A 68301-nucleotide genomic window follows, 5' to 3' on the forward strand; every position below is an offset into this window, starting at 1 on the left:
TGAGGTGTGAGGTAGATGTGGCAGGGAGAATGGCAGTGCCAGAAGATGTCCGTCCCATCCCTGGAACCTGGGAACACCCTCTGTACATAGCAAAGGAGACTGGGGGTGTGATGAAGGTTTCCGCCCTTGAGGTGGCCTGTCGCAGACTGCCAGGTGCCTCGGCTCATCCGTGGGTCCCTAAAGGCCGACACTCGCTCAGCTCTGATCAGAGAGGAGAGTGTGGGAGGGGCTGGGCTCACCACTGGCTGTGAAGGTGGAGGGGGCCATGGGCCGAGGACACAGTGCTCTGGAAGCTGCGCAGCCTTCGCCTGACAGCACAGGAAATTTGGCCCCCGTCCTACCTCATGAGGCCCCCTCCTGCCAACACGTGAAGGGCCTCGGGAAGGAGCAGCCGACTCTTGTTTTGAGACCAGGGAACCCCTTGCACCAGCAGAGCTGTCAGATGATAAATCACAGGTGACCCTTGAACAACAAGTTTGACCTCATGGGGTCCACTTCTCTGTGGACATCTTCAGTAAATATACATTATCTGTAATTGGATGTAAGATAGCAGATTCCACAGGTGATGTGGCCAATAGAAATGGAGAAGGAACAGCATTATCAGCACAGGCTTTAATCAACAGAACTAACCGGCCACTCCGAGAGCCGGGTGAGAAATGTCAGGACCAGGGAGGTGGGAGGAGGCAAGGCTGGGTCAGAGGATGCAGGTGGGAGACCCTTGCCCCTCCTAGTCTGGCCTGACCACTGGCAGGCTGGTGTCAGCCTGGGGGACCAGCCAAGCAGCCGGCTGCCCTCTGCCTGCTCTCCATTCTCTGCTGGGCGTGACACTCCCATTTCTTCCGTACTTGTCTACTCTGAAGGTAACTGACCCACTGTATATACAGGAGGTGGTAGAGGCCACAAGGAGGTTCTGGGGAGCGAGAAGTTAAAGGCCCCTCAGCCACTGTGCTGCTGTTTCTCGGCCTCTAAGTCTGTGATTTGGTCCGCAGGGAGAAAAGTAACCTGTAAGGGGCCTGATGCACCTTCTGCCACATGCATGCCGCAATCCTTCGCCAAGCGGCTAGCATCTGCATCCCTTCCCATCACCCTCCAAATTCCCATATACCCCTCACCCTGTCCTGGCTGTGCTTTATTTTCTGTTGAAAACAATGTCACACATCCAGAAATCACCACCCTCGCCATAGCTCCTGGGCTGTGAACTCTTGTTTTACTGTGTGTCTGAGCCCCAGAGGCGGTCCGCTGGCTCCCTTCCAGGGCTGGTGGAGCTCTGGCCCGTCGGACACCCCCTATCCCACCTCTTATGAGTGCTGGGCTGAAAAGACCCATGTGGGGCAAGGGTGAAGGGAGGCGCTCTGGAGACCCTGCTGCTGCCCTGCCCCCCTGGGGCGCAGTCTGCTGTGAGCAGTGGTTTCTCGGGCCCCCGTGGGCGTGAGCCGTCTGATGCGCTCAGCGCAATACCTGGCCGCTGCCGGCACTCTGTGCCCCGCTGAAGCAGTCTGATGTACTGTGGACTCATTTCTTTCAGAGCTTTGCAGCAGTGACAGGTCCCTCTGGTGGCACAAATGTGGAATTCACCTTTTTGAGGAAAGTGCCAGCAGATCCTGGTCGGATTTCACTCAAGAGGGAAAAATCACCCATTGCGTGCGAGGCAAGGCTTTAGTACACTGCAGGCCAAGAAGGGGGTTTTTCTGAGAATCACCCAGATTGGACCCGATCCTCTCAAGGCCTTTCTGTCTAGAATCCTCCAAGAGATCCCCTTCCACCCACCCCCCTGCTTCCCTGGCAGCAGTGGTGCCGAGGACACTCAGGAGCAGAGCATCAAGGGGGCTGGGTGGAGACTTGCACAGGGCATCGCAAACTGTGACTGAGGACCTGCTTGGCTCGCATGACACGGGTCTACTGGGGCCTCTGGACGGCCAGCCTATGCCGGGCGATGCTTGTGTCCAGGGAGAGGGGCTTGGCCCTCGAGGAGCTGCCTGTGTGCTGGGGGACAGAACTTGGGGGCAGGGCTGGGCCAGGAGGGCCCTAGGCTGCAGGTGGTCAGAGATGCTTCCTACACAAGGGTGTGACAGGCCCGGGTCCTAAAGAGTAGGAAACAGCCTGGCAAAGAAGGGGAAAGTCCTGCTAGTTAGGGGTGTGAATGGCTGGGCTCCGGCTAGTCGGCAGAGGTGGGAGGTGCAGCTCTTGGATGGCCTGTAAGGAATTCCCCAAGGCTGGAGCCTGGGCGTGTGGCTCCAGTTACCATAATGATTGCTTTGTTTGACAATTTGCCAGCTCCAGCTGCAGCTGAAGGTGCTTCTCAGGAGACCTCAGGGCTGGAGGGTATGGGAGTCAGGGTGCTGTGGGCTGCAAGGGACAGAAAACCCAGTGACAACTTAGGGCTGAGAATCTGTCGTGTCAAGTGCGACACGGGGCAGGCTCCGGCCTTGCCCACCTCAAGATGCTCAGCAGCTCACTGTCCTCAGACTAGCCGATCTCATGGTCACAAGGTGCCTGCCTCTGCTCTGGACATCAGATAGGCCCAAAAATAACCAAGAAGAAGAGCCTTGTGCCTCCTTCCAAGAGAGCAGAAGCCCCCTGCAGGTGCCCCCTGAGGTCTCATTCCTACTCCAGTCTGGGGTAGGGGGTGGAACACCTGGTGAGCTGGGGCACCAGCGCTGACTCCCCAGTCGGAGCGCCAGCGGGGCCTCTTACTAAGAGGAAATGTAGGACGGAGCTGGGGCACCAGCCTTGAGTCCCGCTCTCAGCTGAGCTGGCCAGCAGCAGATCTCCCCGGAGCCTTCTGCAGACTGGGTGCCAGGCCGGGTCTTGGGGGAGGCAACTTTCTGTAAGGCAGAGAAGAGAATCCCGGAGGACCCCGGGGTGCTGAGGGCCGGGAATGGGGCTGCCTCTCTGAGCAGATGCCTGCCTGACAGGTGTGGGCAGAGTGAACAAGTGCCAAGGCCTGAGGTGGGTTCGGCTGCATGTGTCCGGGCAGGGAGGCAGAGCGGCAGGAGAGGACAGGGAGGGGCTGAGGCCACAGGCGCGTGGGCCCTCACGGGGCCCGTGGGGCTGCCATGCAGAGCCGCTGTCCCACTGGGTGGTAGCCCTATGGGCAGGCTGGAGTTGGAATGTGGATGCCAAGAACCTGGCCAGGCCATTCTCCTGTTGCCGGGTGACCACAGATACATTTGGGTGCTGTGGGAGCGAGACTGCAGAGCTGGGGTCTCAGGACATGGGGGACCACTGGCAAAGGTCACTGCGCAGCAGCCACGCCTTGGAGGCAGAGGGCAGGTTGGATAGCAGGCCAGATGCAGCCTCCCTAGCCCTCCAGAGCCCTGTGTGTAGGCCCCCAGGGCCCCAGGCCCCCAGGCCCCAGGACCTGGACATCAGGGAGCCGAGGCTTGAAGAGGAAGAGGAGGGGGCTCCCCTTGAGAACACAGCCAGGGAGGAGTTCTCAGGCCCCCAGAACCCACAAGAGGCCCTCTCAGGGATGGGGAAGGCACTGGAGAAGGACACAGAGGAGGCTGTGCCTGAGATGAGGTGGGCCGTGGGAAGTGGCTGGTGGGCAAGGGGCTCCCAGGCCTGGCTATGGAGCAGGGGACGGGCGGCCCCCCGCATGCCTCAGCCCGGGCTGCCCAGCCAGGACGGGCAGACAGCCCTGCAGCTCAGGTCCTTGGGGCCTGGCGTACGGCCAGCACCGGCCATACCTTCGTGAGAGGTGCGAGGCTCTTCTTTAGTAGTGGCAGCCTCCGCTGGGTGGGAACGGGATCCTCTTTGCCCCTCAGGGGACACCTGAGGTGGCGTGGCTGGTTACCTGGGTCCAGGTGCCCCCAGAGGCCCTGGGAGGGTGGGAGGTTCTCAGGCAGGATGAGCTGCTCACCATCCACCCGCCCACAGCCGCCTGTCCGTTGCCCAGAGGCTCCCGAGTGGGCCTCCGGCCAGGGTGAGGAAGAGGAGACGGCTCTTGGACCTGGCGAAACCCAAGAGTGACTGGCAGGTCCTGAAGGACAGGTGAGCTGCGACCCTGCATCCTCCGGCTCACCGAGACCTGGGTGGGCGTGTGGGGCCAGAGGTGGGCTGGGGTGGGACCCGGGGTCACCAAACTGGCGTGAGCAGGGCGGCCGTGGCCTGTCTTGCCACAGGACGGGCTGCTGTTGCAAGGCCCTTGCCTGGATCGCCCTCCACCTGCGGCGCCTGAAGCTCTGCATCACCTGGTGAGTGGGTGGCCCCTCCGCCAGCCGCCTTCCCTCCTCCAGGGCAAGGGCGGGCAAGGTCTCTCCCAGGACCCCCTCCCCACACACCCTCCACCTGGAGCTTTGGGGTACCCGCCCCGTGTGGAGTGGCTCTGCTCCCGCCATGGGGCCGTGGGCCCCGACTGTGCCTTTCCTGGGGCTCCCTTCTCTCCACAACACCCTGCAATCCTGATGGCTGACGTTCCTTCGGAAGCCCTCTCTGGCTGCCCCCGTCCTGCCCCTGCGACTCTCCCTCCTTCCTCCTGGTGACCACCTGCCTCATGCATGCTGTGTTCATGGGGTGCCTGGGGCTCTGTTTCATGGCAGGGCACAGGGAGCCCAGGCCTGCTCCCCTCACCCTGAGCACCCCTGGGTGTTTTTCAGGCCATCCGTGTACTGGACGGAGAGGCCGCAGCAGGATACTACCCTCACTGTCACTGTGCCCGGTAGGTGGGGTCTGCCCACCACCTTCTCCCCACCTCATCTCCCAGGGTCTCATCTCTGGACTCTGTGCCCTGAGGAGCCAGAGCAGCTGGAGGCTGGTCCTGGGGTGAGGGGCGTGGGGAGTGTGCTCCAGGGGAAATCCCAGTCTTCCCCACAGCCAACACGGGGTTAGTGGTGACTCTACAAAATGACCCTTGACCTTCTCTTCCACAATGGTTTCTACACTTGAGAACAGTGGGTCCCTTCAAAGAGAACATCTGCAGGGAAGTCATAGGGCCGGTTCTTTCCTAGGGGCCAGCAAGCCCCCCTGGAGACCATAGGCCTGTGCCAACCTCAGACCAAAGCCAGTTTCCCAGCCAGTGGGCTGTGGGCAGCGCTGAGCGCTTGCTTCTGCGGAGCTGATGGGCCTGAGCCCCCATTACAGCCCCGCCCCTCCGCCTGTGTGCCCTGAGCAAGGGACCTCAGTTCTCCTTGAGCCCACTGTGCCCAGCACGGGGCAGCAGGAGTCACCGCTCTGCCCCTGGTGGGTGGGTGCCCAGCTGTCCAGGCCCATGTGGCATGCTGTGCTTGGCAGGAAGGAGACCCCTGGGCGGATGGGCTTTTAAGTTGGGGCTGCTTCCGATTTTGTCCAGAGGTGTCCCGCCGGGTGGCAGAACTGTCTCGACCTAAAAGGTTCTACTCAGAGCATCCCAGCAACAGGTAAGGGGACGGCCCAGGTGCGCCTGGCAGGCAGCACGTGGTGGGAAACCCCTCATTCCCCGGGCAGGGTGCAGCAGGGGGAGGTTCAGGTCCTGGGACTAGATCGCCCCCACGCCTCTGGACAGGGCCACCCCCAGCCCTTTGGATCTCACCCCTCATCCTGTGGAATGGGTGGGGATCATGCCCAAGAGGTACTCAGCCCTGTGCCTGAACAGTAAGTGCCCCATAGTTGTTTTGTCACATTGTGGATTCTTTTGGCTCTAAAAAGCTAGCGTTAGGACAGTGTTTTATGTACAACTTGTGACACAGTTCTGTATCACTTACATCTTTCACTTTTCAACTTGTTAAAGGTGATCTGTATAATTTTAGGCACAGAACTTAATTACCCTTTATCTTTATGCCCATATACGTAGGAAAATGTAGATGAATTAGCTCAAATCAAATGTTATGTTATCACTTTTCACTCGGAGATGTTGACATGTTCCATACAGATTTTATGCCTGTGTTTGTGACAATAACTTTTCATTTTCATGCCCAATCACAGTATAATATGAAGGTTGCTTACACTGCAATTAGGCATAATATCTGTAGATCCAAGAAGGCAAATGCCCTTGACTGAGGTTATTTCAATGTGAGCAGCTCCATCGTCCCAGTCAAGCGCGGGTGACCGTGGAGCTCCAACGGCATATACAGGCTGCATTCCAACCCCTAGAGATGGGAAAATATGAGAAAAGTCTGTCTCGGATTGAGGAAACATGGATTTCTTTCTGGGTGGGGGCCGGGCTGAGACCTGATCTCAGGAGGTGGGGGCCCAGCAAGATCTGCGGAAGTTCACTTTCCCAACTTTCTGTGGCAACTGCCAGACATGCTTTATCCGTTTCATCCTGATCCTGGCCCAGCCCTGATGACGGGTCAAGGGGAGGATGGCCTGGGGGGCTGTCCCCACTGAGGGGACAGAAGAAGTGCCCTCTTCGGGCATGAAGGGCTGCGGTGCACTGACCTGGGAGGGGGCCTCTGGAGGACTGGAGGCGCTTCTGTTAGGGACGCTTGTGGGAATTCCTTCTGGGAGGTGTTTCCAGAACCTCCACTCTCCCAGGTGCTCCCTGGTCCCCAGAGTCAGAGGCCGAGAAAAGAGGCGAGACACACAGAAGCACGAAGACCCCTCCCCCTGGACCTCACTGGTGTTTTAAATGTGCATGTCCCCTAGGACCTCCCCCATTTGGCCCATCGCTCGACCCACCTTGAAATACCAAGCATCCAGGCGTGTGCGGGAACTGGCCACTCCGAGGGTGCGGAATAACATGTGGAGCATGAACATGTCTGAGGTAGGTGCCCTGCTGTCCTCTGCACTGCCTGCCCAGATGGTGGGAGGCAGGAAGTTCCAGGGCAGCGAGTGCCACCCACTGGGATCTGTGCAGGAAAAGCTTCAGTCTGAAGCCAGCTCAGGGGGAGCCCTGCGCTCTCTCTCTGCTCACGCTGGGCCTTAAGCAATCTGGTGTCCGAGATTACAAGGAAGTGGTGTCCATGCCCAAGTAGACCCTTATCTGTTGTCGGGTTGAAGGGTCCCCTCCTGCTCAGGCCTGACGTGACCTCTTCTCCGCCACACAGTCTCCCTCCCCCAGGACGTCCTGTGGGGCCTCAGCCTGGGGTTTAGGTAACTGTCTGGATTCCTGCAGGCATCAGCAGCTCATTCCATAGTACTGAGTCCCATTCTTTCCTGCGGGACCACAAATTGCTTATCCACCTGCCCACCCATTGAGCAACATTTGGGTTGTTCCTAGTTCTTGGCTATTACAAAAAAAGCTGCTATGAACATTTTGTGTGCAGGGTTTTGTGGGGGATATGTTTCCATATCATTAGGGCGCAGATCTGGAAGTGGGGTTGCTGGGGCAAGGCTATGTCTCCGTAAGAAACGGTCAAATGGTTTTCCAAAGGGGCGGCACCATTTTGCATCTGCACCAGCCCTGAGCAGAAACCCACCACGGGGTGTCCTCCGGACACACAAGGACATTCAAGAGCAACCTCAATGTGATGGTCACAGTAAAAGACGGAACACTAATGTCCTGCTGTCGGAATGCTCGGGCCATGTTCAGTTTCCCCAGCTGCCCCAGGAAAGAGTTTTTATGGCCAGTCTGGTTGGACCAGGGCCCGGAGGACAGCACCCGCACTGTCCCTTTGCCAGTCCCACCTCTTACCGGGAGCTGCGCCAGTGTGCTCCTGGGCTTCAGCATTGTCCCTTCTGTGCTCCAAGACCCTCTAGGCTCCCCAGTGACCCCAGGAAGTCCAGATTCAAGCCTGAGATTCAAGGCGCAGCAGGATTTGGTCCCTCTTGACCTCTCCTCCTCCCGGTACCCGCCTTTTTGGGTAAATGCGGGTACCTAGACACCCTTTTTCATGCAGTCCCCTCCACCTAGGACACCCTCCCATGTGCATCCAGCTCCTGTGTGCTCCTGTTTTCTCTGGCTTGTGGGAACCCCAGCTCCAGCCCCCTGCATGCCCACGTGCCCTGTGCTCCTCCCAGCCCCTAGCACAGGGTCCGGGTGGACTTGATTCTTCCAGCCACCCGTGAGACCCTGAGGACAGAGGCCACCTTTCCTGCTTGTTGCGGCCTTATTCCAGAGCTTGCCTTGCCCCGTGAAGGGCCCGCACTGATGGTCAGGACTGCTGGTACATGACTTACTGAGTATTCTCTGCCCGTGGGCCCCTGGGGGATGGGGGCACCTTGAAACAGGACAGGCCTGTTCTCTCCACCGTAGCAGGAGGCCTGAGCCTGGAGGCCACCGCAAGGAGGACTGGGGAAGAGGAAGGGAGAGAGACCAGAGATGATGGAAGGAGGGAGGAGGAGAAAAGAGGGAGGGAGAGGAAGGAGGGGGTGGAGCGGCCCTTCTTCTTCCATCCCCCTGCAGACGCTGCAGGAATGGCCAGCTAGTCTTCCACTTGTCAAAGGCACAGACTTTCAGATGTTGGTTGTTCTGCCCACTCTCTTTTGCAGGAAGATTGTTTGCACACACAGGGAGCCAGCTGGTGGGCGGAGTCAAGGAGACACGGTTAAGGAGATGTACCTGCAAGAGGGAGCTGAGGAGAGTAGATGCTGCTTGCACTTTTGTGGGGGGAGGGCAGACAGTGTTCACGTCAGCTAACAGTCCCTCTGGGCGCTGCCTCTGGGTGGGCGAGACCTCCGAGCAGATCCTCTGGTTGTGTCTGAGTTCCCTGGAAAATGCAAGAGGCAGTCTGTGGAGCACGCGTGTCAGGTTCCTTGGCAGAGCACCTGCCAGGACTTCTCTCCCTGTCCTCCCCCTCAGCCAACTCTGCCTCAGTACATCATTTTATACCTTATTCCACTTGCAGACCCATGCACTGCAGTCATGGTGTTTTGTGTTTTTAATAGACACGTGTGTTATCTTATCTTTCCTGCTTTCCCCCTCAACATTTATTTTCTGGAGCACGGCATGCTGATTTATAAAGACACAATGTTTTACCTGCTGGATTGCATCCTGTCTTGTGAGTAAACTGCGATTGGATTACCAGGGCCTTATCGATGGGCAGCTAGGTCATTTTCAAGTTGCCACTACAACCAAGCTTCTGGAACCATTGCTGTGCCCATTTCCGTGTGGTCCTTTTATACAGCAGTCTTCAATGGGCATGTGCTGAACTTTACCGACGTGGACAAACTGCTCTCCAAAGTGCTCAGGCTAATGTACTCTCCTGCCGGCCCTGCCTGAGGATTCCTCTCCTCCTGCGTTCTTGCCAGGGCTCGATAACTTTCTCCACTTGGGTTTGCTCTCCTACGTGATTTGCCTATTGTTTTTTTTCAGTCACTGATTTAGAGAAGCCCTGTATATACGATGGCTACTAACCCTTTGCTGAACACACTGCAAACTAACCTCTTCCCAGTCTGTCTTATATCATTTTGTTTTGCTTGTGGGGTCTTTCTGATCCAGGGCCTATAAAGAATCACAGATGGTTTTACTCCTACCCTCCAACTCTGTTTCCAGGTGGGTCAGGTATCCAGGGCGGCCCAAATGGCCATTCCCAGTCCGAGGATCCTCTGGCTGGCAAAGCCCAGGGCCCCAGCCACCCTGTTGGAGGAGTGGGACCCCATGCCGAAACCCAAACCGCACGTGTCAGACTACAGCCGCCTGCTTCAATTGGCCAGTAAGCAGGGCCCCTGGGGTTCGGCTCCTGTGCTGTTCTTCCCCTGGACAGAGGCCAGTGGGGTGTAGGGGGGGATGCTGGAAGACTTGGATTTTAGGCCTCTGCCGGATTTGTGGTTCCCTCTTCCCTCATCTCTTCCCTAAATGCTGAGCAGGTGTCTAATTCCCTGTGGACCATTCACAGCATGGCCCTCGCAGCGTCCCCGGGGAGCTGGCTGAGGGTCTGCTCTCCGCAGGGAAGAAAATCAGAAAATGGAGGGGCTGTGGCCCTCAAGCAGAGGGTGTTGTAGGAGGGGGTCTCCAAGCAGGCCATGTAGGTGCACGGGAGAAAGCTGGGCTCGAGACCGGAGAGCCAGGCTGAGGTGCGAGGGCAGCTGTGCAGTGGAGGAGGCCCCTCTTCCCGTCCTTCAGAGCCGGATCCCTCATTTCCTCAGGGACAGAAGAGATATCATTGGAGGGAATTTGGAAAGGCAGAAGAGCGTGAATAAAGGAGTCCCACCACCAGAACGATGCAGATCGCTGTGTTTGCACGGGGTGTGCACTCACAGACCCACAGATGCATGCAAGCGTCCTTCCTTCCAGGCGCTCGGGGTGTGTCCCCATGGCTCACACACCCCACATCCAGTGTGCTGAGGACTCCTTGGCCTCTGCCTTCCGAGCACGCCAGGAGTCTGCGCACAGCTGGGCCCTACACCCCTGGCCTCCGTGCCTGCCATCGCTCCTGGACCAGAGCTGCATCCCGCACCCCGGTCCCCACACCACCCCTGCCCACTCCCCACTGCAGGTAGAGGTGTCTTGCTAGATTTAAGTTGGATTGTGCCCTTCCTGGCTCCCAGCCATCCCAGGACTCTCAGTGAGGCCTTGCTCGGTGATGCCCACAAGTCCCTGTGATCTGCCCCCTGGCTTCCCTGTCTCTCCACCCGGCTCTGCTGCACAGGGCCTTCCCATAGGCCTCGCTTTCTCCGGACACCTGCAGGGCTCACTCGGCCTCCCTAGGGTCTGACTCCCGTCTGCCCTCTGCCCAGGCCCCTCAAGCGCTCTATTTAACCCCAGAAGCCCTGCCTACCTCGCACACTTGGGAGCCCCCTTACGCTGTTCTCCATAGCTCCTGTTGCCCTGTGACAGGATTTGTTTCCGTGTGTCATTTGTGTTTATCGCTTGTTATGTGCCAGCCCATGATGTCAGGGGCTTTGAAAAATTTGCTGTGTACCCACATCATTGCCAGAGAGCTTAACCGGCCATTTTGGTTCTCTCTGCTGCATCATTCCCCAGTTCCTATTTCCCATTCGTCTCTGGTCATGGATTCGGAGCTGCCCTGTATGCAAGATGATCATGGGTACTTTGCTGAGCACGTTGCAAAGTACCTTCTTCCCGGTTGTCTCTCTGCTCTGAACTGTGCCTATGGGACCTTTTGCCCATGTCTGTTTATTTGTCACTTATCCATTCCCGTCATGCCCTCCCCTGCATTAGACACATATCTGGGATAGAAATGCATGTGCATTTGTACATACATGCATGCATGTATTCATCCATGTTTCAGATGTACATGTACATATACACCTGTGCACACATGTGTGTGTAAGACTGGCGTAAGGTTGTATCTTTCAAACAGCACATTTCTACCCGCTAATGGTTGTGACCAGTATGTAAAAGTGAAATCCTGTGCACAGAACTCTGTGGGATGGGAGTTAGTCCACATGTGCTGTGTGGCAGTAGAGTGTCACCACGGTTAAGGTGTGACCAACAGAGCTCACAGGAGCTCTGGGCACGGTCCTCCCAGCCCCTATGGGCCACTTAGACCCCATCACTTTGGGCAAGTCCCTGTGCAGGCTATCTGCCCAGCAAGCTCCAGCCCAGTGTGCTGGCCTTGACCAGCCGTAGGCCCCCGGTGGGCTGTGCCCACCTGCCCTTCCACCCTGGCCTCTCCCGAGCCAGGGTTTGTCTGCTGAGAAAGGAACATTCCTTTTCCCTTTGCACAGAGGCTCTGAGCAAAGGGGGCGGAAAGGACCCCGAAAGCTGAGGGCTCCGATACTCTCAAGGGGTGGTTGGGCACTTTCTTTGCAGTCCCCAGCTGGCCCTGTGCTGAAGCTCACAGCAAAGGAGAGGGTGGTGGAGAGGTAGTGAGGAGGTACAGACCAGGTGAAAGGGTTCTCAGGGCTCTGGGAAGTGAGAAGAGGTAGCCTGGCTGAGCCACAGGCCTCTGTGCTTGAGTGCTGTCTGGCCACGACTGCAGCCACTGGCCACGTGTGGTACTTCAGTGAAATTAAAGTGATGGCATTAAAATAATAAAGTAAATCCCAGCCTATCAGGTGCTCATAGTCACACAGGGCTGATGGGGGCACATGGGCCAATGCAGAAAGCTGTGCTCCTGGGGAGGTACCCACAGGCTCACTGGGCAGTGAGCAAAGGCAGGAGCCCAGAAGGGTGTGGCGGGACGGCCTCAGACAAGCAGCCGAGGCTGAGCCCCGAAAGGGCCTGCGTGCCTGGGGCTGTCCTCAGCCACTCTGAATAGCAGCCGGGGAGAGCAAATGCCCCCCACACCAGCCACTGCTGCCCCTCCCCACTGAGGGCAGAGGGGGGGAGGAAGGAGTGGAACTGAGCCCTTGGGGCACCCTTGGCTGGCCCCTGGGTCCCCCGTCTGGGGCATGCGGTCATTTGAAATATATTGTTCTTTACAATTCACCCCCCCTAAAGTGTACAATCATAGCTCAAGAAGAAATAAAATAGTAGTGTACAATTCAGTAGTTCTCCTAGGACAATCACACATTGTGCACCCATCAGTTGGAACACTTTTTATTTCCCCAAAGAGAAACCCCCACCCCTTTCCAGCCTCCGGCACCCACGAGCCCATGTTCTGTGGATTCTCATGTTGTGGATGTGTCGCAGAAATAGGGCCACATTGTGAGGCCTTCTGTGTCCGGCGTCTCACTGAGCACCATGTGTTCAGGGCCTGTGCACATGCCAGGAGCACACGTCAGGGCTTCACCCCTGTTTGTGGTTGTGTGTCCGTGTGTGGATGGACCAGATTCTTCTGTTGCTGGAAAAGACACTGAATGTGGGGACTTTGTCCTAGAGGGTTGGTCTCTGCAGGGTGGAGGGGCCACACGGCCAAGGTGCCAGCGCGTGATGCCGTCCCTCTATCCTGCTCTCTGCAGTGCCCAAAGCCCGGATGGACAAGTGCGTCCCCGACCGAGACCCACGCTGGGAGGTGCTGGACGTCACCAAGAAGGCAGTGGCCAGTCCCCGGATCATCTCCCTGGCCAAGCCCAAAGTGCGTAAGGACGTCAACGAGGGCTACGACCCCTACCATATTCCCCCGGCAGCTCTGGTAGCTCGGGCATCCCCTCGCCTCTATGAGCTCGCCACTCCCAAGAGCATCACCAAAAAAGTGTGAGTGGACCAGGCTGGCCTCGGAGACCCTGTTCCCAGTAAACACCCAAGTGCATCCTAAACCTGTGTGTGTGGCTGGCTCTGAGCATTGTGGACTGGAGGAGGGAGGGCAGGCTGGAAGGCCGAAAGGACCATGAGGAAAATATTTATGTTTGCATCCGACCTGTGATTTGTACAGCCCTCTTATTTTCCAAGTCACTTTCACCTGTCATCTCGAACTTCTCTGATGTCAGGCTTCAAAAGTTTCCTTCTGAATCCCTTATGTCCGATTCTGCCCTGGGTGTCCACAGCACCTCAAACTCAATGACCTCCTAATAAAATCAGCTAATGTCCATTGCGTGTTGTGGTTGTAACAAATCAGCAAAAACAGGGCGGCTTAAAACAATACACATTTGACAGCTCTGGAGGTCATGAGTCTGACGTGGGTCTCATGGGGCTACACCCAGGTGGGCAGGGCTGGCTCCTCCGGGGGCCCCGGGAGAACCATGTCCCCCTCTTCCAGCTCCTAGAGGCGCTGCTGCCTCGGCTCGGGTCCCCTCCTCAGTCTGCATGGCTGGCAGGGCAGCGTCTTCCTGTCTCTCTGACCTTGCCCCCCTGCTCCCCTCATAGGGACCCTTGTGAGGACCCTGGTCCCCTGGGAACTCAGTGTCACCCCCATTTCAGGGGCCTTGACTGATTCCTCTGCAGAATCCCTCTGCCACAGGAGGGGACACGGCCTCAGGTCCTGCACTGGAATGTGGGTGTCTTTGGGAGTGGTTATGCAGCTGACCACCACAGGAGAGATATCCTTTCTGTCTCTGAAACCCAGACAAAGCCTTGTATTTCGCTGGCTCTCGCTGGTCTGCTTCCAGACCACTTGTCCAGAAGCTGTGGCATGCTGACTGTGGTAGGCCAGCTCCTCAGAGCCTACCAAATGTTAGGTCCCGAGCCATGAGTCAGAATCCAGACTTATTACCAGACTTTAAGCACTCCAAGGAAATGAATTAATTCAATACCTTAAGGGAGACACTTACTGACTAGTTGTGGGTACAGATCTAGATAGGTATTCAGAAGAAAAGGGTTAAAAAGATACCCCATCCTCATACCCTTGAATGATTCAGTGGTGTGACATTGGGGAGGATGGGCCCCTAACTTGGAGCATGTGGCAATGATGGAGTGAATGTTTCCTGAAGGCTGGAGGGAGACGATGACTTGTTGAATGAACAGATGGAATTGCTGACCCTGTTGTTCTGGTGAGTGTAGTGGGAGCAGCTGGAAGGCCTTGGAGGAGGCAGTCGTAAGGAGGAACACGAGTGGACCGACCAAGACTCCAATGCCTGTTCAATCAGGCAGACTGGATTATGCAGTCCACAGAGTGACAGCCTCAAAGATGTCCATGTCCCAGTTCTGGAAATCTCTGAATGTGCTAATTTATATGGCAAAAGGGACTTTGAAGATGGGATTAAAGATTTTGAGAAAGAACATACTGGAATACGTGGGTGGGTCTCTGCCCCTGTAAGAGGGAGGCAGGGGGAAATTTGGCCTCTGAAGAGGGTACTATACCACCAAAGCAAGATGTGCTCTGGCCGTCAAGATGGGGTGCAGCTCTGGATGGAAGCACATTCACCCCTCAGAGGGCACAGGCTCTGCTGACGCCTTGATTTCCACCCAGTGAAACTGCTTGACTCCAGATAATGTGTGTTGTTTTTAGCAACTGGATTTGTGACAGCAGCAAGAGGAAACTAATGCAGATTGGAGATCATAAAGGTTGACTTGACGAGGCAGACTGCACTGTAGCTGGTATTAATACAAAAAAGGGGAAGTTCAGTTGGGGTTTTCACCCTTAGTAACCTTCAAAACTAAAGAGAACCAAAATCTTAAGTCAAATATCCAAAATGATATGCATGTTCTCTTGTCAAAGATCACCTCACATTTTAATGTTCTTATTCAAGCCAAGAAAAAACAAGCTTCACACTAACATATCTTTAAAAAATAAAATTTATTTTATTTAAACTATCTTGTCATTTGATGAGTTAATAAAGCATGTGATTACATGCTGCATGTCGCAAATGTGCTTGGCTTTATTGAGATACAGTAGACGGTAACATTTTCGCCATCTTGGGTATGGCTTTACCAGTGTTGACACGAGCACAAAGTTGTGCTGGCATCACTGCAATGAGGATTATGACATCGATGTCTCCCCAAGAGTCCCTGGCTTTGCTTTGCAGTCACCCCCTTCCACCCCAGGCCCAGAGTCCCCGATGAGCCCTTCTATGCAGCTATGACTGTTCTGGGAGGTTGGTGAACCGGGAGGTACCCTGTGGATGGGGATGCCACAGTCAGACTCGTGCAGACCCGCCTCAATATCTAATCCATGAACTACAAATGACCACGGACCTCAGAGCCTCAAGAGGGGCGGTCTGTCCCCAGCTCGTCAGGGCACCGACGCACGAGTGCGGGGTCTCTGGAAGGACCTGCCCCACGCGCGTTCCCAGCTCCTCATGCGCCATCGGGCAGCCTAGCCCTGCGGGCCTCGGTTTCCTCATCTATATAACTTGCGGCTCAATAGTATTATCCCCAGTTTTAATGTAGAAGACGGGATCTGTTCCCTTCGCATGTGTGGGCATCAGGAATTCTTTTTTATTACTGGCACCCCCACCTCCCAGGCCACCATCCAGACGAAACCCCAGACACACTCCCCACGCCCTCACCTTCCCGTGCGCACCCCGGTCCTCACATTCCGTCCATGCACCCGGTCTGCGTACCCAGTCTGTGCACCGCCGTCCGCGTCCTTCTACTGCGCATCGCCGGGCTTGCATTCGGTCCGCGCATCCTTTGCGCGAACCACCTCCGCGCATCTCGTCTGCGCACCTACTACGCACAGCCCGCTCCCGCCCCGCCCCCTCAGGCCCCGCCCCTGTCCTCCCGCCTTCCAGGACGCAGCAGCCAATGAGCGCGCGACCTCGCATCCGGGGATCCCCGAGCGGCCACCGCCTCCCGCGCACATACGGCCATGGCGGAGGTGAGTGAGCTGGCCGGGGGAGCAGGTCCCCCCGCCCCTGTGCGCCCGCGCCCCCGCCACCGGACCTCGGCCCCGTCGCGGTCCCTGGCGCCGAGACCCTGCCCTGCGGCTCTGAGGCCGGGCCCGGTGCGCCGCGCCCGTCGAAACCCGACTTGCGCGGGGCTCCGTCGGCAGCCGCCCCCGGGCCCCCCCACCGGCTGCCACATCGCGGGCTGCAACGCGCATGTGCGGGCGCAGGGGGTTGGGGGCACGGAGTGGGAGGGGCGGGCGGGTGAGCAGGGAGGCGCGCCCAGTTGTCGGCCCGGTTCCTGGCCCGCGCCCGGTGTTCCCTGTTCCCGGGTCTCCCGGCCCGGCGGCATGCAGCCGCCCTCCCCTGCATTGCCAACTTTGCCGAGTGCGCTCTCGGCCGAGCCGCTTCGGTACCCGGGTGGGACTCAGCAGCGCGGCCCGCCCTCGAGCTCCGGGGCCTGGGCACCGCGAGTCGCCCTCCCGCCGGGTCCGGGGCGTGATTCGAACTCCGACCGGGGGCCCGTCCTGCGCTGCCCCGGCGCAGACAGTAAGACCAGCCTTGATCGGCGGCTTGAACTTGCTTCTTGGGGTCTCCTTTCTCTTTCCGAACAGGCCCAAAGGGGCCAGATATATGTGGGCAGTAGGAGTTGACCCCATTTGAGGATCTGTGGGGTTTGGAGCTGTGATGCTTGATCAAACTCACCTAGGACCGACTGGGATAAAAAGACACCAGAGTTTCCTGTCAGGTCAAAGCAGGGATGAGAAACTGACTTTTTTTTTACTTTGGAATGTTGGGTAAGACAGTGGGACTTGTGCTCATCCTTCAGGGCCCTAGTGAGGATGAAATGAGATAATGCACCTGTTGGGAACATGCTGGTTCAGTCTGGGGATGCAGAAGTTACAGCCGACACCAAACAAGTCCACAGACTCAGCAAGTGGCCCTTCATCAAGTGGGGGGACGCTGAGGGCCAGAGGGGAGGAGGTGCCACCCAATGAAACACGGCAGGTTTATGGGATGTTTGGCCTGGTCATGGGGCCACATTGGTGTTCATGTCTTAGCACAACATGGGGAGGTGTTGTCTAGGGCAGAACTGTCAGGTCTTTCCCACCAGTGACCTCAGGGGCAGTGACAGGCCCTGCATTTGTGCTGAAGAGGTGTGGGCGTCAGGGTGCAGGGACAGACCTCAGTAGCTGGTTCTTAGAGAGTTCTTCCTTAGGGAGCATTTAGGGGACTGAGGTCTCATGGGGGCAGTGGCTGGCCTCCAGGGTCAGAGGCAGCAGCCAGGTCTCCCGATGGCTCAGCAGGGATGTGGTGGTCAAATGTGTGTGTTTTTGTGTGTGCCTGGCTCAGGGGCAGGGGTGGCGTTTTTCCAGGGCACCAGGGGCCATTTGGGCAGCATTCTTGGCCTGGCAGGGAGCTGTGTGTTGGGGGTGTCTTGGACAGACTCCCCAGTCAGCCTCCTCTAGGACCTGCTGGGTTTGGCCACTGACTCTGCCTGCCCAGTGCCAAGCCCCTGGAACCCTTATGGCAGCCAGTGCCCTGGGTGCCCCTGTTTACAGTTTGAGGTGGTACTCAGTTCAGTGAATCTGAGTTTGTTTGCTTGGAGAAACCCTGTGTGTGAGGTCCCCTACGTGCCTGGCTCCATGTGAGGCCCTGAGGGTCTGGCTGTGAGTGTGCCTGTGCTAAAGGGTGTAGAGTCTGGTCAGAGAGGCTGGCCAGTAAAGGATCAACAAGTGTGCAGATGCGCACATGGTGAGCCGTGGCCAGACCTGTTGCATCCCCCCAGAGGTTCCAGTGAGACCTGTTCCGTGTGACATCAGGCAGGTCACTGAGCACCTCAGAGCATTGGTTTCCTTATCTTTGAAATGGGAAGAGCCAAAAAGTCTCCCAAAATCTCGTACAGAGAAGCCGAATCTTACCAAATAAAGCGAGCTAACAGATGGACGTGGGGGTTTGTAAGCCAGGGGTAGGCTGCTCCCCGCGTCGGCTGCCTGGGTTTTGGTGTCACCTCAGCAGCCATGAGCATCATGAGAGGAGATGGGGTTCTTCATGCTGTTTTTCTCACTGATAGCAGATTTATCTTTGAAAAACCTAAGTACACCATCTGCATCTTGTGTTTGAAGTCTCCTTGGCTGTTTGCTGTCACTAGGATAAAGTGTGTCTCCTTCCATGACCCCCGCCCAGTGGTGTGGTCCCTGAGGATCTACCCCGCCCCAACTCTGGCCCCTGTGCTCCCTGCGGATTCCTTTGTGTCCTCTGCTTCCTTCGAGGGACTCGGTTGCCATGGTGCTTCCATCACCCAGCAGGCCCCATCCTGAGGCGACCTCGGAGGTCCTCCCGGATTGCACTGTTTCCCTCCTGCCTATCTCCCCTCATCTCCTCACTACTGTGCATGCCCACATGTCTGTTTTCTGTGTCCCAACTAGACTGGTAGCTCGTGTGGGTGGAGACGGGTGGAACCTGTTTCTGGGCTGACTGCAGCGCACCCAGGCCCAGCTGCTGTGCCCTCTCAGTAGGTGCTCGGTGGACACGATGGGGTGGAGGCCTGCCATGCAGGGGCATTCAGTGGAGATGGACCCCTGAGCTGGGTGGAGGGAAGTGCTTGGTTAACTAGTGCTGTGAAATGACTCCTTGAAAACGTTTCCCAGAACTATAGGTATTGTCTTGTTACCTACCACGGCACTGATGGTCGACTGGTGGTGTTCTCTCGGGGTCCCATGTGGTGCCATAGGTGCGTGGCTGGGCTGGGCCCAACCCCGGTGGGGAAAGTGTGTGGCTGTTGGTGCTGGCAGGGACACTATCTATGTCCTCTCTGTGGCTTGGGCTTCCTCCCAGCACGGCGGCTGGGTTCTAGGAGTGACTGTCTCAAAAGACTCCAGGTGGAAACCGCTTTGCCTTGTAAGTCATGTGGACTTCCATCACAGCCCCAGGTCCAGCCAGGTGCACAGGGAGGGGTGCAGAACGCCCCTCTGGAAGGGAGGCGTGTCAGCATCACCCCAGGGGAGCGTGTGGCTGGGCTGCACAGTGCAGCACCATTTCAGGCCAGGCCTGGGGCTGCCCTTCAGGAAGGCCGCTCTGTGCTCTGCATTCGAGCGACAGGGCCTCCTGGCATGGATGGGGTACCACCTGCTGCTGCTGAGCACTGGCTCCTCCACCAGGTCTGTGCGGCTCTCTCGGAATGTGGTTGGCCTTCCTTCTCTTCCCCACCCCGACTGTGTTTACCCTGGGCACCGTGAGCCCACTCCCCGTCCTTCCTCTTCCTCCACCTCACCAGGTGGAGGGCCTGGGCTCTGGAGGAGGAAGTAGGAACCCTGGGTGTCCCACCACTGAGAGGGGGCTCTGTCTGCAGGCCGGATGATGGCTCAGGGATTGGGAGGGCGTCCACGCAGTCTATTCCTTGGAGACTCTGGGTGACTGGGAGTCACCTGGAAAGGAACCTGGGGTCCTATGGCTGCAGGCTGCTGGGATCCCTCCAGAAGAGGCTGCCTCCCGATTTCTGCCGTTCCCAGCTGCTGCTCTCTTGTCCTCTCTGCCAGAGCCCCTGTGTCAAAGGGCAAGTCGGATAAGGGCCAGGTCCTCCCAGGCCCTGACAGGGACCTCAGACCATCGCACCTGAGGCCGTGCCTCAGGAGAGAGGGGTGTGGCAGAGAGCTGCTCCCTTGGGAGAGGAGCCGTCCTGACTCCAGCCTCTCTTTTTCCCTACTCCTCTGGGCTCTTGGTGGCAAGAGACAGAAAGCCAGCCCTGAAGGTGGGAAGGGAGCCAGCTTGGGAGGCTGGTGGGATACTGGTGTACTAGAGCATCAGAGGGTGCTGGCACCATGGCCACGCTTGTGAGTGGCTGTGCAGGTGGCCTGCAAGCTCATGGCAGCATGCTGTTTCCTGGAAGGAAGGTGAGGTTGCCTCTGCCAGGCCGTGGGCTCTGTGAGATGCCCCGAGGCTGCCAGGTGCTCTGTGCTCCTTGCCTGCCTCCAGTCCCTGCTTCCTGCTGACTCCTTCCCCCCACATCTCTGTGTTATCGCCTCTGCCATCATGGGGCTAAAGCTTGGGTGGTGACACTTCCAACTTAAAACTTGAGGTGCTCCCGGCAGAGGCCACCTGCGCCGCACTTCCTCCCAGGGAACATGGGGCCCTTTCCCCAGTGGGCTTCATGCTTCTCATCTCTGGTCCTTGCCAGCTTCTGCCTGCGTTACTCCAGTGCTCATGGCTGTACTGTACATTCCTGTACCATCATTTATGCTCCATGCAGCGGTGGGTCTGTAAAGGGGCTCTGAGTCACACAGCCTGAGTTTGTGACTGGCCCGGGAGGCCTGTGGGTTGTTAAGGGCAACAGGTCATGGGGAGGAGATCCCTGGGGAGCTACTGGGAGATCAGGCTAGTTGGTGAGGTCTGTTTGTGAAGGTTCGGGTGCCATCTCGTCTCCAGGAGGTGAAGCCTGACTTTGCACCTTCTGTCCTGTGGTTATATCACCTAAGTTGCTGTGTGGACTTTGGTAATGACTTGACCTCTCTGAGCTTTGAGGCCCTTATTTCTCATTAAGAGGATGATTCCACAACCTTGTCAGGTCTTCTTGAGGACCCAGTGAGAAAGTCAGTGGGGAAATTCATAGCAAACTAGTTTCTAAGTTGTTAAACTTCATTAAATATTCTTTTTTTTTGCAAGCAGCTTTACTGGGGTAGGATTCACATACCATACAATGCATTTATTTTAATTTTAATGTGCACAATTCAGTGATGGCTGGTATATTCATAGTTGTGTTACCGTCACCAGTGATTTTAGCTTCTTCCATCACCCCCAAAGAAGCCTTGCACTTCTTAGTCACCCCCTGTCCCTACCCAGCCCCTTGTACTCCTAGGCCCACTCTCTGTCTGTGGATCCGCCTGTTGGGGATGTGTCACAGAAATGGGTCACACTCTGTGTGGCCTTCTGGGTCTGGCCGTGCTCACTGACCACGGTGGGTTCGGGGCCCGTCCACGTGGAGTGCTTGGCAGGGCCCCATTCCTTTTTTTTTGGCTGAATACCATCCAATTTTTTAAATTTTGGTTTGTCTGTTCGTCAGCTGACAAACACTCAGGTCCTCCCACATTTGGATATTGTGCGTAATCATATGAACACTCAACATTCAGTTTCAGTGTAGGGGTATGTTTTCTTTCCTGTTGGGTATTGTTGGGGAGGTGAAGCCTGACTTTGCACCTTCTGTCCTGGGGTCTTCAGCTGGGGCCCTGTGATTTAGATGACAAAAGACAGACTAATGAGAGAGACGAGCAGCTGATGCACAGTACCCAGGAGCCCTTGGCCATGAGGGACCCAAAGGGTGGTCAGGGCTTGGGCTTCTACAGCATCTTAATGAAAGGACAGTAAATCTAGAGGAGTGACTGGCCCGGGAGGCCTGTGGGTTGTTTAGGGCAACAGGTCATGGGGAGGAGATCCCTGGGGAGCTAGTGGGAGATCAAGCCAGTTGGTAAGGTCTGTTTGTGCTGATTTGGGTGCCATCTCGTCTACAGGGGTGAGGTGGCCATACCTTCTTGGTCCGGGAAGGGGGAGGCACCCTTGCAGGGGTTTATGTTCTGCTCTGAAGCTCCTGGGGGCAGAGCTCATCCTGTGTCTTCTTTCCCTAGTTGCCTTCAGCTCCATATGTTGGAGCAGTGTGTTTTGGGGTGGCGTAATCAGAACCCCTTCCACATATACCCAGGAGTGAAATGGCTGGGTCATGTGCTGACACCGTCTAACTTTTGGAGGAGCTGCTGGACTGTCTTCCAAAGCTGGAGCTCCAGCCGACGTCTGTGCCTGGGTGTCTGCATTCTGCCGGCGCTTGGTTCTGTGAGGTGCCCCTTGTGTGATCTGCCCCTAATCATAGCCTTTCTGTGTTGATGAAGGGGTGTCTTACTGTGGTTTTGACTTGCTTTCCCCTCATGTTGAGTATTTTTTCCTGTGCTTATTGGCCGTTTGTGTATCTCTTTGGGAAAATATCTATTTAGAATCTTTGTCCATTTCTAAATTGGGTTGTTTATCTTTTTATTGAGTAGTAAGAACTTTTTTTCTATATTCTAGGTACAAGTCCCTTTCCTGTCATATAATTCGCAAATATTGTTTCCCATTCTGTGAGTTATCTTTTCAGTATCTTGATAATGTTCTTTGAAGGACAGAAGTTTTTTACTTTGATGAGTCCAGTGTATCTTTTTTTTCTTGTTGTGTATGCTTTTGGAGTCTTACCTGAGAAGCCATTAGCCAGTCCAAGGTAATGAAGGTTTATCCCGGTTTTCTGTGAGTTGTATAGCTTTAGCTCATGTTTGAGGCCTTCCATCCATGCTGAGTTAAGCTGTCTGTGGTGTTGGGTGTGCAGGTGTCCCAGCATTATGTGTTGACTGACGATTCTCCGTTGAATTATTTTGTCACTTTAGTCAGAATTCAGTTGGCTATGAATGTGTGGTTTTATATCTGTATTCTCAAATCTGTTCCAGGTCTAAATGTCTAGCCTTCTGTGTCAGTGCCACACTGTTTTGATTACTGAGCTTTGTAGTAATTTTCAAATAAGGATGTATTCTTCTATTACAAGATTATTTGGGTAATCCGGGTTCCTTGCGTTTCCATGTGATTTTTGGAATCTGTCCGTTTCTGCCTGGAAGCAACTGAGATTCCTCCAGATGAGGCAACTTCCCAAGGTCGCTGGGGAGCCAGGCTCTGACCTGTACCTACTCTTAGGTGCCTTGCCCCCATGTCTGCCAGCAGGTCTGGGCCAGGTGAGCTCACTGCCTGTCTTCCTTCACAGGCCTCCTCACTGGAGAGGCGGAGTCCTGGCGTGGCCACCTGTCTCACTCACCATCTGGGGCCCGGGCAGCCCAGCGTGCAGACAGCAGGTACCTGCCCATCCCTTCCTCCTGCCCAAGGCTGCCAGGGTCTAAGTGATTGTGAGAGACAGAATCTCCACCACCTGGGAGAGCCAGAGACTGTGCACCGGCTCCCAGAGTCCAGGGCAGGGGTATGTGGGTTTCCCCCTTCTCTAGCGGAGGCTGGGAAGTCCAGGAGGAGATCAGAACTCCTCCCTCAAGGCCGGTTTTGCCTCGCCCAACAGGCACGTTAGTCAGGACTGTGGGCTGGGTAACTTGCTGAAGGAAAACTGGGCGCTTTGGTGCTGCGTGGGCACCATCCCTGGGTGGCTTCCACATACTCTGTGCTGGCCTCTTGCCCCTCCTGTTTGGCCTCCTGCAGCTCCACCCGCTGTTGCCACAAGTTTTGCACCCACCTTGGGGAGTCACTGCTCTCTGGTTTGGGGGCGCTGCTCCCTAGCTATGTCCTTTTTTGTTTGTTTTTTGTACACTTTAACTTATTGAAGACCGGTCATGCAGAGACAGCAGAGAACACAACCTGGTTCTGTTGGGAAACCCCAAAATGTGGTACCCTCCACCACCTGCTGGGCTGTACAGTTGACACTGAGTGGTAGGAAAAGGGATTGGCACTGGGGGCCTACGGCGTGCTGCCCATGAGCGTCCCCCCTGCCCTGTGCATTCCTGTGGAAACTCACAGAGGTCGGCGCACAGCATCACACCTGCATTTCAGGAGCTGCTCTGATCGGGCAGGGACCCAGCTCTGTCAAGTCTGTCTGCTTCTTCCCATCCTGGCTTACGGGTGCTCATTTCTTCGTAGTCCACTTGGTCTCTCCCAAACCCTTGCAGGTGTCTGGTCAGAAAGAGCAAGCAACCCCCCAGGAGAACACTTCCGCCAGATTCCCAGAATCTGTGTGTGCTGTTTGGTCAGGAGTCATTCTTCTGGGAGGTTCCACATGTGTACTGACAGAGGTGACCACTGGCATGCATGTGTGCTTGCCTGTACACATGCACACAGTCTCACGCACATAGCGGAACATGTACGCATGCACACACGTCTGTGTGCTAAGGCCTCATCCCTAGTGATAGCTGGGCCACGGTTGCTCCTCTGCCCCAGGCGTCTGCAGGCTCAGCGATGATGGGGGCGGGCTTGAGGAGCTCATGTGGGCTGGCGCCTCCTCCACAGTGGTGTCCATGGGCTCTGCGGACCACCAGTTCCACCTCGCAGAGATCCTGTCGCAGAGCTACGGCGTGCGGGAGGAGGCCGAGGGAGGCCCAGAGAAGTCCGAGGAGGAGCTGGAGAAGGAGTTCATGTCCCAGGTACCAGGCTGAGCCGGTCCCCTGTCCCCTGTGTGGGTGGAGCCCACCTGGGCAAGCTACACGGTTCTTCATCTGGCCAATTAGTGTCTGTGCTGCCCAGGTGCTGCAGTGACCAGCACTGCCTGCACGTGGCTGACAAACACCGGGCAGCGCCTGGCTGAGACCCTGGCCCTGGTGTGGTCCTGCCTCAGGCCCGAGGCTCCAGATGGGGCAGTTAGCTTAACACCCTCCTTGCAGACTTGTGGCCTCAGAGCCCCATTTATGCTCTTCAATATTATTGAGAATCTCAAGGAGCTTTGTTTATGTAGCTTATACAGTAAATCCAGTATTAATGGAAATAATACATGTTTATGAAAGTGAAAAAGTAACAGTTCTCCGGACCAAAAAAAAACATTAGGGAAAACAGTGAAATTTGCCCAAATCTCTTAAGTGTAGAAGCAGATATGAGACTCCAGCTGTTGCCTTTTAAACAGATCTTAATCTGTCATGGTGCATTCTTTTGGTTGAACACAAATTCAGCCTCATAGATGCATTCTTGGAAAAGGGAAGCGTGTTTAACAACCTTCTCAGGTAGTTGTGGGTATACTTCGTTGCTACCGCAAAAGAGAGCGAGTGGAAGCTTTGTGAAAGCAGAGCAGAGCGGCGTGGATTCCACAGCCACGTCCAGCGAGCACTCTCCTGTAGCACTGCTGGTGGTGGTGTGTGCACCTCCTTCTGCTGCGGCACCACCAGGCCGGTGCTGGCTGCACCCTTCAGGCTCTGACTTAAGGCAAACGGTGAGCCCCTTGGGGCTCAGGTGCAGCCCTGCGTCTGTGCCATTCCTGGGTTGCAAGGGAGTCCCTGGATAAAGGACCAGGCCTGGGGCCCGGCTGGGGAGAGCTGGGATGTGACTGAGCAGTCCCCGTTGGGTGGGTGACAGGGCTCAGCTGCAGGAGGGGGAACAGACCCCCAGAGCAGCCTTGCCTGACAGAGCCTTCCCTTCAGAGCAGGGACATGCCCCTTGATGAGCTGCTCGCCCTGTACGGCTATGAGCCCTCAGACCCCATCTCGGAGCGGGAGAGTGAAGGCAGCGGCCCCGCAGCCCACCTCCTGGACATGACCCTGGACAAGGTGAGGGGCTCTTCCCGGAATGGCTGGGAGGACTCGGGGACCGCAGACACGGAGTGGGGAGGGCAAGCAGAGCGTGCAGCTGGTCCGTCCCCTCGGGGCCCCGCTTTCCTCCTCAGGCTTAGAGAGGCCCAGGGAGGGGGCGGGGGCAGAGGCACCCTGCCCACAGGCTGGAGGGAGGCTGATGGAGACTGGCCAGGAGAGCTGCAGCTGGACGGAGGTGAGCAGAGCCAGTTACTCAGTCCCCTGACCGAGTCCAGGGTGGGAGTCAGGAGGGAGGGCTTGATTCCTGCAGCTGACAACCAGGTGCCCAAGTGGAGAAAGTGACCGGGCTCTGATGCCCCAGCTCTGGGTGTGGGCGGTGTCCCTTTCCAGATGCAGGGCATGGGCTGGGGGGCCGCATGCAGTTGATGCCAGCATCCCTGGCTGGCCTGGCCTGGCCTGCGCCTGTTCTCTCCATCTGCAGAGTGGGAAGAACCACCCCACCTGAGGCTCAGGGTGCTCCCAGAGGGAGGCTCATTGCGTTAGTACCATCAGTGTCATGTTATTTTGAGATTGTTAAAACACGCTGCAAAAATGTTCTTTACTTTCTTGTTAAAAGGAACAAATAGCGAAGGATTTGCTTTCAGGGGAAGAAGAGGAAGAGACACAGTCCTCGGCCGACGACCTTACCCCGTCTGTGACCTCCCATGAGGCCTCCGACCTTTTTCCTAGCCAGAGTGAATGTAGGTGTCCCACCCATTCCTCTACTTGGACCGGTGGGGCAAGGCTCTGGTGGTGCAGACAGAGGGGCCCCGGGCTGCTGTCAGGGAGCTCATGCACAGGTGTCTGTTACCCTGGGGGTGCCCTGGGGTTCCCGTCTTCCCTGCCCTGGCCTGTGAGCTGAGTAACTTCCCTTGGACAAGGAGGGAATGTGTTGGTTCCTGTAGCCGCAAGACCATCAGGTCTGGGCAGTGTCCTAAGGTCTGCCTCTCCTCAGTTCTGCCTGCCTCCGTGGCCTGTGAGGCCCTTCAGCATGAGGTGCTGGGCTCAGGGCCTGGCGGCTTAGCAACCCCAGCAGAGGGAGGCTTCTGGCATCCCTATTCCCACTCCTATGGTGCACTGTCACCTGGTCAGGGTCTCTTGAGGGGCACAGCCTTTGAGGGTCAGGTGGCTGGAGAATAGGGGACAGGCTGCAGGCAGTGGAGACCCTGGGCCCTGGGTTGGGTGGGCTGCCTGGTGTCATGGATGTGCCTCACCTGCTCCCCTGTCCCCAAAGCCTGCCTCCTGGCTGACGCAGACAAAGAGCCTGGCTCCTCCACCTCATCAGACACGGAGGACCCTCTTCCTGCCAACAAGTGTAAGAAGGTACATGGCTCTTACCCCATGGGACACTCCACACTGGCCTCTGCCCATCTGGGGAGGCTGAGTGCGGAGCTCCCGAGAGGTGAGCCGGCCACTGACTGTGGACTTGGGACCTGGCAATGTGCTGCTTCTGCTGCCGTGGCCCTGGGGTCCTGTCCTGGGGGCTCTGGACCCCACTGCCTCCCCTGGACAGATGGGTGAGTGGGTGCAGTCAGCCAGTCACACCCACACCCAGGCCTCTTGGGGCTGCAGGGCTTGGTGTCTTCGGGCAGGTCGCACGGACTGAGGCAGCCTGGGGCTGTGTGTGTGGCAGCTCAGCGCCCACGTCAGCACCGCACAGCCGGGCCTCCTGTCTGCCCTAACTCCTCCGGGCCTTTTCCTTTGCAGGAGATCATGGTTGGGCCTCAGTTCCAAGCTGACCTCAGCCACCTGCACTTGAACCGCCACAGTGAGAAGAGTAAGTGGGGCCTGGTGATGGGGGAGCAAAGACATGAAACCCCACACCCGCCAGGAAGGAACTTGCTGCTTGTCTAGCCAGAGCCAGTTCCCTAGTCCTCGGGGAACGTGGGGGCAGGACAGGGCAGGTGCCCGCCCTGTGCCACCCTGAGTTTGCAGGGTACTCAGTGGGCCGAGGCCGGTGGGAGAGGAAGTGGGGAGACTGTTGCCCCTGTGGCCAAGGCAGCTCAGCTGACGTCCATCCTGATGCTCAGTGGTCCCGCCACCTTGGGCATTTGGCAGCCTGTGCCCTGCCCTTGGTTCCATCCGCTTGGTCCCTCTCCCTCTCCGCCTGGTTTCTCTCCTCCACACTCAGCCTACAGGTCACTGCCTCACCCTGTCCAGGTCTCGTCTCTGATGTCCCCCAGCGGCTGGTGTCCCTCTGCCCTGTTCTACTGGAGTGGACAGCTGGGCTCTGTTCTTTGAAATAGGAATGGTTATCTCTGTGTATAGGGGAAGAAAATGGGATGTGAAGTCACCTGCCTGTTAACTTGGGTCATATTTTTCTTGTCCCAAAGCCTCTGTAGGGTATGGGCTGGCACTCGTGGCCCATCTGAGATGATTCAGTAGCTGGGATCAGGGTGGGATGGGACAGACAGGGGAGACAGGGACCTTCAGTAAAGAGATAAAGGCCTTCCGGGGCTGGAGGGTGGGCTGTGGGTTCGGTGGCAAAGGATGGGAGACAGGAAAGCGTGGCCTGGCTGGGTCGGGACGGCAGCAGGGACTCTCTGGGTGTGACGACACGCCAGGACCCTGACCCAGAAGACGGCCTTGGTGCCCATGCCTTGGCTTCAGCCTGGGAGGACTCAGCCTCGGAGCCTGTCGTCCCACCCTCTCTGTCCTCTAGGCCTGCCCCACAGGGAACAGCCAGCCCTTGGTCCCTCGGGGTGGAAGCTGGCCACCTGCCGCAGGACACCTGTGAGCTCAGGTCCCTGCACATGTGGTGCCTGCACGCTGTACTGGCTGATCTCTGCGGGGGACCCACGGGGTGCTTGCTTCTACTTGTGGTCATGAATGTACTCGTGTCTTCCCGTGGACCTGCAGACTGGGTCCTGGGCAGGTGGCTGAGTCGTATGGGATGCCTGTGCTTGGGTCCATAGCAGCTGCTCAGAGGGTTCCTCCCAGCAGCATGTGAGGTTCTGGTGGTGCACGCCCTCCGCAGCTCTGGAGGTGCCTTGGCAGTGGGTGGTGTGGTGTCTCGCCCGCCTTTCATTGGCATTTCTGTGATGAGTACTAGTATGTACACTGGCCATCAGGATGTTGTTTGTGGTGTGCCGTGCCGGAGGCTTTTCCCCAGTTCTAGAGCGCTTGTGTCTCTCTTACCTGGGGGCCCTTTCTGTTCTGGGTGCTGGTTGGCCACATGCACTGCAGATACTTTCTCCATCTTCGGTGTCTTGAAGTCCAACTTAGCTACTCGTGTTTAAGCCATGCGTGTGTGTGCTGGTCAAGGATTCTGCAGGTGCCGAAAATGGCCGCCCTCACTCTCCCCGTCACCGTGTGGTTGTGATCTCAGTTGGTCTGCTTTTTGGTGTGTGGTCGGAAGTGCGTGTCCAGGTTCGTTTTGCTTCCATGCTACCTGTTGAGAGGCCCTTCTTCCCCACTGGTCTGCCAGGGTGGTGCCTTTGGCAGAAGCCAAGTGTCCACGATGCAGATGTCTTGCTTGGGCTGCTGTTCCATTAACCTCTGCTCCTGGGTCATTTCCACGCATCCTAATTACTGCAGCTTTGAAGTAAGTCTGACATGATGCAAGTCTTCCAACGTCACAAGTTTCACTGCACCATCTAAGGTTTTAATTAAGTCATCACATGCCTTGAGAAGTGCCTGCTAGGGTTTTGATTAGCGTTGCATTGAATCTTTAGATTATTTGAGGAGAGTTGATCCATTAACAGTTGGATGCTTTGGCCGTGGAATGGTCCACCTCTGTGTTTAGGTCTGTAAGTCTCCAGCCTGGCAGCTTTCTGTGTAGGGGTCCTGTGTGTGCTTGTTCTCCTGTTGGCATAACTGTAAGGGATGTAACGTAACATTTCATTTACTACCTGATTTTTGCCTGTTGAAGTGGAATATTTATATTTCAATTGATTTTGTGCACATTGACTTTGCAAAATTCACTTACTAATTTTAGTATTTTGCTGATTTTTGAATTTTTTTTGTTTAAATCATTCATCGGTGAATGATAGCTTTATTTTATTCCTCATTCTTTGTAACTTTTATTGCTTTTGCTGGCCTTCCTGCACTGGGAAGACCTGGGGTTGATGCGAAGAGAGGTGGTGATGGACGGTCCTGTCCGCAGACGTGGGGAGGGCGTTCAGCATTTTCCCATGGAGTCTGATGTTGCCTGTAAGATTTTTGCAGATGCTCTTTATCAGATGAGAAAGTTTCCTTCTGTTCTTAGTAGCTGATGTTTTTGCCATGAATGAGTATTGAATTTTATCATATTTCTGCCCATATGGAGATGGCCTTTTTTTCCCTTTTATTCTGTTAGTGTAGTATGTGCTTTTGACAGATGTTCAGTCAGGCCGTGTGTGTGTGTGTGCACGCACGCGCTCCTGCACGCATGTTCAGCCCGTCTCATTTGTGTATCTGGTATCTGAATCTTCATACTGGCTAAAATTCATTTGTAGCCCCAGAATTGCCTCTTGGGCTGTTCTTGTGAACACTTAGACCTGCAGACATGCAGAATGGCAGGAAAGTTATGTTGTGGTGTGCGCCTCCCAGCCAAGTTCGAGCGAGGAGGCGCCCTGCCTGTCCTCTTGGCCTTCACACCATAAATATGTCTTTTCCAAAACTCGTGTTTCACATCTTCATGGTGTTTGTTGGTAATTCTGATGTTTAACTGGCCTCATGTGTAGCTGTCTGGTGAAGTAAGGACAGGGAAGCTGCATGTGCCTTTTGGAGAAAACACGTTGAGGAGCTTTATTCAGGCGCGAGCAGAGAGGTGGAGTGCCATGAGGGTCCTCGCAGAAGCACTCCGGTGGTGAGGCTGTGTGTTGGTCAGTGGGCGGGAAGGCTCCGACCAGAAGCTCCAGGGACCTGCCGGTGCTTTTCCAGGAGCAGCGGTTCAGCGCTCAGCATCTGGGGTCTGTGGCGCCTTGAGAGCATGTGGCTACCATGGTAAATCCGTGCTTGACTTTGCTTGCCTGTGTCATAGGGGTGCCAGCCTGTCATCTCACTGTACTTCAGGCTCTTCTCACGTCTGCTGCAAGTGCCTTTTCTAAGGTTTGCATGACGCTCCTCCTGTCTCTCCTTTAGGTATTGGGAAGGGTTCTTTAGTGAAGCTGTGTGTGCCTGTGGTTTAGCTTCATTTTTGTGGACCGTTTTATATTGCAAATCCATTTTTCATAATATATATATATGTCTGTTCAGAGCTTGTGTTTCTGTTTCGACAAGGTGCATTTTTGAGGAGTTGTTCACGTTCCCCTACATTGTCACCTGTATTTTCAAGAAGCCCGTAATAGCACCTTCTGTCCTCAGTGTCCTTGGGAGCTGTGCTGATACCACTTTGGAGCCCTGGTCTTGGTTAAGTCTGTGTCTTCTCCTTTCTGGTTCCCTCTTGTTCAGTGTTCTCAAGGTTGTGGATTTTATTACCCATTGTGAGCATCTAACTTTCAGCTCGTTGATGTTTCTCTTTTGTCTGATCTCTACCTGTTTGGTTCTCACTTTTATCTTTATTTCCTTCCTTCGATCTCATTTTGTTTGCATTTGTCATTCTCTGGTTTGCGTCCTGGAACCCTCTCTGTCCCATGGGCTACTTAGAAGCCTTCTGTTTAGTTCCCGACACTGGGGATTTTCCGGTTATCCTTCTGTCACTGACTCCCAGCCGGACGCCGCCATGTCAGAGACCCGGTGTGACAGCAGCCTGGGACCTGAGCCGACCCTCCCGAGGGCCGCTGTGTCGTCTGGCGGCCGACGCTCCGTGTGCTTGCTGCTCTCTCAGGCAGTTGCACAATTTGTCTTTTTTCTCCTATTGGAAGTGAATTCTCTGCAAATGACTTATATTTGGATCTAACTTTTTATGCAGTCTGAGTGTCTTTTGTCTTTATTCATTTTATTTATTTTATTTCGGTATCATTAATCTACAATTACAATTACATGAAGGACATTATGTTTACTAGGTTCCCTCCTTCACCAAGTCCCCCCCACATACCTGTTCACAGTCACTGTCCATCAACATAGTAAGATGCTGTAAAATCCGTACTTGTCTTCTCTGTGTTGCGCAGCCCTCCCTGTGCCCCCCCCCCCCACTATACATGCTAATCGTAATGCCCCCTTTCTTTTTCCCCGCCCTTATCCCTCCCTTCCCACCCGTCCTCCCCAGTCCCTTTCCCTTTGATAACTGTTAGTCCATTCTTGGGTTCTGTGCTTCTGCTGCTGTTTTGTTCCTTCAGTTTTCTTTTGTTCTTATACTCCACATATGAGTGAAATCATTTGGTACTTGTCTTTCTGCGCCTGGCTTATTTCACTGAGCATAATACCTTCTAGCTCCATCCATGTTGTTGCGAATGGTAGGATCTGTTTTTTTCTTATAGCTGAGTAATATTCCATTGTGTATATGCGCCACATCTTCTTTATCCATTCATCTACTGATGGACACTTAGGTTGCTTCCATATCTTGGCTATTGTAAATAGTGCAGCGATAAACATAGGGGTGCATCTGTCTTTTTCAAACTGGAGTGCTTCATTCTTGGGGTAAATTCCTAGAAGTGGAATTCCTGGGTCAAATGGAATTTGTATTTTGAGCATTTTGAGGAACGTCCATACTGCTTTCCACAATGGTTGAACTAATTTGCATTCCCGCCAGCAGTGTAGGAGGGTTCCCCTTTCTCCACAACCTCGCCAACATTTGTTGTTGTTTGTCTTTTGGATGGTGGCGATCCTTACTGGTGTGAGGTGATATCTCATTGTGGTTTTAATTTGCATTTCTCTGATGACAAGCGATGTGGAGCATCTTTTCATGTGTCTGTTGGCCATCTGAATTTCTTCTTTAGAGAACTATCTATTCAGCTCCTCTGCCCACTTTTTAATTGGATTATTTGCTTTTTGTTTGTTGAGGTGTATGAGCTCTTTATATATTTTGGATGTCAACCCTTTATCGGATCTGTCATTTATGAACATATTTTCCCATACTGTAGGATACCTTTTTGTGTCCTTTGCTGTACAGAAGCTTTTCAGCTTGATATAGTCCCATTTATTCATTTTTGCTTTTGTTTCCCTTGCCCGGGGAGATATGTTCAAGAAGAGGTCACTCATGTTTATATCTAAGAGATTTTTGCCTATGTTTTTTTCTAAGAGTTTTATGGTTTCATGACTTACATTCAAGTCTCTGATCCATTTCGAATTTACTTTTGTGTGTGGGGTTAGACAGTGATCCAGTTTCATTCTCTTACATGTAGCTGTCCAGTTTTGCCAGCACCATCTGTTGAAGAGACTGTCATTTCCCCATTGTATGTCCATGGCTCCTTTATCGAATATTAGTTGACCATATATGTTTGGGTTAATGTTTGGAGTCTCTGTTCTTGTGCCACTGGTCTGTGGGTCTGTTCTTGTGCCAGTACCAAATTGTCTTGATTACTGCGGCTTTGTAGTAGAGCTTGAAGTTGGGGAGTGAGATCCCCCACACTTTATTCTTCCTTCTCAGGATTGCTTTAGCTATTCGGGGTCTTTGGTGTTTCCATATGAATTTTTGAACTATTTGTTCCAGTTCATTGATGAATGCTGTTGGTAGTTTGATAGGGATTGCATCGAATCTGCATATGGTTTTGGGCAGGATGGCCATTTTGACGATATTAATTCTTCCTAGCCAAGAGCATGGGATGAGTTTCCATTTGTTAGTGTCCTCTTTAATTTCTCTTAAGAGTGTCTTGTAGTTGTCAGAGTATAGGTCTTTCACTTCCTTGGTTAGGTTTATTCCTAGGTATTTTATTCTTTTTGATGCTATTGTGAATGGAATTGTCTTCTGATTTCTCTTTCTGTTAGTTTATCGTTAGGGTATAGGAAAGCCACAGATTTCTGTGTGTTAATTTTGTATCCTGCAACTTTGCTGAATTCCGATATTAGCTCTAGTAGTTTCGGAGTGGAGTCTTTAGGGTTTTTTATGTACAATATCATGTTATCTGCAAATAGTGACAGTTTAACTTCTTCTTCACCAATCTGGATTCCTTATATTTCTTTGTGTTTTCTGATTGCCGTGGCTAGGACCTCCAGTACTATGTTGAATAACAGTGGGGAGAGTGGGCTTCCCTGTCTTGTTCCCGATCGCAGAGGAAAAGCTTTCAGCTTCTCGCTGTTCAGTATGATGTTGGCTGTGGGTTTATCATATATGGCCTTTATTATGTTGAGATATTTGCCCTCTATACCCATTTTGTTGAGAGTTTTTATCATGAATGGATGTTGAATTTTGTCGAAAGCTTTTTCAGCCTCTATGGAGATGATCACATGGTTTTTGTCTTTCTTTTTGTTGATGTGGTGGATGATGTTGATGGATTTTCGAATGTTGTACCATCCTTGCATCCCTGGGATGAATCCCACCTGGTGTATGATCCTTTTGATGTATTTTTGAATTCGGTTTGCTAATATTTTGTTGAGTATTTTTGCATCTACGTTCATCAGGGATATTTGTAGTTTTCTTTTTTGGTGGGGTCTTTGCCTGGTTTTGGTATTAGGGTGATGTTGGCTTCATAGAATGAGTTTGGGAGTATTCCCTCCTCTTCTATTTTTTGGCAAACTTTAAAGAGAATGGGTATTATGTTTTCTCTGAATGTCTGATAAAATTCTGAGGTAAATCCATCTGGCCTGGGGGTTTTGTTCTTTGGTAGTTTTTTGATTATTGCTTCAGTTTTGTTGCTGGTAATTGGTCTGTTTAGATTTTCTGTTTCTTTCTGGGTCAGTCTTGGAAGGTTGTATTTTTCTAGGAAGTTGTCCATTTCTCCTAGGTTTCCCATCCTGTTAGCATATAGGTTTTCATAGTACTCTCTAATAATTCTTTGCATTTCTGTGGGGTCCGTCGTGATATTTCCTTTCTCGTTTCTGATTCTGTTGATGTGTGTTGACTCTCTTTTCCTCTTAATAAGTCTGGCAAGAGGCTTATCTATTTTGTTTATTTTCTCAAAGAGCCAGCTCTTGGTTTCATTTATTTTTGCTCTTGTTTTATTCTTCTCAATTTTATTTATTTCTTCTCTGATCTTTATTATGTCCCTCCTTCTGCTGACCTTAGGCCTCATTTGGTCTTCTTTTTCCAATTTCTGTAATTGTGACATTAGACCATTCATTTGGGATTGTTCTTCCTTCTTTAAATATGCCTGGATTGCTATATACTTTCCTCTCAAGACTGCTTTTGCTGTATCCCACAGTAGTTGGGGCTTTGTGTTGTTGTTGTCGTTTGTTTCCATATATTACTGGATCTACATTTTAATTTGGTTGTTGATCCATTGATTATTTAGGAGCCTGTTGTTAAGCCTCCATGTGTTTGTGAGCCTTTTTGCTTTCTTTGTACAATTTATTTCTAGTTTTATGCCTTTGTGGTCTGAAAAGTTGGTTGGTAGGATTTCAATCGTTTGGAATTTACTGAGGCTCTTTTTGTGGCCTAGTATGTGGTCTATTCTGGGGAATGTTCCATGTGCACTTGAGAAGAATGTGTATCCTGTTGCTTTTGGGTGTAGAGTTCTGTAGATGTCTGTTAGGTCCGTCTGTTCTAGTGTGTTGTTCAGGGCCTCTGTGTCCTTACTTATTTTCTGTCTGGTGGATCTGTGCTTTGGAGTGAGTGGTGTGTTGAAGTCTCCCAAGTCTTTTGTCTTTTAATGGAGTATTTAGTCTGTATTTGGAACCCTTACTTTTCACGTAGATGATGAAACAGTTGGGTGTCAGTCCACGTCCCACTGTGTGTTCCACAAGTTCTGTATTTCCTTGTCTTCTTTCTGATTAGCCAAGTGGTTTGATTCTGTTTCCTCCTTGTTTAGCTTGTAAGTTTTAATTTTTCTAATATCTTTTCAGTGATCCATCAGGTTACTTTAAATCAACGCATCCTAGCTCCCCATTGAGGACCCTGAGAGCAGTTTTGACTCATCCCCCTTCTGTCCTATCCTTGTGCTGTCGCTTCCAGACGTCACGTCTCACAAGATCACCGCTTTGTGGTTCGCAACAGTGGATGTCTGTTTATGTGTCCGTTTGGGACCCCTTCCTTCAGTGTGAAGAACTTCCTTTTGGGCATTTCTTGTGCTGGTCTTGTGTTGATGCGTTGATGAATTATTTGATCTATAGTTTGCCTGAGAGTCTTTATTTCGCTTTCCTTTTTTTCTGAGAATATTTTCATGGGTATATATGTCTAGAATTATAGGCTTTTTTTTTTTTAGCACTTGACTGATTCCATCCCACTGTCTTTTGGTGTCTGTCATTTCTGTTAAAAAGTCAGAACCTGTCTTACTGTTTCCTATGAAACCATTATTCCTTTTTCCCCTGCCTGCTTATAACCTTTTTTTGTTTTGTGGCATTTTGACTCTGATATGCCTCTGTGTGTATTTCTATGTATTTATCCTGGATTTCTTGAATCTCTGGTTCCGTGGCATTCACCAGTTCTGCACAATTCGTGGTCACTGTCTCCTCAATATGTTGCTGCCCCCTGCTTTGTCCGTATCCTGCTGGCTTGACCATCTTACACTTCCTAAAGTATGTTCTTATGAAGCTTCATTTCCATGTTCTTTTGTTTTACTCTTTTTTTAATTCTTTTTGTCTTCGATAATCATGTCTTTTGTTTGTCCAGGCTGCTGTCAGAGCTGCCCAGCGGGCTCCTAGGTTCACACACTGCATCCCCAGTCCTAGGATGTGCGTGTGATCCTTCTGTACGGGCTCCGGCTCTCTGCTGTGACGTGCCCGCGTCCCGTGTGCTCTGGCCTCTCTAGCAGCTCGGTCACTCTCACGTGCAGCCATTGGCGGGCTCCTGTCCTCGCATGCTTTTCCTCTCAGGTTCACATGCTAGGCGGACAGAGTGTTAAAGTCGCAGAGGGTGTTCTTCTTCCCAGACGGGGGCCTGCTCTCCTCTGGGCTGAGCACCGCGGTCCAGGCTGGGAGCCAGTGTTGACTGCGGAGGTGGAGAGAGGTGGCCGCAGGCCCTGTGGAGCTTTTGGTCCCTGGAGAGGCCACTGGCCCTGAGGTGCTCGGCACTGGCCAGGCGTGTTGGTCTCTGGCCAGTTCCCCAACAGGGAGCTGTTGTTCTGAGTGCGGCACTCGCATGGTGTCCCGCTCAGGGAGGCTCCGCGGAGAGGGTCCTCCTCACCTCAGAGCTGCACACTCTTGGCTCCTGTGAGGCCATGGTCAGCGCACTTGTGGCCGCCACAGGAGCTCCTGCCTGAGCGAGCCCGCTGGCGCCTGGTTCCTGTGCCACTCTCCAGTCTAGGTTCTTCACCCCTCGGGCCTCTGCTTTTCCTGGATGCGTAGCTTCAGCCTCATGCAGGTCTCACCTAGAACCGGTCACCTACGACCCTCTCCCAGAGATCACGCCCAGAGGTTCCCCTCCCCGCAGTGCAGGCCCATCGCCGCCGCCTCAAGGAGGCCGCCTCTGACCCCCTGGCTGGGTCCGTGCCCTGTGGGTCCCCTGCAGCTCACCACTCAGTTACCCTGAGCAGCCTGGCCTGGTGACCTCACAGCCTGCGTGTGGTGTGTGGGTGCCCAGATCAGGCCCTGGAAGGGCGAAAGAACCAGGACTCTGTGCTATGGGGTGCTGAGGTGGCCTGCCCTGGCGGGTGCTTGGGAAAACAGGCAGGGGAGGGAGTGCATGCCCCTCAAGGCTCCCATGACTGACCTGGCCCCATTCCTACACAGTCTATGAGAATGAAGACCAGCTGCTCTGGGACCCCAGCATCCTCCCCGAGAGGGAGGTGGAGGAATTCCTGTACCGGGCCGTGAAGAGGAGGTGGCACGAGGTGGCCGGGCCACAGCTCCCAGACGGAGAGGCTGTGAGGGACAGTGAGCAGGTGGGGCTGCCGCAGGGGCAGTGGGCTGTAGCGCTATAGCGCTGAGAAGGAGGGGAAACCTTGGGGGAATGGGGTGGTCAGGCCTGCAGGGGTGTGGGGACCCAAGAGGCTGCCCTGGAACGGGGATCAGGAACTGTCATGAACCCCAGCCAGATGGGCAGCATGGTGTGGTCCCGCGATGGCAGGGGTTCAGGTGGAGCCGCTTGTCGCGGGGGCCCTGGTAGTGTGGAAGCCCCTGACCCACACCCCTGCTGTTGCTCTAGGGTGAGCAAGTGACAAGTGTGCACATGACTCTCACAGGCGCTGTACGAGCTGGTGAAATGCAATTTCAATGCAGAGGAAGCCCTGAGGAGGCTGCGTTTCAACGTGAAGGTGATCCGAGGTGAGTGCATTCCAGGCTCCCTGTCTGCCCCCTGCTTGGCCTCACCCATGCCCCTTCCCTCACCTCTGCCTCACCCCTGCTGAGCCCGCTGTCCCTGTGCAGATGGCCTCTGTGCCTGGGGCGAGGAGGAGTGCCGGAACTTTGAGCATGGCTTCCGAGTGCATGGGAAGAACTTCCACCTGATCCAAGCGAACAAGGTGAGCGTGTGTGCACCCCGGCTGGGAGCCGCAAGGCCAACAGGCAGGCTGCCGCAGCTGAGGACGGTGCCCCAGAGCAGCCCCTCGCTGGCTGCACCTGTTGGTGTTTGTCCTGGGTCCTGTCGTGTCTGCTGGCCGATCTTCATTTCCAAGGAGAAGGCTCCCATTTGGGTGGCACTGGCCTGAAGGTGCATTTTCACAGCGAAGCCAATCTTATCACCCTGGTGGTCTGTCACACCCCTTCCCACGCCCTTGGATGACAGCTGTGGCCCAGTGCCTGGGGCCAGTCCACAGCATGACCCCCAGTCTGGGCCCCACCCTCAACCCCTGCCGTAGGCTCGTAGGGCTTCCTGGTTCCCTCAAAACACAGCCCAGGCCTGTTGTCACTGTGGCAAAGGCTCATGACCCAAAGGCTTGCCAAGTGCCAGGCTCCCTGCCCTACCTGGACCTGGGTCCCTCTCCCCTGGCCACGGGTCACTGCTGGTCTCTGTACATCCCATAGCGATGCCCCTGGCCATACTTTCTTGAGTGATGACTCACAGAGCCCTGGCCGCTCTGGCCTGCAGGCCCAAGGTATGCCCGGATGCACTCCGTGGCTCTGCCGGGGAGCCTGTTTCCTGTGTCTCACGGCTCCCCCCTCCTCAGCCTTGTCGGAGATGATCCTGCACCCACAGGACCGCCCTCCTCGGCCACTTCCCGCTCCTCATGGGTTTGCAGCCGGAGAAGAGCAGGGTGTCTCCTCCGGAGGGTGGGGGTGACTGAGGCACCCCTGCTGCTGCTGTAGGGATGGGACTGCGCTCGGCGCCGACCCACCCTTTGAGATCAGTGCCTCGTGGGCATGCTGCCATGCGCACACTGCCTTTATTTCCTCTGTGCCCTGGTCATGGCTGTGGCCTCTCTGGCTGTGTACGTTTCCTGTTTGCAGCAAAAATGACCCCGGCGAGGAAGGATGGATTGGAAGGGGTCTCATTGAAAAGGTGGGGCAGTCTCAGTGTGACCCTGACCCCTGATGGTCCCCAGACCCTCCCCGGGAACTGGTGGAGGCCCTTTGTGTGAACAGCTATGGGGGGAGTCCTCCACAGGGGGAGGATGCCCCCGTAACCACAGGAGGCCTTCCCAGGTGGCGCACCCACCTCCCCCTAGGGTGCTTGGTGTGTAAGGTGCATCAGCGTTCCCAAGTGCATTATAAGCAGTGCCTGGGGTCATGAACCCTCACAAGTCCTCAGCGGCATCCTGCGACTGCAGGCTGCTTTCCTCTGAGTGTTAGTGACTCTGCCCAGTGGGAGAGTGGCTTGCTGTGTCGTGCTGTCCTTGGCAGGGGCTCTGTTCCTGGCTCTTAGGCATCATTCCCTCCTCTCTGCTGGGCCTAGAGGGGCAGGGACAGCCAATGCCACTGTCCTTGGGAGCTTGCAGCCTGGGGTGAAGGATGTGGGCCAGGCACATGGTCCTGGGGCAGAAAGGGCCCACACAGTGCAACGGCGTTCACCGGGGCACCACTGTGCTGCAGCCAGGACGGGCTGGGCCTGGGTACTGCAGGCTGAGGGTGGGTCGGCGCCCTGTCTAAGAGCAGTGGGTGCGGAGGCCTGTTCCCACTGTCCCACAGGCAGGGGGCTGGGCCGGTGGGCACGGGGCCCAGGGGCCGAGGTGACGTGGCACCGCCCCCAGGTGCGCACACGGTCGGTGGGCGAATGCGTGGAGTACTACTACCTGTGGAAGAAGTCAGAGCGCTACGAGTACTTCTCCCAGCAGACACGGCTGGGCCGGAGGAAGTGTGGCCCGCCAGGAGCCACGTACGTGCAGCTGGCTCCCAGCAGGGGGCGGGGGGCTGGGGTCGTGGGGAGGCCCCTGCCATCTGAGGCGCCCTCTCCGCACAGGGACGCCGACCAGGATCTGGACAGCAGTGACCCTGATGGCCCTGGACGCCCCCGCTCCTCGCCACCTCTGCCCCCTGCCACCGACAGCTTGGGCTCTGAGCAGGACCCCATGGCACAGATACACACAGGTGAGAGCGGGACGGGCTCCTCTGGGAGGCCCCTGCCTCATGGCACCTTGTTGGGGGCTGGTGGGCTCTGAGGAGTGGAGGTCTGGTAGCCCATGCCACTCCACCCTTACGACTAGTCACGAATGTCATGTGTACGTGGGGTCATCCCCACGACTTTTTCTAGTGGCTTGGCTTTCTATGTGGTGGGCACCGTGTGTGCCCGTGGCCTGAAGTGAGAGCCTCCTCCACAGTCCCCTCTGCCACATGGGAGACCAGGACCATGTCCCAGCTCCCCACCGTCCCACGCCCATTGCCACGCAGGGGCGAGGCGAGGCCTGGGTTGTGACTTGAGTTTCCAAAGGTGACCACGAAGGGGAAGATGAGGACCTTTGCTCTCTGGGTCTGCTGGACTCTGGGGCTTACTGTCCCATGGTTCCATCTTCTTCTTGGGTCCTTGGCTTGTCCAAAGAGCATCCACACCCACCGGTCCCAGAAGAGCCTGTCACGCGGGCATGTGCAGGAGCCCCACGAGGTTCACATTCGCCCTCACTTTGCTGTGCACACAGGCAGCTTGTATTCACCCAGGTCTGCTCTGATGTGAAAGACAGGATCACAGGCTCCTGGGGCAGAGCCTCTGCAGTGGGCGCAGTCACTGAGACTCGTTTCTTTTGTGTCTGTGTGCAGTTCTTTATCTGCATGAAAATATTTTTGATGAGGGGCCTGCAGATTGCAGCTTGTCAGCAGAAGTGTGACTTTCAGTGGGTGACTTTTCAGGCAGTAGGATGTGGGGTTCTGCAGGGGGCCTGACCTCAGCCGTGTCCTCCCCCTGCAGAGTCGCTCAGCGTGGACAGCACGGCCAGCAGTCTTGGCAAGCCTGGGGATGGTGCCGATGGCCTGTCATCCTCTGTGCCAGGACCCTGTCCGTTCCAGCAGCTGGACACATCCTCGGCTGTGCCCCTGCTCCGGCGGCCCCCAGCCCTTGCTGAGCCTGCCTTCTGCCCCCTGGCTGTGGCCTCCCCGGAGCCCAGCACCAGCCCACGACTGGCCGTGGACCTGGCCTCTCCTGGTGTCCTCCCGGAAGGGCTTCCTCTCCTCTCCAGCCAGGCGGATGTGAGCCGGGGTCCCGAGGACGCTGTGGCCCCCACCCAGGTGGCCCTGTCGGTCACCGAGTTTGGACTCATCGGCATTGGGGACGTGAACCCCTTCCTGGCTGCCCACCCAGCGTGCCCGGCCCCTGGGCTGCACGCGGAGCCCCTGTCACAGTGAGTGTGGCCCTTGCCTCGGGCCCCCCATATCCCAGCTGTTGTGCCCCCAGCTTCAGGCTGGGCAGAGGAGAGTGGGGGGGTTGGCCCCAGGCCCCAGGACAGTGAGGCCCCACGGAACAGGCTGTTCTCTGATTTCTTCTCTACTTTTAATTTGGCTTATTTTTTTGACTAGGTAATACATTCATATGGTTCAAAATACAAAAAGGTAAAAATGGGCTGGTGCCAGGTCCCCCAGCTGGGCCCCAGGCACCAGCCATCCCCTGGCTCCAAGAACAGTGTTGCCCTAGGGGGCCTATCCGTGCACGAAGGCACGACACGCTGGGGGCGGCGCGGCCGGGAGCCATGTGGTCGGCACCCGGCACCAGGTCACCGGGCCGTGGGGCTGCACTGACCCGTGGTCTCTTGGTCTCTCCCCCGCAGCTGTAACGTGATGACCTGTTGATCCCTGACCTCGGGTAGGCGTGTGTTGCCCGGACTGGACTTGGGGTCACTGGGACCTGCCTGTCAGTCTTCCCAACCCTCCCCCCATCGCGGGCCTTGGGTCGCACATCCTCTGCCTCAGAACTCTTCAAGGACTGGGGTGAGCGGAGGCCCGGCTGCCGCCCCCGCCGTGGGACCCGCCAGGCAGCTGGTGCCAAGGGCCTGTCGGGCAAGGTCCCGCCCTCCTGGGAGGGAGACAGCAGGACATCGCCCCCACCAGCAGCCCCCGCCTGGGCGACCTTGGCTCGCTGCTCGGCTCATCCTGTGCTCCTGGCAGGGTCCCAGGAGACTCCAGGGCTCGGTGGGCGGCTGCCACTCGGTGCCAAGCCCCATGGGCACAGAGCCATATACCTCGAAGTCAGCCCGCCCCGCCCACTCCCTCCACTTCAGGAAAAGCGCACTTTACGCACGCCCGCCTCCTCCCTGCCCCCCACGAGGTTCGCGGAGGAAGGCGACCCGCACCCCCCTTGGTACCAAGGCACTGCCGCCTGCTGCCCATTCCCCCAGCCCCCCCAGGTCATATTTCTGTTGAAGCTCCCCAGCAGGGTGGCTTGGGGTCCGGGCCCCTTTCTTCCCCCACTTCCTGTTTTATTTATGTTTTTTTCACACATGGAAGTGGGGTTCCCCAGGGGGGCAGGGCAGTGCTCCCCAGCCCAGAGTGTCACCCAGAGAGGGTTTCGGCTTGAGCCTGTCTGCAGTGTTGGTTCGGCTTCCCTCGTACCACGGCCACACTGTGAAGTGACAGCCGCCTTGATCCCCTTGCTGTTTTATTTATTAAACTTGATCTGGAGCCCTGTGGGTGCCAGAGCCGGTGGGAACTGCAGCTCATCTTGTCACCGTGGGACTGGGAATGCTCGAGGGTCTGGGCGAAGTCACAACCAAGATGGCTCGGGGTCACAGACACGTGCAGGGCTGGGGGTTCAGTTCACTGGGGCACATTTAGGCTGAACCCTGGAAGGGGAGAGGCCCTGCTTGGTGAGAGCTGCCGAGAGGTGGGCTGGGGCCACCGGTGTGGTTCTGGGTGTATACCCCTGTCCCAGCCCTGGGGAAAATAGGGGCTCTTCATGAGATGGACAGTCTTCCCAGATCACAGGCAGGGTGGGGGGCATGGGGATTGGGGTGTGGCTGGGTGGGTCATCCCATGGTGGGGTGGGGGGGACTGGGACAGGTGTGGCAAGGTGGAGGCTGGCCTGGACTGAGGGTGTGTAGGCCAAGACGTGGGTTTGGGGCCAGTTGATGCTCAGCTGTGTGGGAGGGCACAGCATCTCCCAGAACTTGGAGTTGAGTTCTTACAGCGTGGGGAGCCAGGGCGTGGGGGTGGCCCGAGATTTTGAATGACTGTAGTGGGAGTGTCGAGCCAATCACATTTTCTTTCAGACCCGCAGACATGTTGCTCTTCGTCCCCTGGTCTGCTCTGCTTCGGTGAGAGAGCTGTATTGCCCTGACCTCTGCTGGCACCGACCACTTCTAATTAGGATCTTGCCTTGCTTGGGGTGGTGCTAGGTGCACATACAGCTTTTCAGGCTGGACAGCCTTAGTCTCGTGCATGTGTTTCTCTGGCTTGGTCTTCGTGTCTTCACAGAGAGTTCATTCCCACTCACTGGCTGGAGGACATCCTGTCGCTTCCCAGTTTGGGCAGCGTTAGGGATGCGCCGCTCTGTGCTCCTATGTGCAGGTGTCTGTGGACACAGGTTGTCATTCCTTTGAGCCACACTCAGGAGCTGAACTGCGAGGTCGCGTTTGTGGGGGACCCTGCAGGGAGTGGCTGAGTGTTTTCACCCCCAGCAGCATCCTTGCCGGCATCTGGAGCCAGAGGCTGGACCCGAGGCCTAAGGTGACCCCGCCGTTTTCCATCTCCTTTCAAGTCAGTGTCACCCTTGCTGGGGCTCTTTTCTCATGCGGGTTTTGCGGGGGTCACCGTCTTTCTGCCTGAGCTGCTGCTGTGGTGTGTGTGCGTCTCCACTGGCTGCAGGGTCCTAATCCTGCCTTTGTTTTTGAAGCACGTTTTCTCTGGATACTCTGTTTTTACAGCATTTTTAGATGTTCCATTTACTTCTGGTTTCTATTGCTTTTTATGGGTAACTCGCAATTCTTGCTGTTTGTCCAAATGTGGTGTCGTCTTCTCTGACATGTGGATGCAGCTTAATGGGTGGTGCGTGGAGCTTTTTGAGCCTGAGGGCTGATGCCTTTCATCAGTCCTGGGCTGTCCTGGCATCACTTCTTCGGAGTGGACCGTGGGCTGACGCTACGTGGACTCGCTCCAGTGACCGTCCCTGAGGTCACTAATCCTCTGGCCCCGACTGAGTGTGACTCACCTGTTGTATATTCGTTTCTAGTATTTGCACTTGTTTTTCCATTTCTCTCCTGACATTCTCCTTTGCTTTCGTCTTTTCCTCTACATTTCTTAACCTTTTCATAGTTGTTACTTCAAGTCTTTGCCCCGTCAGCACCCAGGTTATTTCTGAACATACTTCTGTTCACTGCTTCCTCTGGATCACGGGTCGCAGTCTCCTACCGGGCTTGCTGTGGATCATCGGACGCCCTGCCCAGCCGTGCCTGTGACTGGGGTGCTGGGAATGCCTTCTCCTTGGCCAAGTGCACCAAGTTTTCTGTCCTTGATCTTGAGAATGTTTGCACTTCTCAGGAAGGCAAGGAAGGTTGCACTCTGGGGACAGTCAGGGACATTCTGCGGCGGATCCAGGAGCACAGTCCGTGCTGCCTGTCTTGTCTCTGCCCCAGGTACTTTCGTGCTTGCACGCACTTCCCACCAGGAGCTCCAGGCACCTGTGGTCCCTCAGAAGACATGCGTCTCATCCCCAGCAGCTCCAGCAAAAGTCCTTGGGGGAGACTAGCTCTTGGGTCGCTTGTAACGGAACAAGCCACTCTCTCCGGGCAGAAGGGTTTTTCTGACTGGCTGCCTGCAGTAGGACAGGCCTCCCAGGGAGGGACTGGCATTCTTGGCAGAAGGAATGAGAAGCATAGGGCACGTGGGCAGCAGGGAGTGGCAGCTGGGTGTAGAGGAGCAGACATCTGTTTGCATGGGGTGAGCCATTATGCCCAGAGGGCTGCATAGGGCCTTGTGCTAGACCATCATAGCCAAGGAGTTGGACGTATCTGTGGTAGGGAGCAGGTGGTCTTCATGGCTTTTGAGCTGTGTCGGTTGCACTTCAGGGAGACAGATTTGGTTGGAACTTGTAGGATGGCTTGGATTGTGTCCGACCGTAGAGGGCAGGCTGGCAGCTTTGTGCTGGGCGTGCGGATGTGTCAGCAGGAGGACACCGTGAAGACGGCTCCTGACAAAGCTTGGGGCAGGCCACACCCGTGTCTTGTTTCGCTGTGGCCCCGCTGATGCTCCCGTACACGGGGAGCCTGCCTGACACCCTCAGGCTGCGGGCACCAGGTCACTCACTGTCTGCTGGGTCCTGTTTCATTAACATGGATCCAGCCCTAGTTTGTGCCAGTCTGCCCTCCTGGAGCCCCAGGTTGAGGAAGAGGTGAGCGTGGACTGAGCTGGTGCCAAGGTGGCGGGCAGGGGCTGCTGTCGGTGGTCTGCACGAGGCAGCCTTGCCGAGCACTCAGCTTCTGGGGTGCCCAGTCTATCCCTGCCTCCGTAGATCATGAAGTCCTGAGAGCCCCATTCAGTACTGGCATGCTGGATTTGGACGAAGGCCACCCCAGATGCCACCCCCACCATTTTATGTTCATGTAGCCCTCCCACCCCATGGTGCTTCCTGATGACTTTGGCTGCCCGTCGGGCACTTCACTACACCTCAGTGGGTAGCTACTGTCCTGGTCCCATTATGCATATGGAAAGGGCATCATCCACCTATTCAGTGTGCCCAGGGGTACAGGCTCCATTCCAGGACCCTCAGCAGGGGATGAAGCCCCAGGTCCAGTGGCCTCTGGGCCCGAGAAGTGCCAGAAGCCGGGGGGAGTGTCGGCACCTGGTGCACAGAGGGCACCCCTGCCACCTCCCGGGCATCTCCCTTAGTAACTAGACAACACTCCCATGTGGAGATCAGGCACTGGGGCCCACGTGTTCAAGCCGAGGCCACGAAATGACAAGAACTGACGATCTGAGTCCTCAGTGTCGCTGCTTGGGACTGCCAGGCACCAAGGGGTCGGTTCAGTTAGAGGGGACTGGCACTCTCAGGCCCAGCGCTGCATGTGCTGGTGAGGGAGAAGCCATTCAGGCCTGGCTGTGGCCCAGACTCTGTTGCCAGAGCAGGCCACACTGGCTCAGGTGCCCCACCAAAGGCTGGATAGCAGATGCCCTCTGTGAAAAGTCCTTCAAGTGTGGGGAATCCCAGCCAGCAGATGGAGCGCCCTGACCCCAATCCTAACTCCAATCATAATCCTGCCACCCTCAGTAGATTTTAATCCTGACCCTGCCCAGGTATTTTAAGGACAGGTGAGACCGAGGGCAGTAGGGAGGGGGCAGGTGGGAGCGTGGGTGTCCCGCTCCTTCCTGCCCATGGTACCTGGTGCTGGGGAGCAGCCTCCTTCCCACCTCGTGTGGCCCCTGCTCCCCTGGCGGCCCCGCCCTGTCCGCAGGAGGTGCTCAGGAAGCGACCCTGCCCCTCCTTGACGCCAAAGTCCTGTTGCACCTTTTCCACCCTGAGGTGGCTGATGGCTGCGACCTCATAGCGTGAACGGTGTCAGTGCACGGCCGGCCCGTCCTGTGCGGAAGGAGGGGCGCTGGAACCAGCGGAGCCTGAAGCTCGTCAGTGCAGCTGCAGCTGCAGCCCTACCCCTCCCGACGCTGGCGAAACCCTCCAGGCAAGCGATTCCGAGCCCTGGCTGCCTCGGAGGGAGTCGCGGGGCGGGAAAGCTGCAGTTTTTAGGATGTGCCCTCCCACTTGGGGTGTTCCGCCTACTCCATCTCTGCGCCACACCGCAGATGGAAAATCCAGGTCCACAAGTTTCCGTGCAGGACCGCATCATGTCTTGGGGGTGAGCTGAGCTATTTAGTGTCTCTGCTCACCTGCTCAAGGAAAGTGTTCCGGAGCATAGGGTAGTACTTGGTCCAGAGACACTCCCACCCCACCGTCTGGCCGACAGCCAGGAGTCACATATCAGCAGCGCCCTGTCCCGGAACCCCCTCCCCGTCCTGCAGGGTTCTGGTCATCCTCTGGGAAGTAGGGTCGAAGGGCTCTGAGTTCAAGTTCAGCTGCTCCACCTCAGGCCAGGGCTGCCCGTCTTCAACTGGCTCCTTTCATCTGTGAAAAAGGCGGGGAAACAGTTTGGGATTGTTGGAGCAGGTGGGGTTGTGGGTGTGGTCTTAGTGGTCGAGGGCGGCAGACGTGGGTTGTTTCCAAGACCTGCCCACTTTCACTGTGAGACGTCCAGAGAGGAAGAGCCTCACAGGTGTCAGGGGTCCTGCCAGCTCAAGGCAGGGTTCTCCGGGAGGTGGTGACACCCTCCAAGGCCTTCAGAGGTTCCAACTCAAAGGATCCAGTGGATGGGACGGGTCCCTCAGGTATGTTTCCCTAGCTTGGGTGCTTTGGCCCTGCAGGTGCCTCCCAGCTCAGGGCTCCAGGGCATAGACCGTAAGTAACCCTTTCAGCTTGTGAGCAAGTTCCCACTTCCTGGTGCCTGTTTGCTTTTCTGTAATGCGTGAGCTGCCAGAACCAGCAGCCTCCACGGCGGGTGTTGAGGAACTTGATCTGAAATGCCAGAGATGGCAGGAATGCCAGAACTAAGCTTCAGGGTGAAGGTAAACCCTGGGCAATTAGGCCACAACAGCCCAAGTTTTAGGCACTTGCTGATTCAGAGGTACTGAGACGTGCACAGCAGAGTGCCACCTGGCCTTGCGACCTGAGCTCAGAGAGTGGCCTGGAGGGGTGCGAGCTGCGTCTTCCTCCACACCCCACAGATCTGCGGGGTCACCCACTGTAACTCGGTGTGTGGGGGGAATAGGTACCCACCCTGGGGCAAATAACCTTTGAAGACAAAATCAGTCAAATGGAGAAATACAGTGGGAGAAAACCCCTTTATTGCTTACTAGCAGTCCACCTCTGCTCACCCATGTCCCGTGACCCTGCTGCAAGAAGGAACCCCACCCCACTTCTCCTGTCTGGATACACCCTTGCTTTCTCCTATAACCACCCATTGATCTGGAGATGCATCACTTCTCCCCGTCCCTTGGAAATACCTATTGATAGGGAGATGCCCCAAGGCCGGGCAAGTGGGTCTGGAAATACTGCAGTTTCACTCACAGTCCAGTCCACCCAGCCACCCACCCTCCTACCTTCCTTTTCGCCCCCGGCTCCCCAGCGCGACTCAGCCGGCCTGCCCCGGGGGTGCCGCGCGCGCGCGCGCCCGGACCCGAACGCCCTGGGCGACCCCGGACTCGCTGTCCCTGAGTCCCCGCCTCCAGGCCCGGGGTGGGGCAGCGTTGGCGGCTGACAACCCCTCCCTCCTCAAGGACACCTCCTCGTCCACACCGATGGGCCGGGTACGCGCCCGGGGTTCCCGAACTCTCCTCCCTGGCCCTTCCCTGCGCGCGGAGGGCTGGCCGGGGGCAGAGTCCACCCCTCCCCTCCGGCAGCCCCGCCCCCCGTCGCTCCGCCGCCCGCCCCGCCCCGCCCCGCCGGGCCAGGCTCAGCGGCCATGTGACCCCCCGCGGCCCGGTCGGGACGCGACGGGACGGGACGCACTGGGACGGACGTGGGGGTCGCGGGCGCGGCCAGGGACGGGGACGGCATGGAGCGGAGGTGGGTCTTCGTGCTGCTCGACGTGCTGTGCGTGCTGGTCGGTAAGAGACGCTGGGGCCTGGGGGTGCGGGAACCCCTTCCCAGGAGGCAGGCGCCACAGGACCCCGCGAAGGTGTGTGTGGCGGGTGCGGGCGGCCGCGACACGCCCCTCTCGGCTCCCCGGAGGTGGGGGAGCTCGGGGAGCACCCCGGCGCCGCGGGCCTGCCTCTGCGCGCCTGCCCCGCGCGTCCTCGCAGGCCTCAGTTTCCCCGGCTGTCCCCGCTCAGGAGGGGGCTAGCATGCCATGCCTGCGGCAGCAGGAAGTCGCCGCTGATGGGTCCCTCGCGCCTCCCTCTTGCGCCCTTGCGCCCTGCCCGGCCGGGACGGTGATTCATGCGGGCGGCGGCCCGGTTGGGGCGAGGCGGGGTTGGGGGCGCGGTCGCGGTCACAAGCGGGGGTCCCCCACCAGCGCCCGGGGTCGGCATCCCGACGGGCTCAGGGAGGGCTGGGCGCGGGCCCGGGACAGCAGCTGATCGGCGGGGTGCGAAGCCGGCGCGGGCCGGAGGGACAGAGACCCGGGGGCCTCGGGGCAGCTCGGGGCCAAACCTGTCCGGCGGGTTTGAGGCCAGAGGCCCCCTCCCCGCCCCTCCCCCAGGGTCCCGGGAACAAAGGCCGAGTGTTTGCTCTGAGGCTTTGCGGACAATAGCCCGGAATTCTACCCCAGCGCGGGGAGGGGCCCTCGGGCCTAAGCGCCCCCCCACCCCCTATCCGGTTCCCGCTCCTCTATTGGGGAAGAAGGGCGCGCAGGGATGGATGGAGGGATCAGCTCCGACCGGCTGCAGAGGCCAGACCCTCCTCCCATGTCTCAGATGAGACCCCTTCTGGGGTGGGCGATGTGGCAGCAAGAACAAGTACTCAGTGGGCGTCTGCCAGCCCCCAGCATGATTTCCTGAGCACCTGTGTAATTATTTAAACATTTGTGTGGCACTCACTGTATGCCGGGCCCTAAGGGACATGCAAGTAACTGAACCTTTTCCTCCAAACGTCCTGTGAGGGGAGGTGCTGGTACGATCCCCAGTTCGGCCCAGGAGGAGGTGGAGCTGAGACTGGTGCGCATCGATGCTGTGTGCTGGCAGCCCAGGTGGACGTACATCCCACTCTAGAAGCTTGAGGACATGAACTGACCAGTTTTAGATGGTGACAGGGCCCTGAGGAAGTGGCCAGCTGGTGGTCAGGGCAGCGAGGCCGGGAAGTGCCTGCCATGCAGACATCTGAGCAGCCGTGGGGGCATCTGAGCCAGAGCTTCCCAGGCAGAGGAAGGCCCCCCGTCCAGGGCTCTGAGCTCTGCTTCCTGAATCCCATGAAAGCCCAGCTCTGGTTCCGCTGCTGGTGTCTGAGCCTTCAGGGGAAGGGGCTGTGGACAGGGGTTCTGCTGCTGACCTCACTCCAGGCCCCTGTGCCAGCCCCTGACCTTCAGCTGCGGGGATGGGTCTGGTCCTGATTTCTCAGCCTCTCCCAGCCCTGCCCCCCAGCGTCAGGGTCTCCTCCTTGGTCTTAGCCTCCACCCTTGCCCTCACTCAGCAGCCAGAGGGACCTCTGAAAACAACCTGCATCCCAACCCTCCTGTACCTCCCACCTCACTCACAGCAGCTGCACTCTCTAATGTCCTCCAGGCCCCAGGGCATGGCTGTGCAGGCGTGGTGCCACCTCCAGACCTTTGCTCCCTCTGCCCTGACTGCCTCCGGCCTCCCAACAGCCTCTCTGGGGTGGCATTTACTGGCCACTCTTACTCCCAGCCCCTCAGCTCTGGTCCTGGGCCTGCCTGTCCTTCCCTGAGTCTTTCCCCTGACACAGCACCAGAGGTGCTTAATACTTTTCCCTGAGTGGTCCCCGGGCTCCTCAAACTTGGCCTGTTAGGAGGAGGAGTCGGCCTTACCCCCCACCCCTCCACCCTGTGTTCAGGTCCCAGAAGCGCCACACCTTTTTACACTTGTCTCCTGCCCTACCGGGGGCAAAGAACACCTTTCCTGGCTTTGCCTCTGTGCACCTACCCCACGGGGCAAGGAGGCCTCTGCCCGGCTGCCCTCACTCAGCAAGTCCCCAGGACTGCAGTGCCACAGTGACACTGTTCATTTCTGTTCAAGCTGTGGCTCCTGAGTGTGTCTTTGAACTGAACTCACGAGGCTCAGGGTGGGTCTGTCTTGGTCACTGTGTGCCCAGCAAGAGACAGGCGAGTCCAGGCACGGCCGCTCCGCCCTTACTGTGGTGTGCCCCTGGTTGCCCGACTGGCCCTAGAGAGACGAGCAGGGAGCCTTCCTTCTCTAAACAGATGCTTTTAAAGACCTGCCTCAGCCAGGCACTGAGCAGGTTCCCGGGACAGCCTTGAACATGACAGACCCTCTCAGGTGCTCACAGACGGGTGGGGGCACAGTCAAGTGTCACACAGTGGTCGCAGGATTGCCCACAGCGTAAGGGACATGGAGAGGGAGATTTCCTTCAGTGGAAGTGACATGAGTAGTGGGGAGGGAGGGAGGGAGGGAGGGAGGGTGAAGCTGAGACCCGATGGAAGTTTGTCAAAAATGAATCAGGAAGAGAGAAGCATGTGCAGAGTCCCTGGGGTGGGTGCTTGCTGGGTGTGTTAGAGTTGCAAAAAGGGTGCCATGGGGTGGAGATTCGGGGTTGGTGTTGGACAGGGGGTCTGGGGAGGACTTGAGTGTTCATCCGAGGATGGTGGGGGTCGGAAGGGGGTTTTAATGGGGGCAGCGGCCTCCCATTTGCCATGAGAGAACCTCTTTCTAGCTGCTGGGTGGGTGTAGAGGTGAGGAAACCAGAAGGCTGGGTGTCCCAGGGCGAGAGAAAGGATGATCTGTGGGCCCTGGGGCTCCCCTGGTCGGGGCACGCAGCTGGGCTAGAAGCACGCGGCCACCCACCTCTTCCCCCACCCCCAGCCTCGCTGCCTTTCGCCATCCTGACACTCGTGAACGCCCCATACAAGCGCGGGTTCTACTGTGCAGATGACTCCATCCGCTATCCCTACCGTCCAGACACCATCACCCACGGGCTCATGGCTGGGGTCACCATCACAGCCACCATTGTCCTTGTAAGGCAGGAGGGGCTTGCAAGGGATGGGGTGGGGCATGGTGGGGGTCAAGTAATGCCCAGGGTGGTTTGTGGGGAAGAACCTCCTAGGTTCCCAGCGGCCTCGAGGAGACTAGCAATCCTAAGCCCCTTTCGCTGGGGAGGTCCAAGGTCCACGAACCAAAGGCTGGTGGGGACCCCCACAGTGGCTGCTGCCTTTGTAGGTCTCGGCTGGGGAGGCCTACCTGGTGTACACCGAGCGTCTCTATTCCCGCTCTGACTTCAACAACTACGTGGCTGCCGTCTACAAGGTGTTGGGTACGTTCCTGTTTGGGGCTGCAGTGAGCCAGTCGCTGACAGACCTGGCCAAGTACATGATAGGCCGTCTACGGCCCAACTTCCTGGCGGTGTGTGACCCTGACTGGAGCCGCGTCAACTGCTCAGTCTATGTGCAGGTAGAGAAGGTGTGCAGGGGGAGCTCCGCCAACATCACCGAGTCCAGGTAGGTGCTGGCCCTCGCTCTGGGCATGCTGGGGTAGCCCAAGCCACAGACACTCCCACCCACTGGGGGACAGTGAGGGTAGAGAAGGGCCCTCTGGAGCTGGCATTCACGTGGAGAAGGGCCGAGAAGAAAGTCGCTGTGGAGTAGACAAGGTCGGAGGGAGGCCAGGAGGAGCCCATGGGCCTGGATCCTGCCGAGGGGCTGAGATGGGGCTGGGGATGTGGGGCGCTGGAGCAGGCAGCCATTGTCAGGAGGGGCGACCCATCTGCCCTAAATTTTCAGTACCCACTGCATGTCTGTGGGTACTGACAATCACCAACCATCTCTACTGATAAACTTGTCATTTAATTACATCCTTATTTTCCTTTTTAAAAAATTGAAATACAATTCATACAGTATACGGTTCACCAAGGTAGCCATTTTTTTGTGTACAATTCATTGATTTTTAGTAAACCCACAGTGTCATGCAGCCATGTTCACTATCTTACTCCAAGATATTTTCATTACACTAAAAAGTAACCCCATGTCCGTTAGCCATCAGCTCCTGTGACCCACAAGCCCACATTGTGTCTGTGGATCTGCCTGTTCGGACATTTCCCATAAATGGGGCCACACATCTTTTGTGCCTCGCTTCTTTAATGTCTCTTAAGTTCTCCCATGTCGTAGTTTCTGTTGGTGTTTGCTTATGTATTTTGTGATTCTGTGGCTGACATTATTCTGACAGTTCCTTTAGCTCTGAACATACATGTAACGGTTGATAGAAAGGCTTTACTTAGTAAATCTCACTTCAGGACTTTCTCAGGAGCAGCATCTATTAGATTTCTGTTCTCCGTGTGCCAGCCACTTTTATTTTCTTGCATACTCTGTAATTTTTTTTGTTGAAAACTGGGCAGTTTGAATACCTTGAGCTAGCAACTCTGGAAACCAGTCTGTACTCTCCCCGCCAGGGGTGGTCAGCACTCTTTGTTGTAGCTGGCGGTTTGGTGACTCTGAACTGACCTTGGAAAGTCCTGTGGCTCTGTTACTGAGTGATCTAGTGATGGGACAGAGATTCCTTTAACACCTGCAATCAGGGAAGAAAGCCTTCCCGAGCTTGAAGGTGGGCTGTGGCTGCTGAGTTGGGCAGCTGGCGCCCGCATGTCAGCCCACCTTCCTGTTTGTGCAGCCCCGAGGGGCAGCCGGAGGCAAGAGCCCGTACCCAGGCCTGTCCTGTCCTGAGATGTGTCCCGCAGTGGCCTCCGCATCTCAGTCCCAAGCAGTTGGTTAGTCTGTGTGCCTCCACTGCTGTCAGTTCCTGCAGGTGGAACATGATCCCGAAAAGAAACAGTGAGAAGAAAGCTGTAGTGGTAACTGTTTGCCGCACCCGTCTTCTGCCCTGGGTTCTGAGCACAGGGCCGGAGAGTCTGACCGTGAACCCTAATCAGAGCCTTCATCCCACACTGCCGGGGAGTTGGAAAGGGAGTAACGGGCCATACTGCCCTCCATCGTACGGGGTTCCACCCGGGACACGCAGTGGGAGGGGGCGGGGGACCAGGGGTCCCGCAGGCAGACGCGAAGGGAACTGCCTAGTCTCAGAGCGGCGCCTCCTGACCCCCGCTGCCCTTCCCAGGCTGTCTTTCTACTCCGGACACTCCTCCTTTGGAATGTACTGCATGACGTTCTTGGCGGTGAGTCTATTTCACTCCCTTTGCTACCGGGCTTCTGTTTCTCTGCAAAATAGGGTGGGAGGATGGGCGTGGTGATTGGAGGGGCTGCCGGTTTTGTTCCCAACACCTGGAGGCCCCAAGTCTACTGGACCTGCCGTCTGCAGTGCATGTGGGCTGGGCCCCAGCCCTCTGGCCCCTTAGCTCTATGTGCAGGCGCGGCTCTGCTGGAAGTGGGCACGGCTGCTGCGGCCCACGGTGCAGTTCTTCCTGGTGGCCTTTGCCCTCTATGTGGGCTACACCCGCGTGTCTGACCACAAACACCACTGGAGCGATGTCCTGGTCGGCCTCCTGCAGGGTGCACTGGTGGCTGGCCTCACTGTGAGTTTGGGGCCCTGACCCTCTCTGCTCCGGAGACCCGGCTGTGGGGCCCTGTTTCTTTTCCCCAGGCCTGCCTTGGCCCCTGTCTCTTCTACAGCCCTCCCAGGCCCTCCCAGGCCCTACTTTAATCACGGTGCCCTCCCCAGGGCCCCCCCCAGACCCCACTCCTCCCCCAGTCCCGCTGCCGTGCCCACCCAGTGAGGCCTTTCCTCCCTGTCCCCTCCAGGTCCGTTACGTCTCCGACTTCTTCAAGGTGCGGCCCCCGCAGCACTGCCTGCCAGAGGCAGAGCTGGAGCGGAAGCCCAGCCTGTCACTGACGCTGACCCTGGGCGAGGCTGGCCGCAGGCACTACGGGTACCCGGTCTCCTCCTCCTGAGGCTGGCAGCTGCTGGGCCAGGGCCCGTGTGTGCACACAACTGGCGGCTCAGGCTATGGGCTGGTGTGTCTGTGGTCCCAGCAGGGCCCTTGCCTGTGATGGTGACAGGGCTCTGGACAGGCTCCAGGTGCCCTTGCTGGTTCCAAGAGGGGGTTCCACTCACCCCACTGGTTGTGCACTGGACCAGGGATCAGGGTGCCCAGGGCAGCCTCAGTATTTGGAAGGGGGACCCTGTCCTCATGAGCTCTCACAGTTCTCTCCCCTTCTTTGGTTGGGCAGGAAGGGACGGAGAGATGGGGTGGATGTGTTTTATACAATGTAACCTATATGGGTTTTTAGTAAAATAGGGCGTTTGCTTGACAAATGTTATCAGTGCCTCTGTTCCTTTTGTCTGTCCAAGAACTCCTGCAACAGGGTGACCCTTCCTGGTCCGGCCCAGCTGAGCTCGGGCTTTGCTGGTTAAGTCAACAAGTTAAATGAAAGCAACGGCTGAGGCCCTAATCACTGACAGCCTGTTGGCAAGAGGGTCCTGGGAGAGGGCACTCTCTGGTCCACTTCCCTGGCACAGTGTTGCGCTCAGGGGCCAGGTGGGTGCTCACAGGCCCTGGGCCGTCCCCGAACAGAGGATGCCTGCAGTCGTCCAGACTCTGGGGCCCAAGTTTGGAGGCAGAGTGGGGAAAACGCCACACGGTCTTCGCCCAGTAAGGAGGCCCCTGCGGAGGCCCCTGATACAGGCCCCCAAGTGGACCTGCTGGGGCAGAAGTTCAGATTCGGATGAGAGAACACTCAGGGCCCTGCACGGGCCGCGTTCAGGGATGGCAGCACCCGCAAGCTCTGCGGTGGGTAGCCTTCCAGATCGCTGTGGGTGAGTGAGTGATCACATGAAGGGTTTCGGCCGAGAGCCGGACACGCTCCTCTCCCCCAAGGCCTCAAAGCCCCTTCCGTGGGCGTTCCCTGTTGGCAGTGCCCATGTGCCTGCAGGTGCCTGGGATTGCCCGGCTCCCGTCTGTGCACCCCTGTGTTCCCGAGGACTCCCCACAGCTGACCCTCCCTCTGTCGTGACTCCCTGCCTCTGTCACATGGACCCTGTGCACAGGGGGCTCCAGCACATCTCTTACTCTCTGCCCATATCATTACTCTCTGAAGTAATGATAACCTCTTACCATTTGGAAAAACAGATGCCAAGGAAGCATAACAGAGAAGGCCACGAAAAAACCTCTAGTAATATATACATATTTTTAAAGAGAGTGTGTTAGGAACTTTGGGCCAGTAATTGGGCAGAATAGCAAAAGTGAAATAGAAGGGCCTAGGCCAGAGCAGTGTTTCAAGGAGTGGAACCTGCATCGCTAGGAGAATGGCTAGCAGGAAACACAAGGAATGACCAGTGTTGGTGACGATGTGGGAGAAGGGGAACCCTCGGGCTCTGTTGGGAATGTGAACTGTGTAGCCACCATGGAAATCAGTTGGAGGTTCCTAAAAAAAAGGTAAAAGAAGTCCCGTATGATCTAGCAATTTCACCTCTGGGTATTTATACAAAGAAGGCAAAAACAGTAATTCAAAAGTTCTTTGCACTCCTGTGTTTATTGCAGCATTATTTATTAATAGACAAGATAATGGAAGTAACTTCAGTGTCCATCAATAGACGAATGGATAAAGATGTGGTATATCTCACACACACACACACACACACACGAATATTACTCAGGCACAAAAAATGAAATCCTGCCGTGTCTGAGGATATGGACGAATCTAGAGGGTATTGTGCTCAGTGAAATTAATACGAACAAGACAAATAGTATATTATTGCACTTACAAGTGGAATCTGAAAAAGAAGAGTCTCATAATTACAGAGAACAACTTTGTGGTTGCCAGAGGGGTGGGTGGTGGTGAGGTGATTAAGAGGTGTCGACTTACAGTTGTAAAATAAGGAACAGGTAACTGTTAACAACCATTTGATCAATAAATATGAGAGATGCCCTCTCAAAAAAAACAAAAAAACCAATCTCTAATGTCAGTGAACTGGAAGGGGTTATATATAGGATGATTAGTTTAGGAACTAGTAGAGGGCTTATGACACTTTCCAATTATAATGGATAAAGCAGTGTTAATGCTTTTTCTTCCATGATTGTGCACTTTCTGCCTCAGCCTTACACTTGAGAACAAGTCTGTTAATGAGATCTTTGACTTTTTCTTTTTTTCTAAGTTAGTAGTTCAAAAACCCTACTATTTTTAGAGCTGGGAGAATAGGAACCTAATGCAAAGTAGAATATAAATCTGCGTTGTAAAAACCTGATTTAATGTCATGTTTCACTTTGCAGGACTGTCTGCATCTCTGTGCCCCTCCTCCCCACCAGCCCTCCTCCCCACTTTTCTCCACTTGAATGGAAACTGTCTCATAGTTTATAATCTGATTTTTCTTGCTTTGTCCAGGTTTTAGTCCACTCTTTATGTTAGTTTTGTATCTGTTTAAATAAACACATAATTTAAATAAAAAAAAAAAAGGAACAGGGATGGAAAGTACAATGTGGGGAATATAGTAATATAGTAACAACACTATGGTGTCAGGTGGTAACTACACTTACCCATGGTGAACATTTTTCATAAGGTGTGTAAATGTCAAACCACTATGTTGTACACCTGAAAACTGTATTTCATTTCATAAAAAAAAACAATGAAAAGAAGTGGAGTGCGCCCTGAGTAATAGATTGCCTGTGCTGAGAAGATGTCTGAGATGACACTGAAGCTTCTGTACTGATAACTGAGGGGCTTTGTCCTGAAATTACAGAACATAAGTCATCTTTTCGATGACAGGGTGAGTAGAAAATTTAATTTTTAGTCTTTGTAAAAGGGGTGATCTAGTGCGACGTGTTAATGTGTTTGCACCTGGGAACCGTCTTACCCTCTATTCCTTGCGGGCTGCTCCTCTCTGGACTCAGCAGGAAAGTGCAGTTCTTTGCGGGGCCGCGAGAAACCCCCACAGCCGCCGTGCCTGGGGTGCTGCCGTCGTGGGGAGGAAAGTGACCCCGACGCTGCAGAAGACCAGCACGAGGTCAGGGTCTTTGCTTCAGGAAGGCGTCAGGCAGGTTCCTCGCCAGGAAAGCCATGGTGAGGCTGCACAGGGCCAAGTAGCCCAGGTAGCCCAGGACACAGTGGCTGAGCCCTGAGCACGGGAGGAGGCCGCGTCCGGGCTGGATGTGTCTGTCGGGAAGGTGGCAGGGGCTCCCTGCTGGGTTCCAGTCAGGTGGATCAGGGCGCAGATGGGAGTGAAGGGGCCAGGTGCCTCGTCTGCCTCCCAGGAGCTGAGACCACAGCCACAGTCAACCCAAAATGCAGAAACACCCACAGTGAAGACCACGCCGAATGTGGTTAGTGGAGGAGGCAGATGGCTGCTTTGGGAGGGCCGGTGAAGAGTGAGGAGCAGAGGAAGGGCAGGGCGACGATGACGCGGCCCAGAGCCCAGCCGGCCTCTCATATGGGAGTGCCCTTGGCGTCCAGCAGTGGTTGTGACCTCCCTGTGCGATCTCCACATCTGAACACGAGCTAGCATTGGTAGGGATATTCTGGCGTCCATCCCCAGAGGCCATGGGCTGTGGGCACCATTCCTGGAGGCTTGCTGAGCCCCAGGCCTGGTTGGGTGACCTGCACGGCACTCCTTGCCACCTAGCGCCTCTTGTCCAAAAAAGAGAGAGAGAGAGAGAGAGACACATACACACACAGACACAGACAATACACACACAGACACAGACACACACACACACACACAGACACAGACACACACACACAGACCCACACAGAGACAGACACACACACACACACACACACAGACACAGAGACACACAGACACAGACACACACACACACAGAGACACACACAGATACACAGACACACACAGACACACACACACAGAGACACACAGACACACACACAGACACACACACCCCACACACACACTGCAATTTGAAAATCTATTTTTTTCTTAAACCCCAGTCAGCTTATTTTCAGAACCTGGATAGCCAGTAGGTGTCTACCAGCCTGTTGACTCCCAAGGTCTGAGACATAATCATTCATGGCCAAGTTTTCTGTTAGGCTTGCTTTTCATAGTTGTGATCTGTAGGATCAAAGCAGCTCAGTCTCCATGTTTAATGGCCACATTTTGTGCACATCTAGGAAACAGGGTAAGAATTTCCAATTAGAAGGAGCCCAGAGTCCCTTGACAAGAGACCTTCTTTACGTGTGGTGGGCAGATCCCCCTGTCTCCTCCTTCCCTTGGCACCAGAGGGACTGCTTCTGTCATCAGAGACAGTTGGCTCCCCCCAGGTCCAGCACTGACACAGTGATAACACCACCAGTGAGGCCTCGCGGTCCAGATGCGGAGAGTGACCCCTGACACTGAGCAGAAGATAAAGGGAACTTAGGGGACTTAACTGGGAAGAAAAGAACCTGGCCCATTTTGTTTTCTGAAGAAACGATCAAGAGGGATTATTTCTGTGGTATTCACTGGAGTAATAAATACATCTTTTTTTCACATGCCATGAAGAATACTCCGGATATCGAGCAGCTCTGTTATCAATAAGAAGTGAGACTGCAGCAGTTCCTTCCAGTACCATAGTTTCTTGTCAACATCACTGCAAGGGCCCCTTGGAAAGATTGCTCACAACTATTGCAGGACCTGCTAAGGTTTCCTTCAGTCCACGAATTTCCCATTCTCTTTGCCATCGTTGCCGGGGCAAATAGAGAGCGTCCCCTCCCAGAGTGCTGTGCGGTGCAGGTGTTCTCTCCTCACTCATTTTCCTGGCCTTTCATGTCTCTGCCGAAATCACCTTGTCATCTGTGCCCCGCCTCACCCTCATCGACACCTGTGGAGATTTGTAGAGTTCCAGCAGTGTCCCTCTGTGAAAAGAAAAGCTGACGTGTTTCCTCAAGTGACCTCCAAGGCTTTGTTCTTCTCACAGTTGAACTTGGCATGCTGTCTGGTTGGGTCCTGACAGACACGCCAGGGAGCTTGGCAAGGTCCTTGGGTCAGTGACCCAGGCAACGTAAACATGATATTGTAAGGACATGCTCGGGGGGAGATTGCTGTTCCCATGGATCTCCTCAGTGGCAATCCCAAAGGCCAGACATGCATGTAGTTGCTGCATATCCACTTGTTGGTGAAAAGTGTAGGAATCCAAACCCATCCATGCATGTGGTGATCATCTCCTAGGCCAGTCGTGCCACAGCGTTGATTGTTTTTTCCAAGTATGGAGGCCCTTAGTGACACACGGCTTTTTTAATTTTAATAAATGCAAAATACAAAATACAAATTTAATTATCCAGTTTTCGTAGCCATATTTAAAGTGCCCACTAGCCAGAGGGGAAGAAGAAGGACATTGTCCAAAGTGTATTGAGAAGTTTTTGTTTAGAGGATTAAAGATAAGGCAGTTTAGTTAGTGTTATGGTTAGGAGTTAAAGGTAGGGGCTAAGGTAAGGGTTAGGGTCAGGATGGGGTTAGGGCTAAGGTCATATTTAAGGAGTGGGGATTGAGATCCACATCCTTGCTGGCTGAGCATGTTCATCGATTATTTGGAATTCTTATTCATCAAGTAAACTAAGCTAAAGGGGAAAATAGCAATACAATTAAGAGTAGGAGACTTCAGTATCCATTATCAGTAGTGGATAGATCCACCAGAGGGAATCCCCAACAAACACTGAGCCTGAGTAACAGTAAAGATTTGACAGACATATCCAGAACTTTCAACCTAGCAGCAAGAGAGAATGCATTCTGTTCAAGGGCATACAGAACATTCTGCAGCATCGATCACATGTGAAGTCACAAAGCAAGTCAGACCACTGTAAGAAGGTTGGAGTAATGTTAAATATCTTTTTAAACTATAATGGAATGGAAGTGGAGATCAGTAGTTGAAGGAAAGAGGAAAATTCACAAATGTGTGAAAACTGAACAATGTACTTGAAATACCGATGTATTGAAGAAATAAGAAGTGAAATTAAAAAAAGCTTGAGACCAATGGAAATGAACACACAACATACAACTTTTGAGATGCAGCAAAAGTAGTACTAAGAGGGAAGTTTATAGTGATAAATGCCAGAAATAAAAAATGAGGAAAGGTCTCTAATAAACAGCGTAACCTTACATCTCAAGCAACTAGGAAAGAAGAATAAAGTAAGCCAGGGTTAGCAGAAGGAAGAGAATAAGAAAGACTGGAATGGAGGTAAGTGAAATAGCAGGAAAGCAAAAGAAAAGAGTGCCAAAACTAGGAGTTGTTTTTCCTTTTATATAGAACAGTATTGACAAGCCTTTAGGTAGACTGATTTGAAAAAAAAAAAGAAAAACAAAAAATAATTATAAACGAAAGATGAAATGTTACAGCTGATGTTACAGAAATTGAAAGGATCATAAGACACTGCCCTAAGTAATTACATGCCAACAAAACACAATATCTGAAAGAAATGGATACATTTGTAGAAACATTCAACCTAGAAAGACTCAATTTTGAAGGAATGGACAGTCTGAACAGATCTGTAACTAGTAAAGACACTGATTCAGATATCAAAAACCTCACAACTAAGCCCAGCACCACATGGCTTCATTGGCACATCCTACTAACCTGATCCAGTAACACGTGGGTATGTCACCTTCACCCCTTGCTTACCTGTGACCTCGCACTCCAACGGGGAACCCTGGCCCCCACCATCTGTCATTGAGTCAATTCACGGCTTGCTCTATCCCTGATTGTGGTAATAGCGGTTTCAGGATTAGTAGCTACTATCACCATTGAAAATAACTTTATAGAAGAGTCCACTATTTATGTAAAGTACATTTTGGCTTTACAGATTCTCTTCATTTCCAAAGTTACCTAGCTCAGCAGCTTTTGCTCCATCACTGTGTTGTTTTTCATACATATGTGATAACTAGAATCATTGTGACATTTTGTACTTCATCCTGTGACACTCCACATCCTAAGTAACAAAATTTGAATCGATTTTGATTTCGTCCTTGCACTGTGAAAATCCAAGGTATTATCCATCAGTAAAGTAACCCATGAAATACTCCAAACCCCACCTCCCACCATCCATTCACCATCTCTGTAGTTTTGCCTTTTCAGAATTTCGTATGAATGGGGTCCTACAAATGTCTGTTCAGCCATCTGCACGTAAGATTCATCCACATCATTGCACGGGTTCATGGTGTCTTCCTTTCTATTGCTGAATTATGCCATTGCTTGTGTACGGGTTGAAAATGACTACCTCTCTGTCCTAGGTTCTTGGCTGAGACTCCAAATGCAGATTAACAGGAGAAAAACAAGTTTTGTAACATGTATACTTCCTGTATACATGGGAGATTCCCAGGAAAACGAGGACCCAAGTGACCCAACTCATCACCCTAAATTCCATCTCTATCTAAAAACAGAAGAAGGATGTTGGGGTGCAGGAAGCCAGGTAAGGAGGTTATCAGCAAAAGATCTGTAACCAAGGGTATGGTTGTTACGAGGTTCAAGTGTTTGCCTTCGCCAGTGGTGAATGTTTCTAGAGAGGGGGTCATTCCCTTCTTCCCCATGGAGAGGGGGAGACACCCTTAGAAAGGGAGATTTCCCTGTACGTGTGAACGTCGCTTACAGAAGATCGACCTCTAGTGGTTTTCAGAACTTGTGCCTGAAGTTTCGTAAAAATAACCAGCCCAAAGTAATCAGTAGGCCAGGGAGACATATCTTGGGGTGGCCAAATAGGCGCCCCTTCAGTTCCTTAACTATTTTTTTGCAGTAGTCACAGGGTACTAGGCTCCACGTCAGTTTGAATTTCCAAAACTGCCCCCAGGTGGCGCCACCTCCCCGCGCTGCGAGGCGCAGACCGTCCTCCTCGGGCGGGAGGGCCCCGGCCCGGCGCCTGACGTCCGTGCGCATGCGCGCTGGCCTCCCCATCCCGCGACCGGGTCCGCGGGGCCAGGAGCTCGGCGTCCTCGAACCCGTGCGGCTGCGGGACGACACGGAGCCGCGTCCCCTCCGACAGCAGCTCCGCCTCAGGGCCCGCCCGGCGCCGCGGCGGAGGAGAAGCCTCGTGGGCACGGGCCGCTGGGCGCTCGACCTGAGAGGACAGCGGAGGAGGGTCCGCGTGGGGCCGGCGGGCCCGGCGCCCGAGGTGCCGCCTGGGGCTCGGGGCCGGGCGTGTCCTGGGGGCCGAGGCGTCCGCTCCGCCCCTGGGGCCGCCACGCGGGGCAGGGACGGCAGTGGTGACGCTCGCTGTATTGTCTGAGCACTTACTGTGCTCCTGGCACTATGCTGAGCTCTTAGTCCCCCTTTCTTTACACCCTTACTAAAATCCCAAGAAACAGAAAGATCTTCATCTTCACTTGACAGGCGAGGGAACTAAGACTTGAAGAAGTGAAGCAAGCCCAGAGTGGAACAGTGAGTGGTTTTGAGCTTGAGCCCTAGGTCATGTTTTTTCCATAATTTGGGAGCGAGGGTCATATTTCATATCTGCTTGTAAATAACAAGCATTTGAGCACAGTGCTGGGCAAACATTGATTCTGTCTGTAATAGCTATTGACTGATTAAACACTCTCTAGTCCATTCTGGTAAAAGAATGAGGTATCCTTCAAAGGATGTCTGAGATCACCTCTGCAGGGGATGCGGTTTCAAAGCAATATATGGTTTTGCTTCTGAAAGGGGTGAGATCCGTGAGAGGTCAGAAGGGGGAACAGGGCTGAGCCGTAGCCTGGAAACTAACAAAATGACAACTTAGCCATAAAGGAGTGAAAGAGCTAGTTTTTCTTCTCACTTTCTTTTTTAATATTTAGAGAGTTTAATATGTAGAGAGTTTACAGAGACCGTCTTGGAGAGTTCCAGCAAGAGGTGCTGAGCAGGGCTGGAAACAGTCTCGACTGGCAGAGGTCAGGGAGGCAGGAAAGACCCGCATGGGGACCTGCTTGGAGATGCAGTGTTTGGTCTCCCACATTGCATTTGCCAAGCTGACTGCAGGCTCAGCCCTGTCAGCCCAGATTCCAGGCATGGGCACCATGTCCTCCCTCCTGATGGCAGGAATGGCATTTTAACCCACCCGCCCAGTGAGGGTCCTCAGCTCTGGCCTCCTGAATCTCCGAGTTGCATCTTTCCGTGGTCTTTCCTCCTCACTCCTCTTTACTTGCAATTCCAGGAATTGTGTTTTCTGGATAGTAAAGAACCAATGAGATGATTTGTTCTGTGGTTTATAACCATCTTCCCAAGGGAGAGAAAGAAGCTAAATAAATCCCACTCTTAGAAGAGAAGTAGAAATGTCAGGTCAGGGCCATGGTAAAGCACAGTTTCTGTTTGGTGCCAGCTCTCACGTTCTGGAGATCCCGTCTCTGAATGTGGACCCCCGGGTTAGGACTTCAGCACGTGAATTTTGAGAGAGGACAAAAGTCAACCAATAAGAGATCTAAATTTCCCATTTTACAGCCAAGAAAATAGGCCCCAAAAGATTGTGACTCATCCTCTGTCTCCAGTGAGTGGTGACAGAGTCAAGACAGACCCAGATGTGTTGCCGGTAACCACAGTTAGACGGGTATTTTCCTGTTATTGCTCCACCCAGTTTTGGGCTCCCAAACCCACAGGGAGTTTATTGCCTTACCCCCACACCCACTACCTCTCCTGTTAGAGAAGGTAGACGGCAGACGTGAGCAGGCAGGGGAGGGGATGTCTGCCCAGTGCTTACGTTCTGCACGTTTCCGTGTGAGCTGTTCTTGTGGGATGAGGGCAGTGAGGGTATAGTTAACAGACCAGCTGAAAATGACTGATTCCAACATGGAGAAGTTGACCCAACCCTTACCCCAAAATTATGCCCTCATTAGCGGTAAAAATCGCACCTACCTGTACCATGACAGTTCCAGTATGAACCAAATATAACCAAAACCCCCCAGACAGGAGTGTGGAGCAAGTCCAAACCCCAAAAGACCTCACCTGTTCCCTCTGAAACCTGAGCCCACTTAGTGAATGTTCATCTCCCTTTACATAACAAAGGCCCTTACTGTTTCCCCCGTGCTGCCCCCTCTGATCCGCCCTCACCTCATCCAGGTCTGTATGTTCTCCTTTCTCTAAACTCCTAGTGCTAGGCTGCCTTTTGTGTCTCTTCTTGAGTTCTTCCTCCCAGGAGGCCAAGGACCCGTCTCTGGTAACAGCCCTGCACTGGCCTCCGGTCGTCCCCCCTCTCACCTCCCAAGGTCCATTTGAATGTTCCAGCCTTCCCTTCACTCCCGTGAGGGTCTCTAGTTGTCTCCCCATCTGCAGCCTCCAACCCCTCTTCTTCCATCACGCTGATCCCCACCTTCCAAGAACTCACATGAAACACCACCAGTTTCCTCTGAATCATTTACTGTATCTCATAAAGGCTCTTGGGGCTTCCTGGGTCTTGACCCAGCACCCAAGAAGTTAGACCAAGCAATTAGCTCTGGGAGCCTTGAAGAGGCCTCCAGGGTGGCACGTGCTCACACCTGCCTGCGTCTGTCTCAGCTCACCTCCTTGGCGAGCGTTTCCCAGCCCCTCTGAGCCCCCAGCAGCTCACAGCCCCACAGGCCCAGGTGGACTTTTATCATACACCAGAAACACCTTATCTTGGGCACTTATTGTCACATCTGCATCTCCACCAGACGGTAAGGTAGAAACGGTGTCTTATCATCTCTGAATCCCCAGGGCTTAGCATTTTGCATGGTAGTTACTGGTGAGTATTAAGTGCCTGAATGAAAGAATGATTTCCTGCCCTGTACATCAAAATACTTTCTCTACCTAGCCGAATAGTGCATACAATTATAATAGATATTATGATATGATATTTTCTTCTTTTGGTTCAAGAATTTGTGCTTATTCGCAGGTGAAGGCTCTTCAGATGTTTAAGCCTTAGGGGAGGTGTATGAATATTAGGAGAGATGATTGCTTAGGGGCCTAATAATGGGTAAAGGAAGGAGAAGGTACAAACAGGTAATGAAAAGACGAGAGACCCTTTCCTCTTTATCAGCTCTTCTGAGCAGCAGCTCGTTGCCATGGCAACAGCAGCTGTTTGTGGTACTTCTTGCGGCTTTCTACCTGCTGGTGAGGAGGAACTGAGAGCCACAACCTTTTCACACAGCAGGGCATTCTCCTGGCATCTCAGAGTGGAGCTGGGATCAGACTTGGGGAGACGCAGCCTGAGCTGGACCAGCAGAGGCGGCCGAGGGAAGAAGCTGAGCTGCCAGGAGGTGAAGTGAAGGCTGCTGGGAGGTGGAGGCCGACTCTCAGCCCGAGTTCACAGGAGTCGGGGAGTCAGCTGCCACGTTGGCAAATAACCACAGTTGGGCAACAGCCCTCAGAGGGGACTCCCCAGAGATCATCTGACTTAATTGATTCTGTACGACCTCCTGACTGCAAAACTGGGAACCTTGAACAGCAATGGCAGTTTTCAAAGGACAGCTGCTGACTCGAGTGGACACCCCACACAGCATTGTTTGCCGGAGCTTCCAGTGACTTATTCTTGACAAAAGGGCCAGAGAATACTGTTCTAAACAGGAAATAGGAAGAACGCCAGATCTGTGAATAGGAGATTGTGCATGAGGAGGAGTCTGTGTCTCTATTGGGTGGAATTTGTAGTTCTCCTGATCACATCAACAGCTTTACTGCAAGATTTGCCAATTTCTGCAGCAGAAATATGACTTGAAATGGCAAGAAGAGTTATCATCTTTTTATAGTTCTCCTTTTCACTTATTCTAACCAACAGTCCTTTATTTGCAAGGAGTGAGGAAAGGCAGGAATTGGGGTAATCCTAAATTAAATTTGATAGATTTATTAATCAATTTCACTTATTTATTGCAGTGTATCAAACAACTGAAACTGAAGACATAAGGAAATTGTGAATTCACAAAAATATTGGAAGTTATAAAAGTTTTCTGTTAAAGGGAGTTACCTGTTCTATTAACACCAAAGGAAAACTTCTCCACACAATTCCTGGCGCTGATCACGGCTCCCTGAGCAGCAGCACCGCAGGAGCCTGTAACCCCCCACCCCCCGCCCCCCGCAGCTCCCACCACGTGCAGCCTCTCACTCTCAGCAGCAAGCCAAGGAGTCTACCGAGCAGCCTGCTGTTGGCATTTATCCTGTCATTCTCACATCTGCTTCTCCGAGTATGATGCATTTCATAAACATGTTTATAAGCCAGTGATTTGTTTCTGGCACTATTTTTGCTTATTTTTACCCCAAAATTCATTCTTGGGAGGAGATATGTTAATTGTCTCATTGTTAAGTGACCTTTCTTACGATGTTGTTAATGAGATTTTACAGAGCATGTGAATAAGCATGGTCTAAGAAATCAAGCTGTAGGTTGGCATTTTAAACCACAACAGTCAGAAGTGAAGCATCCAGTCAAGGGGGTGGGAGGGAGACCCCCTCAGAGCATTCCCTAAGGACATCCTAGAGTTAAATAGCATCAGGAAATTGAGTGTCTCATGACCTCTAGATGACAATGTGGTGTTTCATTTTAAGGCTATGTATTAAGGTGGAAAACCAAATAGAGCTGGTTCGATTTGGTTTATAAAATAGTGTATGAGTGAGGGGGGAGAAAAAGGAGGGAGGCTGAGAGGGAGGGAGGCAAGGAGGGAGGACACGGTCTCTTGAGACCAGGCTGGAGCACCCCTCTGGCTCACCCACCACACTCTCTCACCTGCCCTTTTCATGGGGTGTCTTGAGTAACAGATGAGGTGGTCTCTGTGTAGAATTCCTACAGCAGCTCACGAAATGTCCTGAAGCAGATAGACGATGTAATAAGAGGTCTGCCGCCGAGCCCTGTCTTGGCGCTGTCCTTCATAAGATGCAGACTCATACCCTCCCTAGAGAGGAAGCCAGTACTGACATGGGGAGCAGGGAGTGTCACGTGAGATATCTGAAGTATTTACGTTCTGTGCCGTGTTCCACACAGCTTGCTACAAGAAAGCATACACAAAAATGCCAACATACTGTAGGAAGAACAAGGAATCAGGGCTAGGACAAAAAACCTGATAGGAGATGAATACCTAGGGTTAGGGGCTTATGTAAGGGACAAGCCAGAAGGATGAGGCCATGGCTACACTCGAGTCTTGTTTGGTCCCGTATTTCTTGGCAGGACAGTAAAGCGGGATGTGTTGCCCACGTGTGGCACAAGCTGACCGGTGGAGCTGGCCTGCCGGCACACGCCCACCTCCCACCTCTGTGCTGCCTGTGGGGAAGCCCTGCAGCAGGGGGCCCCGTGCTCAGGCCTCATGGCCTGTGATAGCTCCTTGACGGTGGCATTTCAGCAGTGGCCTATTGGAGGCAGTGGCTAGGGACAGAGCTTCAGGCCAGGGGCAAAGAAGGTCTTCAGGCATGCACGGGTCTTCTGGTGCTCCAGGAGCAGCCTGACTCCCTCTGGTCCTGGCCTGCACCCTGTGTTTACGTGAGCACATGAGGAGAGAGAAAACATAGGGCTGCTTGAGAACACAGCCAGCAGCCTTGTGATACAACAGGCCCTTTAAGAAGCTTCCAGAAAGAAACAGCCTGTTCCTTTAGCTCCTGGTGGGACCCCACCCCCCAGTGACTCAGGGGCCAGGAAGCCTCTACCCTGAAGCCCAGAGCCAAGGGTAAATCCCATTGCTCCACTGTCGACACTCCATTCTGTCTGACTTTTTATTTAATGTCCAGGCCAAGACTGACATGATACACCTCTGGTTTTCATCCAGAGAGCAAACAAATACAAGTCTTTGAATAAGAGAAAACAAAAAGAGGCAAATGTGGCTATTATTCCTCATTAAAACTTATAGAGTGTCAATCTCCAAACCCCAAGGAAGATGCTGAGGCCATAGCGGGAGACTCACTGCCCAGGAAAGGCAGGGAGAGGCGGAGAGAAGCAGAGAGCGATTGCCCCTGACCGTCTCTTTCTGACATTTTTCAGGCCACGCTGTGGGGATTCCAGGCAGTGGCAGGAGTTCCCATCATGTGCCCGAGGCCACGTCTGTCACCCTGCAGCCCCCGCTGCTGTGTCCCAAGGCCCACGGTCTCAGCCGTGTTCATGCCAGGAGGGATGACGGGGGTCCTGTCTGCGCAGGGGACCTGGGGAAACATTGCAGACTCACCACTAACAGAAACAAAAATGCCCCATCTCGTTTACTCTTCACTACAACCTGTTGTAAGGGTGTCTCCATCCCCATGTTGTACTTGAGGAAATTGAGGTTTAGAGAGATTACAGAGGTTGAAAGTGATTACAACCAGTAAAAGATGTCTCAGGACGCAATCACAGTGCCTCATGTCCTGGGTGAGGGTGGAAATGGCAAAAGCTCCCCCTTTAAAAAGACGTGTGCTCCCTACATTTTCTAGTTTCTCCTGAGTAGCAAGGGGGCAGAAACCTTGAGGAGG

At 54.6% G+C, this 68301-nt stretch overlaps 3 protein-coding genes and 1 long non-coding RNA gene across 12 annotated transcripts; 3 read left to right on the plus strand and 1 right to left on the minus strand.

Moving 5' to 3' along the window:
* The first annotated feature begins 3189 nt into the window (after positions 1–3189).
* SPMAP2 (sperm microtubule associated protein 2) lies at positions 3190–14673 on the plus strand. Of its 2 annotated transcripts, none has more exons than XM_073220739.1 (8): positions 3190–3522; positions 3880–3993; positions 4125–4196; positions 4599–4660; positions 5291–5357; positions 6565–6682; positions 9353–9512; positions 12667–14673. In XM_073220739.1, exons 1-8 carry the CDS (start codon positions 3215–3217, stop codon positions 12903–12905), a joined length of 1140 nt encoding a protein of 379 aa, XP_073076840.1. In that variant the 5' UTR covers positions 3190–3214; the 3' UTR covers positions 12906–14673. The 2 variants fall into 2 exon arrangements, with proteins under 2 accessions (XP_073076840.1, XP_073076841.1); XM_073220740.1 differs by having other exon boundaries at positions 3190–3273.
* On the minus strand, positions 6634–15763 carry LOC140845749 (uncharacterized). Its single transcript, XR_012124618.1, has 3 exons — positions 15592–15763; positions 8420–8567; positions 6634–6767 (listed from the first exon to the last, which is right to left on the minus strand). It is a non-coding gene; the product is annotated as an uncharacterized lncRNA (long non-coding RNA).
* Positions 15764–15844: 81 nt separating this feature from the next.
* MIER2 (MIER family member 2) lies at positions 15845–42084 on the plus strand. Of its 5 annotated transcripts, XM_073220742.1 has the most exons (15): positions 16210–16458; positions 22679–22766; positions 23920–24053; positions 24624–24829; positions 25038–25163; positions 25762–25885; positions 26419–26507; positions 26892–26961; positions 36810–36961; positions 37262–37343; positions 37446–37540; positions 39206–39330; positions 39415–39542; positions 40354–40783; positions 41207–42084. In XM_073220742.1, exons 1-15 carry the CDS (start codon positions 16260–16262, stop codon positions 41226–41228), a joined length of 2070 nt encoding a protein of 689 aa, XP_073076843.1. In that variant the 5' UTR covers positions 16210–16259; the 3' UTR covers positions 41229–42084. The 5 variants fall into 5 exon arrangements, 4 of the variants coding, with proteins under 4 accessions (XP_073076844.1, XP_073076843.1, XP_017506975.2 ...); XM_073220743.1 differs by lacking the exons at positions 16210–16458; positions 24624–24829 and adding an exon at positions 15845–15902; XM_017651486.3 differs by lacking the exon at positions 24624–24829 and having other exon boundaries at positions 16211–16458.
* Positions 42085–47699: 5615 nt separating this feature from the next.
* PLPP2 (phospholipid phosphatase 2) lies at positions 47700–54310 on the plus strand. Of its 4 annotated transcripts, none has more exons than XM_037018169.2 (6): positions 47838–47982; positions 50910–51061; positions 51264–51541; positions 53151–53208; positions 53401–53565; positions 53792–54310. In XM_037018169.2, exons 2-6 carry the CDS (start codon positions 51026–51028, stop codon positions 53939–53941), a joined length of 687 nt encoding a protein of 228 aa, XP_036874064.1. In that variant the 5' UTR covers positions 47838–47982; positions 50910–51025; the 3' UTR covers positions 53942–54310. The 4 variants fall into 4 exon arrangements, with proteins under 4 accessions (XP_036874065.2, XP_036874064.1, XP_017506986.1 ...); XM_017651497.3 differs by having other exon boundaries at positions 47839–47982; positions 53389–53565; XM_017651495.3 differs by having other exon boundaries at positions 47851–48023; positions 53389–53565.
* Positions 54311–68301: the final 13991 nt, after the last annotated feature.

The sequence above is a fragment of the Manis javanica genome, chromosome 13, assembly GCF_040802235.1.
Source record: "Manis javanica isolate MJ-LG chromosome 13, MJ_LKY, whole genome shotgun sequence".
Taxonomy (NCBI): Eukaryota; Metazoa; Chordata; class Mammalia; order Pholidota; family Manidae; genus Manis; species Manis javanica.

Coding starts and splice junctions, on each gene's coding strand:
- SPMAP2 (XM_073220739.1), top strand. CDS start 3,215: ATGGGGGACCACTGGCAAAGGTCACTGCGCAGCAGCCACGCCTTGGAG. Junction 3,523..3,879: donor GAGGCTGTGCCTGAGATGAG/GTGGGCCGTGGG, acceptor ACCCGCCCACAG/CCGCCTGTCCGTTGCCCAGA. Junction 9,513..12,666: donor CCGCCTGCTTCAATTGGCCA/GTAAGCAGGGCC, acceptor TGCTCTCTGCAG/TGCCCAAAGCCCGGATGGAC.
- MIER2 (XM_073220742.1), top strand. CDS start 16,260: ATGCAGCCGCCCTCCCCTGCATTGCCAACTTTGCCGAGTGCGCTCTCG. Junction 37,344..37,445: donor CAACGTGAAGGTGATCCGAG/GTGAGTGCATTC, acceptor GTCCCTGTGCAG/ATGGCCTCTGTGCCTGGGGC. Junction 39,543..40,353: donor CATGGCACAGATACACACAG/GTGAGAGCGGGA, acceptor CTCCCCCTGCAG/AGTCGCTCAGCGTGGACAGC.
- PLPP2 (XM_037018170.2), top strand. CDS start 47,715: ATGGGCCGGGTACGCGCCCGGGGTTCCCGAACTCTCCTCCCTGGCCCT. Junction 48,024..51,263: donor CGTGCTGTGCGTGCTGGTCG/GTAAGAGACGCT, acceptor CTGCCTTTGTAG/GTCTCGGCTGGGGAGGCCTA. Junction 53,566..53,791: donor CACTGGTGGCTGGCCTCACT/GTGAGTTTGGGG, acceptor TGTCCCCTCCAG/GTCCGTTACGTCTCCGACTT.